The 62042-nt window shown below is 46.7% G+C and overlaps 6 protein-coding genes and 1 long non-coding RNA gene across 11 annotated transcripts; 4 read left to right on the top strand and 3 right to left on the bottom strand.

Moving 5' to 3' along the window:
* The first annotated feature begins 8039 nt into the window (after positions 1–8039).
* Positions 8040–8546, top strand: LOC120701150 (translation initiation factor IF-2-like). Its single transcript, XM_039985294.1, has one exon. The coding sequence runs from the start codon at positions 8040–8042 to the stop codon at positions 8544–8546; it is 507 nt and encodes a 168-aa protein (XP_039841228.1).
* Positions 8547–10375: 1829 nt separating this feature from the next.
* Positions 10376–17950, top strand: LOC120700176 (ubiquitin carboxyl-terminal hydrolase 8-like). 3 transcript variants are annotated; one of them, XM_039984392.1, is made up of 13 exons: positions 10376–10618; positions 10719–10946; positions 12366–12498; positions 12628–12687; positions 12772–12876; positions 13468–13779; positions 13881–14021; positions 14389–14559; positions 15516–15773; positions 15868–16013; positions 16183–16743; positions 16949–17222; positions 17388–17950. In XM_039984392.1, exons 1-13 carry the CDS (start codon positions 10476–10478, stop codon positions 17547–17549), a joined length of 2694 nt encoding a protein of 897 aa, XP_039840326.1. In that variant the 5' UTR covers positions 10376–10475; the 3' UTR covers positions 17550–17950. The 3 variants fall into 3 exon arrangements, with proteins under 3 accessions (XP_039840326.1, XP_039840328.1, XP_039840327.1); XM_039984394.1 differs by lacking the exons at positions 10376–10618; positions 10719–10946 and adding an exon at positions 10972–11702; XM_039984393.1 differs by lacking the exons at positions 10376–10618; positions 10719–10946 and adding an exon at positions 10972–11682.
* Positions 17951–28112: 10162 nt separating this feature from the next.
* Positions 28113–34055, top strand: LOC120700178 (protein YABBY 6-like). Of its 2 annotated transcripts, none has more exons than XM_039984397.1 (6): positions 28113–28507; positions 31909–32034; positions 32736–32886; positions 33032–33080; positions 33238–33313; positions 33671–34055. In XM_039984397.1, the coding sequence occupies exons 1-6, from the start codon at positions 28433–28435 to the stop codon at positions 33788–33790; spliced, it is 597 nt and encodes a 198-aa protein (XP_039840331.1). In that variant the 5' UTR covers positions 28113–28432; the 3' UTR covers positions 33791–34055. The 2 variants fall into 2 exon arrangements, with proteins under 2 accessions (XP_039840331.1, XP_039840332.1); XM_039984398.1 differs by having other exon boundaries at positions 28147–28507; positions 32751–32886; positions 33671–34052.
* A 4380-nt stretch (positions 34056–38435) lies between these two features.
* On the bottom strand, positions 38436–39017 carry LOC120701151 (the record flags this gene model as incomplete). Its single annotated transcript, XM_039985295.1, has 1 exon — positions 38436–39017. A coding segment is annotated over one exon (348 nt), but the record flags the coding sequence as incomplete, so codon positions are not given.
* Positions 39018–39863: 846 nt separating this feature from the next.
* On the top strand, positions 39864–44848 carry LOC120700177 (probable serine/threonine protein kinase IRE). Of its 2 annotated transcripts, none has more exons than XM_039984395.1 (11): positions 39864–42056; positions 42278–42370; positions 42476–42680; positions 42789–42874; positions 43143–43231; positions 43339–43390; positions 43486–43542; positions 43686–43862; positions 43977–44054; positions 44174–44298; positions 44388–44848. In XM_039984395.1, exons 1-10 carry the CDS (start codon positions 39867–39869, stop codon positions 44252–44254), a joined length of 3108 nt encoding a protein of 1035 aa, XP_039840329.1. In that variant the 5' UTR covers positions 39864–39866; the 3' UTR covers positions 44255–44298; positions 44388–44848. The 2 variants fall into 2 exon arrangements, with proteins under 2 accessions (XP_039840329.1, XP_039840330.1); XM_039984396.1 differs by having other exon boundaries at positions 44397–44848.
* Positions 44849–45728: 880 nt separating this feature from the next.
* LOC120701604 lies at positions 45729–46469 on the bottom strand. The gene has a single exon (XM_039985586.1). It carries the CDS (start codon positions 46411–46413, stop codon positions 45940–45942), a length of 474 nt encoding a protein of 157 aa, XP_039841520.1. The 5' UTR covers positions 46414–46469; the 3' UTR covers positions 45729–45939.
* A 7379-nt stretch (positions 46470–53848) lies between these two features.
* On the bottom strand, positions 53849–54728 carry LOC120701605. The gene is made up of 3 exons (XR_005686174.1): positions 54531–54728; positions 54206–54427; positions 53849–54096 (listed from the first exon to the last, which is right to left on the bottom strand). It is a non-coding gene; the product is annotated as an uncharacterized LOC120701605 (long non-coding RNA).
* Positions 54729–62042: the final 7314 nt, after the last annotated feature.

Here is a 62042-nt window from a genome sequence, read left to right on the forward strand (position 1 = left end):
CAGTGACGGCGTTATTGAGCGCCACAGGCATCTCGAAAGGGACACCCTCCAGCTTCTTGATCTTCTTAAGCCACGTGCGGACACCATCGTCGCCGTCCCTCATTGTCCTAAGGTCAGCCAGCAGGCCTACAACAGAAAATTCACATTGCTTATTAGACGATGCAATCGTACGTGTTGTGCAGTGCTCAGCACGTTGCCCGGCCTGGATCGAGAACAGAAACCAATATAATATTCTTACGATTCCTTTCTTCAAACATCCAGCGGCGGTACTCATTGGCAAGGACCGCGTTATGATGGCGAATCTTGTTCACCATGGACGCCATGCTGCTGTAGTAGCCTGGCAGGGACTGGTTGAGCACCTTCACCTCGCCATCACCGGGGTCGAAGTCCTGAGGATCCGGGAGCTGATACTGCAACAGAACAGAGAGCCAATGATGCAAGGAATTCACTGACAATTCGAAGCAATGCAACAAGCTTTCCGGCCGGGCGCACACACAAACGCAAAGGCACGGGATACCAACGCACATCCTCGGTGATCGCCTCGAACTCGACCTCCTCCTCATCGTCGCGGCGGTTGTCGGCCATGAGCGAGGCTGGTTGGCGGCCGGTGAGCACAAGCCTGGACGCACAGCTAGCTAGCGACTAGGCTGTAGGCAGAGAACTAGCTCGAGCTTTTTCCTAGCTTGTTGCAGCGAGCGAGGCAATATATCTTATCTGCAGGGTGCATGCCTTCATGCGATTTTCATTGCTCGTCCATGCAGATTGTATTCACCCTTCATGCATTTGGTTATTATTCGTTTGTACTTTGTACTATACACGTGCATGTTTTATCACTCACTCACACACACACGCGCAGTGGTCGTTGCAGCAATAATACTGCATGCCTAATTAAGGGATGAAGTTGGAAGGATTCGTTCAGTGCAGCCTTCGTTCATGCAACTCGGGCACTCGGCATAAAGTAGTGTCAGCTTTAATTCATGGCTCTTTGGCGATGTTCCATGCATGCCATGCATGTGTCCTATAAGCTGGGGTAGGCATTGTAATTCTGTTTGAGCCTGTCCAAATTACTTTTTTCTTCAAGTCCTTGCTTGCGTTGTTACTCTGATAAAATTGAAGAAAATTTATTGTGTCAGATATAGGACTCCCTCCACACCAAATTATTAGCTATTTGGACTTTTCTATATGCGTAATTTTTACTATGCATCTAGATATACTATATGTTTTTTTGGATAAATGCATCTTTCCCTTCAGTTGGTAAATAAAGCGACAAGACAGTACATAGTGATGTGACAATCAAGTCTTCAAATATTTATTTTGAAAATTTATGCACTGATTTAAATCTCTCAGCTGGTATTTCTTTCAAAATGCCTACTATCAAGCTTGGATCATTTTTATTTGATTTGAAGAACAATATGAAGGAGGAATTCGATGTGCCATGACGCAAGAAATTAATTGTGGGAACTCATTTTCATAGCAAGCAGGAAACGAAAGTGCAGGGTAAGGAAAATCCAACGTGAGGGCTTCATGCTAGCATGTTAATTAATTCAGTTAGCTTGCCGTATTGTTTTAATATGCTTCCTACTACGATAGACTTTGCATGGCTGCCACTTTATTCTACTACTATATTCATGCAAGAACAGGTTTTGTTAGAGTAGAGAGTCCTAGTTAATTATTTAAGGAAAAAGTCTAAATTACGACCCCCAACTATCCTCTTTGTCCGTATAACCTCCTGAACTATTTTTTTGTTTACTAAACCCCCACAGTTAGCTAAACCGGGTTATTATTCACCTTTAGGTACTAATCCATTCTAGTTTTGATGACTAGGAGGGTGGTTTGCTGACTGGACGCAACACATGGCATTCCAACGTGGCAAAAAAGAGTGCGGCCCATAAACCCCTCGCGAGCCGGCCCATCTGACTCTGTTTTTCTCCCTCCCTCTCGATTTTCTCCTCTGCACCAAGACCCAGCGGCGCCTTCGACTCCGCTGTCGTTGCCAGGTTTGGCGGATCGAGCAAAGGGGGTGATCGCAGGTAGAACAAGTTGATCGGTGAAAACTACGGCAATCAGGTGTGTTCCATTACCCTAGGACATTACAGTATGGGATGCTATCCATGTAGTTTGTGCTGCTAGGGTTGTAGCGTCCTGAATTAGGATGGAATCAATCTTGATTTTTTTCCTTGTTCTGAAATGTTGAAGTTTGATTTTTTTTCCCCCTCTGCTTTTGAACTGTGTTGTGTTAGCTGACAGGTGCAATAGAACCTCTCGATAGTCTACCAATAAGATTTCATTTGGGAGGACAATTCGATTATGATGGATATGGACTGAACTATGTTGGAGGTGCAGTGGCTATGTCATATTTGGACAGGGACAAGGTGTCATTGCCAGAATTGAGGGGTTTCTTGGCTGATCATGTGATACTATCTGCAGACGACAACATTGATTTTCATTGGTTGACCCTAGGAACTGAACTAAATAATGGACTAAAGATACTTGCAAATGACCAGGCATGCCTTCATATGTGTACCTGTATCGCAGAGGGAGGAGCGGCAGAAATTTATGTTGAGATGTACAGTGCACATGGAGTTATAAAAGTGGGAGATCAGTTGGGGCTTAATGCAGCTAATGAACGAAGGGTTCATGATGATCAGAATGTAAAGGACATTGAGAAGGTTAGGCAATTCTATAGCTGGCACAGAGGTAAGTATATGTGATGCAGAATTTTTTTAGGACTTGTCTGTTCCATTGTTAACTAGTTTTCATTTGTGCGGGTCCTCGAAAGCAGTGGGGCCACTAAAAAAGTCAAGGAAGACAAAACAAAATCAAAACATTACTCACTGTGATATGCCTCTTCCCAATCAACCTCAACTCCAGTGATGAACAAATCAGCTCCCAAGCCAAGGCACTCTCCAAGGCTCAAGGTTCTTGCAAGGAAAGAGAGGGGAGCGTCTACTAGAAAATGATTAGATTTCTAGCAACTTATTTCTGTCAAAAGTTGGGCCAACTCTTATTGTGAATTAAGTTAGTTATTTGCACGTAACTACTTTAGTCAACTTTGGTTCTTCTATGTTAGTTATGGTACAATGCCACATATCAGTTATCTACCAGCTCAAGTTATATTGATGCAACATGAGCTCTTGTCTTATATATAGTGGTGCTCTTATGTACTGATTATCCAATTGCCTGACTTGGTTTGATTTCCCCAATGCCTGAAAAGTGTGTTATAGTTGCTGCAAGAGGCTACACGTTGAAATACTAGCATACTGTTGGTGTTAACCAAACCAACAGGCTCTGGCTCTTCCAACAAGTCGTCAGTGAATAGCTTGTCTTGGACTTTCAGAAAGTTGTTTCCTTCACATTTTCAGTTCTAGCAGATAGTGGATTTGGCAGCTGCACCTGACGACGAAGATGTATGATTGCCGCACTGATCGTGATCGATTTATGGAGCAAGTAGTTATTATCAGCTTCTTGTTGAAGAGCTGAAAGAACACTGATGGAAACCGAATGACAATTTATTCACCATCCTCGTTCATCATGTTATGACAATATTAGAATTACAATACAATGGAAACCGTATGACAATTTATTTCACCATCCTAGAATTACAATCTAAAACATTACTTCTCCTGAGCTTGCTGTTGTTGCCCTCCTGAACTTATTGTTGCAACCTGAACCTGCTGAAGTTGTATTGGCTCTGCAACCTGAACCTGCTGCCTTTGAACCTGAACCTGAACCTAGTGCCATTCCTCCTACGAGCCGCATTAGCATTCCCATCAGCAGTGCATCGACGACGACCTGCGCAGCTGTAACGTCCCGCCTCCCGGAGGCCGGGCCCGTTTACCTCTGGCAGCTCTCTAGGATATAGACTGCCCTCACAGACCAACACATGTCTTTTCTGCACACTTTGTCCTCACTCATGTGCACCTAGGAATAATTTTCCGGCCGGTCACCCATCTCCAAATTGCTCTGGGCCAAACACGCTTAACCTCAGAGTTCTTTGGAGACCGGCTTCTGGAAAAGAAGTTGCAATTTGTTGGTATGAGTATCCTATTAATTCTATTAAGCCCCGGGTCGGGATGTCACATACTCACCCTCTTAAGAGACCGACGTCCCCATCGGTCAATCCCAAGTCAGGAACGTCCTCTTTTGGCCACGTCCCGTACGTTCAGTGCCAACAGCCCATGTGCCACGTCTGTGCGTCCAGTGCCAACAGTGCATCCCAGATGCCCGCGCACTGACCCGCCATGCGCCCGTCCACATGCCGATGGTATCTGCGCTCGCACGCGTCTGTGCTCATGCCCGCGTACTTATGCACGTACGTGCCCATGAAACCGCGAGAGTCGGCTCTGATACCATTCTATAACGTCCCGCCTCCCCGAGGCCGGGCCCATTTACCTCTGGCAGCTCTCTAGGATATAGACTGCCCTCACAGACCAACACATGTCTTTTCTGCACACTTTGTCCTCACTCGTGTGCACCCAGGAATAACTTCCCGGCCGGTCACCTATCCCCAAATTGTTCCGGATGACGATGGCTGACCAACGATGGGGCGACAGTGCCGGATGGGGAGGACCAAGCAACAGCGGAGTGGAGGCGAAGCGGACCTGCGGCGGTGGTTCGGGATGGTGGATGGATGAGCAACGGCGGCGATGCGGGGCGGGATGACGTGCGGCGATGGCGGCGTCGATCGCATCGAGACTCGAGAGTTAGAGAGAGGGAGCACTTGTTGGGCTGGGCCGGTCGGAGGGGGTTTTGTGGACTTTTAGCTCTCTTTGCCACGTAGGAATCCCATGTATCGTGCCCAGTCAGCAAACCACCCTCCTAATCATCAAAACCAGATTGGATTAGTACCCAAAGGTGAATAGTAACCTGGTTTAGCAAAAGGTGGGGGTTTAGTAAACACAAAAATAGTTTAGTGGGTTATTCGGACAAAGCAGATAGTTGGAGATAGTAATTTAGACTTTTTCCATTATTTAACGAGTTGGTTAGGAGTTAGCTTTGGCCTTGTTGGAGTTGGACTTGAGTCCTGGTGCCTGCGTGCCCTTAAGTTGGGCCGCGGCCCCTGTAAACGGGAGTTGGATTTTTCTGTTGTCTTTGTGGAGGGTTTTCGCCGTCCCCGAGCAAGAGCGCCGACAGTTCTCTCTCTCCCTCCTCTCGGTTACCTGCCGTCCTGGTGGATCGTGAATGAGTGCGCGATCAGGGATTGTTTTCTAGGTGCGCTACGTCGGATTTCTTCGTTGGATCCCTACCTTCTGTTCCGTCCATACCTTAATATGGTGGGTTATGGTTAGTTATTCTCTTTGTGTCTTCGTGCACGGGTGGGAGAAATTATCTTGGGTTTGGTTTGCATCTATTACTAGATGATTCTCCGCGCGTTGCTACGGGATTTGAAAGAGCTTTTTGATAAACTATGATAAAAAATACAATAATTCTTTAAATAAAATACTTTGGAGAGGATGTAGTAAGACAAATAAGCACTTAGATCGAGTTTGCTAAAAAATAAAAAATGATAGATTTTTAATAAAGAAAGACTCATATTAATGGTGCATTTGTAGAGATTATGTTGAAAGTCACATGAGAAATCTCTTGGATGAAAAATAATAGATTTTTGAATTATTCTTTGGTTAGAGAAGAAAGAAATGAATAAGACATGCATTCCATAGATATAAGATGTGTACAAAGTTGATTAGATGGTTACAATAATGAAGGTCTTATTGGACAGCTTCCGGGGGAGGGCAACTCACAGTCGCCCGTCGGTGATGAGATCTTGTCGTGCGCCACCACCAGCTCCACGAAGTCATAGCTGTCCTGGAAGAGCTCGTCACACTTGCCGAGCTGGATGCACTGCTTTATTTTTCTGACAGTGAACAAGAATACGCTGCTTCTGGGGTTGAGCGAGTGGCATATATACTATGCTGGAGAGGAATTGAAAGGACAATGACGTCATTAAGATGACTTTTGGTTGTTGGATATTAACGTGAGTGGGAGATGACTTTTGATTGTTGAGTAGTGGTGTATAATGTTAGCGGGAATCAGTTTTGTATGCTGGTTCGAGTAATGCATGGTGACATGATGAATGGATATTAACGTGAGTGGGTGCATGAATAAGTGGATTAGAAATAGTAACTTACAAATGGGTGGGTGCATTAATAAGTGGATTGAAAATAGTAACTTACAAATGGACGGGTAGATGTCCACAGAAAGAAACGATCTAACGGTGATAAGAATTTGAGATAATGTGGCTCAACATGGTTGCAAAGAAATAGAAATTACTACTCTTAGTGGGGACTAACTATATATGTTTTATCGATAAGCTGATCCCTCTATCAATTGCTGCTACTATTTGAGTATTAATCAGAGAAAGTTATTTGGTGCTGCCGATATATTCATCTGTTGAGTTTAGTTGGTTCAGCATTAGTATATTTTACTTGATACCTGGTCAAGCTGCTGAACTGATCGGGTCTTGAATTAAGTGATTACAACACATTTGTTTGGCTGCCAAGAAGGATTGTTTTTCTGTCTTCATCCTCCAACTAATTAATATCCTATTGTGGTAGTTAACGAGATTGATATCTTATACTCCCTCTATATCTTAATAGATGACGTTTCAGACAAAAAAATGCACTAAAATGAACTAACATTTCTTGTCTTAACGACAAGTAAAAAGATATGGAGGGAGTATTTGTTTATTGTGGAATTCCTCTGTTGCTGCTCACGTTAGCCCGAGAAGGAATTTTAGTTGCTGCATGTAGTTCATTGGCAGGAAATATTCGACTTGAGAATTTAAGGAGAGTTTTATTTTATACGTACACCGTGAAAGATAAGATTGGGAAATTGATTTGGGCATCGTAGGCGTGTCCTTATATCACACAGTGCGCGCGATATTGTTGGGACCAGTACAAAGTTTTTGTCAACTAACCCTTTTCGTTGAAAGTTTATTTATGCTGTCAGATATAGTATAGGAAGGTAGCTAGGTATAGTGAAGCCCGAAGAAAACAGATGTAGTAGTGCTCAACCATAAATGGTGGAAAAGGCAAAACTGCAGCAAAACTACTTGTTCAGCATGTAACTGATCAGGTCCACATGGAAGACAAATTGAAGTTAGCATGCACGCAATCAAGCAGCAGATCTAAGGCCATTATTCAGGCAAGCTAGCTATGATTGATCGAGATAATCACTGACGCATTGCATATTTGCATACTACAGGCTTTACTGATCGTAAAATCTACCCAGTAAGTAGAGAGCATGGCGGACACACGTTGATGATGACCAATCCTACTACCTACCTACTTGGCTACTCTCGTCGCTGTGGGCCTTTCGCCAACCTCATCATTCATCTGCTGCTGCTGCTTCTTCTTCTTTTCCTTCTTCTTCTCCTTCTTCTCCCTCCTGGACTAGCATGGCCGCCACCTCCTCGTCGCTGAGGGTCTCCTCGACCTCGGCGTACCCCTTTGGTGCGCTACTGATGGAGGATGTCGGCTTCCAGATCGTTGACCCTCTTCATGGCGGCGGCGGCGCTCGCCACCAAGGCGTGGTGGCCGGGCGTGCCCAACCTGTCGAGGACCTCGTCCGAGAAGACGGGCAAGGGCCGGGCGGGCGGCTGCCTGAGCATCGAGTCGATGATAAACTGGTCCACCCTCACCAGCCTGGTCCTCGGCCTCCCCGCCCCAGCCGCCGTCGCCGGCTTGGCCTCGCCGCCCGTCGTATTCGCCATCGCCTCCTCATCCCTCTCCATGATCTCTTCGCGAACTCGTCTAGCTTTTTTTTTCGAGAAATTGTAGCTTTTTTTATGAGAGGTAGATTCCCTTGGACCGGTGAGATATAGGAGCTAGCACTCCACACCCAAAACAACCACTCCACTCCACCAACTCCACTCCACTCCACTGGTTATAGTCCAATCTATTTGGATATTCTATAGCTCCACTCCACAACTCTAGAAGGCCAGCCTATTTAAACTCTCCTCACTCCCACGTGGGTCCCGCTTGTCAGGTACTTCTTCTACCTCCACCCCACCTTTCCTCTTCATACACCTTGGTGAGCCCATGCAAGCGGCGGCGCCAGCGGGAGCCTGCGAGCCCGCGCGGAGGCCTCGAGCCCCAGCGGCGGCCGCGCGTCCCGGCGGGAGCGGCGAGCCCGCGCGGAGGCCTCGAGCCCCGTCGGCGCGGCGAATCCCGGCGGCAGCTGCGAGCCCGCGCAGAGGCCTCGAGCCCCGTCGGCGCGGCGGTGGCCGCGGGTCCCGGCGGGAGCTGCGAGCCCGCGCAGAGGCCGCGAGCCCCAGTGGCGGCTGCGAGTCCCGGCGGAGCTGGAGGCCAGCGGGGGCGCCGGAGCCCTCGAGCTCGAGCCCCGGCGGCGAGCTACGCGTCGGTTGCGGCGAACGGCGCGTCTGCCGGGCGACGGCGGCGGCGAGCTCCTGTGGTGGCGGCCCCGAGACCCAGAGGCGGCGGCGGCGGGGCTGCGAGCCCTGGCAGCGCCAGCCGCGAGCCGGCAAGGAGGGCGCGGGCCCCGGCGCCGGCGCGAGCTTGGGCAGCGGCGGCCACGACCTCCGGTAGCGGTGCGAGCCCGCGTAGGCGGCGGCGGCGGCGACGAGGGCCATGAGCTCCGGCGGCGAGGGCCGTGAGCTCCGACGACGGGACTCCGTGCGGCGGCGAGGCCATGGGCAGCGGAGGGCTCGGCCGCGGGGGCGGGGCCATGGGCAGGGGCAGCGGACCGAGGAGGGAGGAACGGTTGTTGACTTTGTCTTTTTTTTTCTGAAGGGGTATGGGAATACATAACCGGTGGCATTGTGGCATTGGTGGGTAATTTCCAGCAACTCAACCAGCTACAAGAATTGATGGAGCACCTCTTGAGGAGCTCCACAAAAAACATGGAGTGGAGCTAGTTTTTGATAGAGTGGAGTGGAGTTGGAAAAGATGTTTGGATATTTTTTTATGGAGTGGAGCCAAATTTGATGGAGTGGAGTGCTCTCAAACACCCCCATATATGCCTGGCCCAAAGCTAGGCGACCCGTCTCCAATCCGTCGTCGTCGTACAGCTCTCTCCGTGGGCCCATCTCAAATCACATTGGCTTAAGAGCAACTCCAACAGATTGATCTTCCACTTTTCTCTTTCTCACCATATAGGGAAATTCACTTTCTCAATTTTAACATATATGAAAGAAATGCTCCAGCAGATTAATTTTTCCCCTTTCTGTATGGAAAGGGAGATGTGATGTCTCCTTTTTCTATTGGGGATTGGAGAGAAATTATTGGGAATTGAGAAAAAATAAAGGGAAACAGAGATGAAAAATCAATCTGCTGAAGTAGATTTTTTCAACATCAATCCCGAAAACAGGGAAAGGAAAAAGGGGAAGATCAATCTGGTGGAGTTACTAGTTATATGGGCCTGACCCGGTAAGAAAACTGGGCCGAAGCAAGCCCACCCACTAGCCAGTAGCCACGAGAGGAAGGGGCTTTTTCCTCACGTGGGGCCCAACAGCGCTCTCGCTGGCTGGAGCCCACCACGGCGCACGACGTGGAGGCCCGGCCGGCGCGGGGCAGACCAGACAGCCGCGTCATCAGGAATTAGGAGCCCAATCACGCCGCGCCACGACAGCATTATCCGCTCCGGATGTTTATTCCACGAGGCACGACGAGGCTTTGCTGTCCCTGTCGCCGTCGACCTCGCCCTCCGAGAGCGACGTGCCGTTTTGATTTCATTTCATTTTATTTCTTGCCCGCGCGGGCGCGGCGCGGCGGCGCTTCGCCGGAGGGCGACGGGAACCGCGGATGCCGTGCAGCTTGAAGAAGATCAGGAGCTAGAAAGAAGAAGCGAAAGGACCAACTAAAAAAAGAGGGTACAAAGATGGCAATACTCCAAGTTGAGAGAAAGCTTGTTTGCTTCTTCTTTTTTTTGCCAGCAAATTAATACTTGTATCTTGAGCCAACACTAACTTCTTTTGAGTGTAGCTAAGACTAACTTGGGAGAGATGCTCTTTGACACAAACTAGCTAACAGGTGCTAAGCTTGATCATAGAGATGGCCATGTCGAGTTGCCACAACAGCTCGCTTTTGCTGGATCGTTGTCGTCCATATAACACAGCGGCAAGAATTAACTTGGCTTTCCAAATGAAGCCTAGACTTCCTTGCACTTAGTATTAGATAACATGACATATATAATAGAATGAATGAATGTTTACACAAAGAAGAATATGAATGAAATCACTTATTAGGACGTGCTGCAAAGGAGGCTGACACGCGGGCCCAGCTCCTCTTGTCTATCCTCGTTGGCTACCGTGGATTCGCGGTCGCCGGATCAAGCTCCACACCGATCCGACCGGACCAGACCGCAGCGCAGATCGATCTCACTTGCCTGGCTCGGGCTCCGGCTCCCCATCATCCATCATCAACTTCCTCTCCCCGCTTCCGTTTCGAGCCTCCCCGCCCCGACGACGATCCCAATCCCGCACGCCGCGCGCCCACCGCCGCGGAGCTCGGGCCGCAATGCCCGCGCCCCCGGACCCGCCGGCCCCCGCCGACGCCCCCGCCCCGGACCCGGACCCGGATCCTGCTCCCCCGCCCCCGCCCGCGCCCGCGCCCGCGCCCGCCGATGAGGAGGACGACCGCGTCTTCCTCGTGCCCCGCAGGTGAGCGCAGCCCTAACCCTAGCCCCCGGGCCCCGATCGGGCGCCGCCGCCCCCTCACTGGCTCACGAGATGCGATAAAGACGCGGTCGGGCGCGCGCAGGTGGTGGAAGGAGGCGCAGGAGGGCGCGGCGATCGACGCGGCCGGGCTGCCCTACGCGGCCGCGCCGGCGGGGCCGACCTCCTACGGCATGAGGATGCTCAGCATCTTCATCTCCGACCAGGCCTACACCCTCCGCCGCGTGGACGACCTCCTCAACCAGCAGGCCCCCGACGCCTCGCACTCGCACGCGCTCCTCGCCGCCGACCTCTTCACCAAGGCGCGGGACTGGTGAGACTGGCTGCCCCCCCGCTCCGTTCTTCTCATTCTGCTCCTTGGATGGTCGTACGGTAGGTTGTGCTGTTAGATGCCCCGCCAGATTTATTATTATTTCGGATGAGCTGCTTGTGTGGTAGTAGTGGACAGCAATGCGTAGGGTGATCAGCTTGTATCTGATGCACATGTCTCTGGCCAGGGCCTAGGTACTGTAAGCACTAGCTGTTTGCGGTTCTGCATTGCAACAGTAACCCTGCTGTGCGATTCGGTGCATCGGATATGGCAGTCCTATATTGAGTATAGTTTTGAAGTGTTGAATAGACAACCTGCGTAGGGTGATCGGCCTGTATCCGATGCACACGCGTGGCCAGGGACTAGTTGGTAGTAGATGTCTGTGATTCTGCATTGTAACAGTCATGCCGCCGTGCAATATGGTGCATCGAATATGGCGATCCTGTGTTGGAATCGTTTTGAAGTGTTACACTTGCTGCTGAAAATGAGAGTGGATAAGTTTTTCTTTTTATGTGGATAATTTAGTATTAACTGTTTGTTGCCTTTTTTTGTGTAAGTGACACTGATGATTGGTTGCGGTGCATGCCGACAATCCGTTCAGGCGCCAGTGAGCTGTTTTCTGGTAGTACGTAACGTATGGCCCTATTTGGATGGATTCGATTCACCGACTTTGTAGTAATGGCTCCTGCGCACAGTCGTTTAGTTTTGTGCATATATTCATGGACTGCATGCAAACATGGTGAGCACCGAGCACTGGAGGTGATACTCCTTGTCTTTCTTGGAAAGTCTGGAAACTATAATGGCATATGATGGGTTATTAAATGTCCAGCGTCCGTATTGATGGTGCTTCTACAGATCCAGTTTTAGCTTCCATAAGGAGACCATACTGCAATTCTGGAGTCCTCTTTTTTTTTTTTTTTTGCTGAACTGTGCTACAAAGGCACAAAGCCCTGGACTTTTTCTCTTTGCTGAACTGTGCTATAAAGCCTTGGTTCATCCACACTTGTTAGAACTTAGAACATTGATGCGATGAATTTAAACACAACTTCTTGTGGAGAATCTCTTTGAAGCTTTATGTGGGATTAATAGCCTACGGTTGCTTCGAATGCATTAAAGCCTCAAGCAACACAGAGCGACAAATCTGGTGTTACTTTGAGGCTTTCATCAGGATGGATGGCTTAGAGAAAGAAATCTAGTCCTAACTTTGGAAACATTTTTTTTCCTTAAATTTTCAAACCATTGAAACATATATTTCTGAATGGGAGAAACCCTTTTCATGTATGCAGTGTTGCATTTGATAGTTAAGGCTAGCAGTCTTTGAATTATACGCTCAGCTGCCTGGGTATATTTCTCATTTATTTTGTTTACATGATGATTTTCTATTTTCTTTCCTGCACAGCTTACCTTAATTTTTTCACATAGGCATATTGATTCTGTCAAGTCCGTTGGCAAAAATTCTTCCCATACTGAAGATGGCTCAGTGAATATTTACCCTATAATGCTAAGAGTCTCAGTCACCCAAGATAATGCACTTACAGTGAAGGTCGGCAAAAAGGTACGCTGCTTACATTCTGCTATATTCTTTTAGTTCAGAAGAGGGGTTTCTTATGAAGCCCATTTACCAACTGTTCTTTTTTAAGGATTATGTTTGATTCTATAATGTATATTAATTTTGACATATCAGGACAACTCGTCAGAGAACTTTAGGAGAGCAAACAAGATTCTGACCGCAGACTCCGAACCGGTATTTTTCTGACAATCCTCTTACACACTTAGTTATGGTAGATCCCTGAGGTTTTCCCTCTAATTGCATGTTCATTTGTATTAGGTTCACATATGGGATTTCTCTGGGCGAACAACATACATATTGATGAATGCATGGAACCGAATGCCCCATGACTCAAAGTATGACTCAAAGTCTGCAGATCATGAGGTATCTTCTTCCATTCAGTATTGCGTACTTCTATAAATTTTATGGGATTGTATTGTTCTAATAGTATGAGCTTTTCTCACATAAAATGTCAATGATGCACCCATGTCATTATTTACTTGCTTTTTGCGGTATCTATGTCCAGCTACTTGACCTTTAGTTTGTCCGTACAAATTTTCTTCCACATTCTTGATGCTGTACATTTCTTCTTTTGGCTTCCTAACAGCATTTTAGAAGTTGTAAATTATATAAGAAAATATAGAGTTGTATGATTCCATTGTAAACTAGGAAGGTTGTATGACTAGTGCATGAGTTGTATTTTGCAAGTATGCATTATTTTCTTATTTGGCGCGTATATGTTAGCTGTCAACCACATACATTTTTATTGGGGACTTTGACCCATTGTCAGGGCTATACTATATATGACTCAGTATTTAATCAGAGTGTCCTTGTTCTCCCTTTTATTTTATGAGATTATCCAGCTTGTATTTGTTAGAACCTAGCTTTCGTACAGCTTCACTTGTGATTGTATCTTTCACATAGTGTGCACTTTTGTAGTATATATGTTGCTTATACTTTACTTAATATTTTCAGATGCCTCTAGAAATACACATTTATGATTTGTCAAAACCTGTGGCCAATGGTGCTGATGGGAAGAGAGATGGGCTAGCATTGACATTGGGTGGTTCGGTTTTTAGCAATGGCAGTATCACAGACATGGATCTGGATTCATCAAGTGGAAGATCTAAGCAAGTTGGCTCTGGGTTAAGAGGATTAGATAATCTTGGAAACACATGTTTTATGAACAGTGCAGTCCAATGCTTGGCTCATACTTCAAAGCTGGTCGACTATTTCCTTGGCGATTTCTGTAAAGAAATAAACACACATAATCCACTGGGGATGAAGGTACGCCAAAGTTCTCTTTTCAGTTAATATAGTTTATTTATACTTGGAATTTGATATTATTTTTTTCTCTTTAACTCAATTGGAAAATGTTTCTCAAATAGGGGGAGCTCGCATATGCATTTGGCGATTTGTTGAGGAAGCTATGGGCTATTGATAGAACCCCAATCGCGCCACGCCAATTCAAGGCCAAACTTGCTCGCTTTGCCCCCCAATTCAGTGGCTTTAACCAGCATGATTCACAGGTTAGTTGGCCTTTTCACTTTTGAAAAGGCATTGATATCTCGACTCTAAAACATACACTCCCAACATATTTCCTAAACTAACCCTATGCCATAGCTGGCTATAGCCAGTTGATCCTGCCAAACTGCCAATATTGGCTTCAAGATTAAGTAGCCTGAACCCCAAGTTGTGGCCAATGCGCCCATTGTGTTGATAGCTTACAATATCCAAGACTTATGGTGTTTACAAAGGGTGATTTTTATTTCTTGGGAATTTGTTTTTTAGTTACTTGACTTTTTAGCAATAACTTGTATACTGCGTGTTTACTTTCCTAAAACGATTTGCAATGCCTATGGAGCGTCTCAGATTAGGTTTGTGTGCTGTATGTAGGAGCTTCTTGCTTTCCTATTGGATGGACTCCATGAAGATTTGAATCGTGTTAAATGTAAACCATATTCTGAAGCAAAAGATTCAGATGGTCGTCCGGATGAAGAGGTTGCAGATGAGTACTGGGGCAACCATTTAGCCCGAAATGATTCTATCATAGTTGATATCTGCCAGGTTAGTTATTTATGTGTAGTATCCCTATTATCAAGACATGCACATTCTTCTACAACAAAGATTGCTGGTCCTTTCTATATTCTCTATTACTACTGCAAATTAGTATGCACTCCTTTCTTTTTCTTGGTATATTCCTTCTATGCTCATGCAAGCAGCTTTGCAAATCGTGATGTTTTCATCAGGGGCACCAGAGGGAAATTATGTTATATCAGTTGGGGCCTATGGGTATACAGCTGTAGCTAGAACATTGAACCAATCATATCTACTATACCAGCGTGCAGATTAGATATGTATATGATCTAGGCAAGGAGCCTGTAATAAAATATTTTTTCAAGTTTCAGCACAATGAGGTGTACGATCAGAAACAGAAGAAGAAGCATGGGCTAACATTTTGTTGCAGTTGATCTGTTTGTGCGCAGTTGAGTGGAAGTTCTACACTTTCACTCCAAACTTAGATGTTACTTAATTTGTAATAAAAGAAAAAAAGGAGATTCAATGTTATATTAGACAAACTCACCAAAAGTCCCACCACATTGGCTTCTTGATATACCTCATCTTCAAACTATGCCAAGTGCCTCTTCTTGGTCTTGGACATTCCAACGCAAGCATGCTGTTCTCTCAATTTATTTACCTTTGGCCATGAACAGACATAGAGATTATGAGTTCGTTTGTCTACCCTCTGTAGACTTCTTGTTGTTTGCAAGAACTTCTCCTGATACATTTAATTAGTTGATGGGATTTATACATCAATAGCTGTTATTCTGGTGGGCAGACATGATATAGGATGGACAAAAGCATAACCCCTTCTCATCACGTGTAATTCTGTCCAGGCTCTGAGATATATCATGCTCATTATTTCTGTAGTGTTACAAATGTGCATAGGGCGACGGTTGCTTTTTCCTATGTATGTATGCTCTTTGAGCTTTTATTGATTGTCTCTGGTGCTTCAATGACAGGGTCAATACAAGTCAACGCTAGTCTGCCCTTTATGCAAGAAAGTTTCTGTAACATTTGACCCGTTTATGTATTTATCTTTGCCCCTACCTTCAACAACAATGAGAACAATGACAATAACTGTCTTCAGCACTGACGGGACTACGGGACCATCTCCTTACACTGTCAGTGTGCCAAAATCTGGAGATACGAGGACCCTTATCAATGCATTAAGCAACGGTTGTTCGTTGCGAGACGATGAGCGCCTCCTGGTTGCTGAGGTATTCATTACTCATTCGGTATTATTGTCATTGCGAAAACTGCTAAACATGGTCAGCACATTTCCTTACTTCTCAATGATCAATCAACATGTAGGTCTACAATAATTCCATTATCCGGTACTTGGATGAACCTTCTGAAGTCATCTCCTTGATTAGAGATGGAGATCGTTTGGTTGCATATAGACTTCCAAAAGACAGTGAAGATGCTCCTATTGTGGTCTTCAGAAGCCAGCGTATGGAGTAAGTAAAATCTTTGCAATTTCTATGATGTGCATATCAATCAAATATAGAATGGTTGAAAGTTTAATGAATCTGCACCAAAAATATGTTCATCATTATTTCCCCACTTTTTTGGTTAGGAAATGTGAAAAGCTCTTCTTATAACAAAATCAACATCTTTGATACGCAGGTCGTCCCTCTCCAGTTTCGGCAGGAAGTCATGGAAGACTTTTGGCACCCCACTCGTGTCAAGCCTTCCTGATGATACAGTAACTGGAAGTACTATCTGCGACCTTTTCCTGAAGGTTATGACTCCATTCAGAGTATCAAAGGATGATGTTTCAGATGCAGATGAAAGAATTGGCGAGAGCAGTCTGGTTAATGAAACTGCAGATACGGATATGAGCACTGATACCTCAGAGCAGACCAGCTTAAACAACAATACTCTTGAGGATGAAACAGGGACTGAAGATGCAATGCAATTTTTCCTGACTAATGAGAGGTTCCCAGACCAGCGCATGAAGATCGAAATGGATCAACCCATTACCGTGAAAGGTCCGCTGAAGTGTCTGCATGTGGTTGTGTGTTGGCAGGATGATGGACTGGAGCAGTACAATCTTAGTTCTTTGGATTCTCTTCCAGAGATTTACAAAGCTGTGTTATTTTCAAGGAGACCGCAGGACACATGTTCTCTATATGCATGCCTGGAAGCTTTTATCAAGGAAGAACCATTAGGCCCAGAAGACATGTGGTAATTTTCTTTCATCACTTTTTTCTCGTTCTCTTTTGTAACATCAGCTCCCAAAGGTTTGTTTGAAGTAGAATGATTCATTGTTTGACTACTTGTAATTTAAGAAAAAAGAAAAAAAAATGTAGTTGCAATGATGGTTAAACTTACAGAAATACAACTGCAATGTTATTCTTGTTTGTTGATTGTTTTTTTCTATTTTATACAGGTATTGCCCAGGTTGTAAAGAGCATCGGCAGGCTAGTAAGAAGCTAGACCTTTGGAGGTTACCGGAAATCCTTATAATACACCTTAAAAGGTTTTCGTACAGCCGGTACACAAAAAACAAGCTGGAGACGTTTGTGGACTTTCCGATTCATGATCTTGACCTGTCAAAGTATATCGGTCACAGATGCCAACAGATTCCCCACAATTACCGACTGTATGCTATCAGCAATCACTATGGAAGCATGGGTGATGGTCACTATACAGCTTATGTTTATGTAAGTACTCTTCCTCCTTGCTTGTGCCAAAGTGATTTAGGATGCATCCGTTTACACCATTGGCAAAAGCCCATGTACTGTGATCCCTCATCTGTAAATGCATTTGTTTAAAATTTTGAGCTGTAAGGTAGTGTTGCTTATGAAGTGCTTTCTTCTTTGGTGCAGGATGAAAGGAAAAAAGGGTGGTATGACTTCGATGATCGTCATGTGGGTCCTATAACCGAGGACAACATAAAGACATCGGCAGCGTATGTCCTTTTTTACAGGAGGATACAGGAGGATAGCTTAGATACAGGTACAGACAGAGATTCTGATATTCCAACTTGAGGCGGCGGTGGTGGCGATTTTTGAGCCCAGTCCCCCGGGACAGTGTATAGTTCATTGGTTGGGGGACAGTTCTGGTGCAAAGGAAGAGGAGATAGAAATAGAAATAGAGGCGGAAGAGAGAGTATTGGTTCCAGACAGTGAAGGGTCTACTGTTTCCAGCTGCCCGAATGAGGTGGAAATGCACCGCAGGAAGGCTGTTGTAGGCTGATATCATACATGTTTCTGACCCTAGATGTTGTAGGGTTCAGAGGGAGAGAGAACTTATCCTTGTAGTCCCATACAAATCCCAGTTTTTCCCCACCTTTAACATCTGTAATTGATGGTGGTAATTTTTGGCTCTTGACATGAGAAAAAAAAATCAACCCAGATAGTCAACAGTTGTGGTACCAGCATTGTTGGAAGGGACTAGTGCTTTGCCTCTGCGGAACTTGATGGGATGTTTCGGGCTTTCGCCCTTCAGCACTCAGCAGGCTGCCACGGGCCAATCTGAAGAACGTGCGATCCATCGGTCGATTGATTGTACGTATTTCTGTGAAATTCTTGCGAAATTTTTATGTTGCGGTTGAGTAGGGCCCTGATTCGTGGGGACTCGCTCTGCCTACTAGCTGGCCTGGTTGCCCAGGTGAGCACTTCAGATTGTGAATATGCCCAGCTCTCGTTCGTGGTTGACAGATGAATGGTTACTAATTAAGGCGTTAACTTTTCCAAGATGAAATGACTGAAATTTGGTTGTGAAGCTGTTGAAGTATTTCTAGAACGCCTATACAGTGTGTTGTTTGAGCTCAAAATGGGAAATTGTGTTTTGGGAGATACGAAGCGCGAGCATTAGGAGCCTGCTTGGTTGGCTACCAAAATGTGGGTATGTCTGTCAAAATATGAGCATGCTAATCTTTGTTTACCTAAACTTTAATAATTTTAGAATAACACAATTAGTAGGTGGTCTATTTTTTGGATTCCAACTAAAGGGGGAAAAAATTGCGTGGACCCCGAGTGCACCCACGCCCCCTGCTCCATGCTCGCCTCCTGCTCCATGTCCGGCATCCGATGGCTCCTGCGCATATGTTTTTTTTTCCATGATCGCCTGACAGATGTGGTCAGCAGTCCTTGATCACCCCTGCACGCCGTCAAATGCAGATGTGGGGCAGGTGGCAAGCACTTGCCAGGGGGCGCACGGAGGCGCCGGTGCACCCGGGTCCACCCTTTTTTTTTCCCCACTAAACGAGTTCTAAACTTTTAACTGGGCTTTCATAAAAAAAAACTTTTAACTGGGCAGATTTTAGTACTCAACCAATTAGACTCTAGGAAACAAATAAAGCACCAACTCCGTTCCATTTTATTTGTCGTTGGTTAATTCAAGATTGAACTAGCCAATGCCAAATATATTATGGTTTGGAGGAAGTAGTTAAAAGTGTCAAGCATGTGAAAACGGGAGGTCGTCAGTAGTCAGTACGTACAGGGGCCTGCAGGTACGGTTGGCTCGCCAAGTACATGTCGACATGTGACTTGCGATCCATGTGTTGCCACGCCACGCACGGCTTGGCAAAAGGACATGACCAGTGGCGGAGCCGGGGGGGGGGGGGTGCAGGATGCTCAAGCCCCTCTACCACCTTGGCTTCCATGGAAGACCCCCCAAACCCTCCATACAAATTTTGTGGAGGAAGAAGAAGGAATGAGAAAATTTTGAGAAAGAAGAAAAAAGAATGAGAGGAGGGAGGAGGAAGAAGAGGGCCTAGCTCTGGATCCTGACTCCGCCGCTGGACATGACACCATGCATGCACAGAGCGGAGAGGAGGCAGGCGGAGGCAGGGCCAGGGCCAGGGCCAGGGCGCGGCCGACCCTGCCCGTGTAGCGCGCCCGCCACACCTGATCACGCGTGCCCGTGTCGCGCGGGGAGCCTGCCTGCCTCTGCCTGTGATCAAGTGAGAGCCGGCCGGTGGATGGGCGCGCGGGAGCGCGGCTGCTGGCTTGGCTACTCCCTCCGCCAAGCATTTCTAGATTTGATCAAACTTCAATTTATTCAACTTTAGTTATCAATATTATTATGAACGAGTAATTAGTACTAATATTTTTATCTACAGATTTTTATAAATTATTTACAGTTTATAGTTAAAATTAACAAATTTAAATTTGACCAAACATAAAAGTATTTATATTTTGAAAGGCAGTAGCTGCTCCGTTTATCCGGCGGGCCCGGCAGCAGCCTCTCTCAGTCTCTCTCACCCTGTACGGGTCGTCGGCTCGTCGCCCAGCCGAACAGCAGCAGCAGCATCGTAGTACAGTGGAGGCGTCAATATAATGGCGACATGACCGATCACAACAACGGCAAAAAGGTAAAGGGTGTGTTTATACCCAAATTTCTCCCAAATTTTCAAACTTTCCATTTCATCTCCATCACATCGAAACATTAAATATAGCAAATGACTCATGTATGGAGTACTAAATGTAGGTAAATAAAAAAAATAATTACATAGTTTTGATGTACGTTGTGAGACGAATATGTTGAGTCTAGTTAGATCATAGTAGAATAATATTTACTACAAATAAATAAAAAATACTATAATGTGCGATGTGACTTTTTCTCCCGACTTTTCAAGATCTAGACACGTCTTCCTCCGTCCTCGTCTGTGCTGTCACGCACGCACGCGTCCCCTGTCGCGTCCATGAGGCCGCCATCTGCACTGCAGACTCCATCGGCTCTCGGATCCTTTGTGCTTCGCCTCGCCTCCATCTGCAGCTGCTACAGTAGAAACAGTGCACTGCACTAGCACCGGTAATCGCTCCTTTTTCCTCCCTCCCTCTCTCTCTGTTTTCCTCAGAGGGAGAGGGACAGTCACGATGGTCGATGGAGACGTGTTGCACGCTTCTTTCAGGAAAAAAAAGACGTAACACTGTGTAACAGTGAGCCGTTTTGATCGTTTTCACTTTTCACTTGCTGCTTGCCTAGTAGCTAGCTCCTCATTGAGAATTGCGTGCTTTGCAGCTGCCCAAGGTTGGTTTGGCCCCGTTTGGCATCCTTAATTTTGACTTCAGCTTCACTTGTTCCATGTAAGTTGAGACACTGTAGCATAAATTATTTATAAGCTCGTCTTAAAATGAACTAGAAGCCAGCTGACGAAGCTTTTTTTTTTGGCTTCATCAGTTTTAGCTTCATTGGTGAACCTTTCTTAGCATAAGCTATGCCAAACGGGTCGTGTAAGAATAATCTGACGACAGAAGCAAGCTGTTAATTGAGTGGCATGCACTGCTGGTCCAGGCCAATGCAGCATGCAAGTTGCTTGCATTCCGCCGCCGCGGCAGGGGCGCCGCCGGCCCCGGCCGGTGTCCAGAACGACGACACCTGTGGGCGGAGGGCGCAGCTGCCATCGCCGTCGGCCATGAACTGAGCCCGTGTTTAGTTACAAAATTTCAAAAAAAATTTCCGACACCTGCATGAAGACTTAAATCTAGACGAAATAAAAAACGCATTGCGACTGCTGTCTGTAAATGGCGAGACGAATCTAATAAACCTAATTAGGCTATAATCAGGCGCTAAATTGCTACAGTAATGCTACAGTAAACAACCTCTAATGATGGATTAATTAGACTCATTAGATTCGTCTCGCTATTTACAGACGGGTTCTGTAATTATTTTTATGATTAGTCTATGTTTAGTACTTCAAATGTAGAAATATGTCTTTTCAAAAATTTTACGGAGCGCAACTAAACACCCCCTGAGTCGTACCCGGAGCTAGCTCATTAATTAAGGTCTCAAGTGGCCCAGGCCAGTGGACAACTTACTTAAGGCTGCGGCACCTGCTCGCCCAATAATTCCTCAGTATGTCGGATTTAGTGATCATTTGATTTGATCGTCCCCCCCTGCTAACTATATGTTTGATGGTCCTGCCTGGGCCATGTGCATATCAGTGCCTTGCCAACTTACTCATGAAATGCTCCATCATCTTTTAGCACACACTGATTGCATGCATGGTTGACCTCTAAACAGAAAAAAAAAATTAAAGGAGAGGGTGTGTCCTCGATCGTCTGGCCTTGTGCTTCTTACAGTTAATTTTACTTTGGGAACATATCAAGTGCAAACCGTGCAAATAAACTTCAATCTGGACCACCGAATCCCGCCAACATGATACATGGATTAGAGCGGGAGAAGTTACTTTCGTACATTATATATAATAATCACCCTCAACAAAACTCATGCACTACTTGCTGCATTATGTGGAGGACATTCTTTCATTCGTGGACCAATTTGTGATCTCATTTATTTATTAATTGCCACGGAAAAGACATCCAATCCGGCCAGGTACTATGCAAGTTAATGAAGAAGGGCCTACATCAGTGCTCCGATGCAATGGGATCACAAATTAACTAGTGCGAGAACTTGACATGGACACCATATCCAGCAGTGAGCGTGATATATATGTTCCTACATGAACGAATCACGCACTACATAGACCCTGTTTGTGTTTGGTGGGATTATCGCTTATTTCCACCGATAAGCCGATTATAATCGGAAACAAACAGAGCCTATATTGTTGCAAATTAACAAGGCTAATTAAGCTGACAAAATTGAGGGGCTAATAAATAATGTACATCAACATGACTCTATTTATATATGTTCATTATCTTTACAAATATGCAACCCCATCAACCCATATCATTGCGGGCTGGGGGGGGGGGGGGGGGGGAGATCATATATATTAGTTGATTAGATCAAGGCATCAAGCACTGGAAGAGGAACAGAGATCGAGGAAATGCGAAAGGGAGGAAACTGTCGTGTCGAGGTGACGCATCGTGCGATGATTTCGTACTTGTCCCACGTCACCGTTCACCAGCGTGTGTCCGTGCCTAGGCCTGTGATCGGCTGGCCCGTCGTCGTGTCGTCGCTCTCTGCTCCATGTGCATGATGTTCACCAAAGGAATCCCCGGCTAGCGTCTAGACGAGTGTTGTAGCCTGCCCAGCTGAGCTAGGTGCTGCTATAGCCTATAGTGCGTGCTACTGTAGCATTGGGGTCGATTTAATTTGATGAGGGGAAAAGCAAATCGAGCCAACACACTTTTTGTCCCCCTTATTGATCTCTTTTCCTTTCTCTTAAATGTTTAAGAACACTTATACGCCCCGTTTGGTCTCAACACTATTTTGCACTGTACCGTGAAGTCGGAACGCGACCCGATGTCTAAAATGAACTGGAAAGATGTGAAGCTGGCGAACCCAGTTTTTCTTTTTTCACCGGCTTCATGCTACAGTAAAAGTCAGAGCCGGCAGAAGCCATGCCGAACGGGGCCTATACACTAAAAGTGCACCTTGATGTTAAGCTTATACACATCACTAATCACTTTTACTCATTTACCATTCTTTTTTGTTGCCAATGAGCAAATAAAAGATTTTATTTTCCCAACTATTAGGCCATTTTTAAAAAATAAAAATCAGTGTTCAGACATGTTCTCACTTGCTGATTCATCAGCTAGTTTTGTATTTTTTATATAGAGAGAGTGATCGAAAAAGTAACTCAGATAATCAGTCAGTGTGTGGTCCATGCATGTTCTGTGGCCTCCATGGTTTGATGTGGCGTTTTGATGGGATGAACACCTTACCCTCATCCAAAAGCAATTGATGATCCTCGTGTGGATTTCCTTAGCTTCGAGGTGTCTGTCGTCCACAGGATCAGAGCGTCATCTACATACTCCCTCCGTCCTGAAAAAGTATGCATTACTGTATGTTGATCTCAGTAGTTTCTGATGCTTTGCTTTATTAATTACCACCTTTCTCGGTTCGTGGACAGAATCCAAGGATTTTTTATATATAAATCATTCGATCAATAATGCATGACGAAAGATCAAATCACCGTACGTGATCGATTCGCTTCATCCAATTAACAACGGTTGACACGGCTACTGCAGAACGCGATACCTACCATGTCAACGAAGCCAAGAGAATCTAAGGAACCACTGACCAATGCAAATATATGCACGTGCTCTAACTCGATCACCAACTCATTTATAATGCGATAACTTCACCATTGTCATGATTATATATTCATCGATTCATCGGTTATCCGAACCTCAGATCGATTGTGCAACCTGATAAGAACCATTCATGATGATCGAAATCTGTCCACCATGAATCAATAATACTTACAGCCCAAAGTTTGTAAAAAAAAAGTCAAAAATAACAAGTACATGAAAACAGAGGTACATACCCAGACCCCCGGCTAATCAGAGTAGAGAAGGCAGTAAATTATTTTATTTTGAGAAAAACAGGAGGGCAGGCCCCTGCTTATTATTCTGATTATGTCAAAACAAACGGGATAGTTGTGAAAGTAATTAACTTAACCCGAGGTAAAAGTAAAACCCAGCTGAAAACATGCATGGAGGCAGGATAGCAGCTGGGGTACCTGCGTAGGCCATGTACGGTACCTGAATGGGCCGTGCATGCAACGTATAATTAATCACATGATCGCTGCGGACAGCCGTACATTTATAGCTAGCAGTTATGCGTACTGCCGTGCTACCAGACCGATCCATTCATTATTATGAGATTCAGTTAGCATGAAAATGCACAATTATTATGCCCTCCTCAATCAGCTGTACTCCCTCCGTCCCAAAATAAATGTAGTTTTAGGAAGTTAGGCACAAGAATTAAGGAGGGGTAAAAAAGTAGAGAATGCACATGAAACTAGGAGAGGCAGTGAAGGAGAGAGATAGAGATAGAGTTGTATTGAAAAATGAGCACTACACTTATTTTGGGACAAATTTTGAATCCTAAACTATACTTATTTTGGGACGGAGGGAGTACGTCTAGCAGATCAGTGTAGGCGATCAGATGCTCCCTTGGCCTACAAAAAAAAATATCTTTTAATAGGTTGCAGGGGATTAGGTGGAAAGAAAATAATTTAATATACTTAGTGTGTATGTAATTAGACGCAAACTTAGTGTGTTAATTACTTTATATTATTTCTTATAATGGCATATGAGGGTAATTTACATGAAGATTAGGGGATTACTTTACCCTATTTTTCACAATAGCAGAGATGAGTAATTTAGATATAGAATTAGAGGGATATTTATATTTTAGACCATTTTCATAATAGTAAAGGTTGTAACGTTTAAAAAATAATACATCCAATGGCTATTATTATTAGTAATGATGGTTTGAGTATATAGAACTAATATCTATATGTTTCTAATTTTCATGAGAATTTCTATAATTTACCTTTTTTTTTCCTAGCGCATCCCTAACAATTAATGTGGAGGTTCCAAAAGACATCCAATTACTAGTAGTAAGTATGAATCTAGTGGTGCCGCTTGATCACTAAATTCATGTACATTTAGGTCAAAGAATATTAAAATAGTCCTATTTTATAGCACCGCTATAGCGCGCTATTTTATAGCATTTAGTTCAATTAGTAGTAGTAAGTATGAATCTAGTGATGCTATAGCGGTTTCCACGGAGCTATCGCTATGATCACTGCAGCATAAAATAGCGCGCTATAGCGGCGCTAATAGCATTTTGAGGACCCTGCCGCTAAATCCTATAGCCCGCTATTTAAAACATTATTCAGAACCAGACTCTAAGCTCCTAGATCAAACCTCCTAATGCGATGGAGGTTGGAGTGAGTGTGTGTCCCATTAACAGAGAGGGTGAGGGTGGGGGCTGACATTTGGAGGATACAATATAAGTGAGGCTCCTTGATGCATTGATTAATTAGCTGTGGCTTGTGACCACTCGTAAACATAAATTAACATTAAATTATTTCTGTGCATAGAGAATATATAACATGGTAATGAAACATGTATATCCATCTTTTAATCTCTTTGTTTAACAATTTCTTATATTGTGTAATATATGTCATAATATATTATATTATATAGAAATGAAGATTTTTCACGTGTGACAGGCACAGAGATAATACAACTTATTCCTTGTATTGGTTAATATATTTAATGTAAGTAGGGATCATATATTTTCTTTCACATTGACATAAAGGCTGAAAGAGATCAACTCGATTCATCAGCAATCAAGATATAATCTCCTAATTACATGTAATAGATGCATCAAATTGAGTTATCTTGTAACCCCTCGTGGCGTCAATATCACTAAACTGCATTGTGAATAGACAACACCTTGTTAGTGAGCATTCAGACAAGGAAGTCCCAACAGTGTGAAATTAACCACTTCTATCTTTTTGTACGATGAGAGCAATGTTGGCTAACTTGCACGATTAAATTTAGAGAGACAACTCATGTAAAAGTAATTTAGAGTTGTGGACTTTATTTACAAACTTCAACTTTAATTTTATCTGACTAACAACTGCCTGCGTGTGCGCGTTTGCAACTCTATATGTGGTGAAAACGCATATGAGAAATATGCTACAAAGTTACCGACGCAAACTAGTTTGCGGTGAATACATATGCCGTCTTGGAGAAGAACAGATATAACAAGAAGTGCACCACCTACATCAAAGTGCACAACAATTTCAAAGATCAAAGGAATATACTATCACACAGATGTAGAAAAATTGTCAAGAAAATGGTAGCTGTAGGATATGCTAGGTAGCAATCTAGCAGCTCATTGCTTCTGAATTGTCAAATTCAAGTGCTGTGTTGGACAAGAGCCGTGGTCCAAAGGTCTTACACATATGACAAGAGGTTCGATAGGGTTGCACGAACGTCTTGTGAAGATCACTTGCCATATTTGGGAGCGGGAGGCATCAAAGTCTTCATTGAGTGTTCCTTCCTGCCAACAAACTTTCCAGTTCCAGCTCCAAAAGGACAAGATGTTAATTATGAGTGTGTTACATTGCATCTGTGTAACTCTCAGACTCTTGATCAAGATTGCGCCATCCACAACATCGCGCTTAAACCGCAACCGCACAAGCCTTGCATTGACAAAGGCAGGACTAGGTGCACCGCCTCTCTTTGTACCGCGCAAAGCATTTATTTTCAGCCGCTCAACCTCCCAAGGTATTTACTAGTTATTTACTAGCTAGTGCGTGAAACATTTACAAGGTATATATATACAATTTCCCTATTGATAGTTATGGCACTTGTACTTTCTTATATTATAATAATAATTTTTTTATGGTAGTTACAGAATAAATCATCAAGAAAAATATTGCCTATGATTTGGGGGATAATTGTATCGACAAGATGATGGTACAACATGAAAAAAAAAAACACTCGAGAGCGTACTCACAACTAACTTTTGTCAGTATGAAGGTATCCGACAACGGGAAATATTTGAATATTCTAGTTCTTCAACGTGCTTAACTTGTATATATCTTAGACATATAATCATTAATTGATATTGAATTGCTGCTGTGCAAAATACTTATCAAGTTGCAGCACCAGATCCATGAAGTTATGGCATCGACCAAGTGCAGCAAGGGAGCGAGGGCCCACCTGGGAGAGGCAGAAAGGGACTTCAATCTACACCATGTGGTGGTGCCTGCAGTCGTCAACGTACCACCGGCATGGGCAGCGATCCAATGGATAGATACGGATCATGTGCAAATCTTAGCCTACTAGCTGATCGACCATGAGTTGGGCACAGACACTACAGAAAAAGCCATGTGTGTAGCTAGAGAGGCCAAGAAAAGAGGAGCACAAAAGATAATGTAGCAAGGAATCAGAAATGTTTGCCACGTTAAGCAGCAATATGGAACGGTAACTTATGGAATCCATGAATTACACGGGAAGTGTAGTGCAATATGTACCTGCTACAGCGTGGATCCACCTTTCTAAACATGATAAAAATAACTAATCCTTTCCTGTAGTTCCAAGTCTTATAAAAACAAAAAAAGTTGCTTGCCGCCACAATTATTTTAAGACCAGCAGCAGTTTGTTATATAGCCAAACAAGCTCATGTCACGTTGCATTAGATAGGTCACCCACTTGTCCTCCTCTTTTACTCCCAAACTGTCTTATCTGTCCTTACATTGACATCTATATCCAACCCTATACAGTTACCCACTGCCACCATTCTCTTTTGTCAATACATATCAAGTACGAGGGTATTTACAAAAATTAAATTAAATTAGTATTCGGTTTCACTCTTTTTGGTACTTGGTCCCACATTTGGTACCGTCAGGTACTTCCTACCTTGACCACCTTACAATTCTGTGAGATGGACGGCTCTTATTTTTTTCAATCATTGTAATATCTAACTAGAAAATATAGAACAGTTTCATTGAAAAACTGCTAGGAGATCTGATCCCTTTTTTTATCAATCTTTGTTAATGCAGCCTGCAAGAAACCGGTGCTGCAGACTGTAGCAGTGAAAATTTAGTGACTGCATACATGAACAATTTAGTGGCTGCATACGTGCAGATTTTTTGCTGGTGGACAATTTATGGGGGCGTGCAGGGATACAGATGATGTATACATGCATGATTGTAAGATAGGCATGATAGGAGGGGGTATCTCCCACCCACTCATTGTTGCAATCATGGCATTTCAGCTCAGCTCATCCCCTCTCACTTCCTGCTCCTGCATACTGCTGCTTCCACACACATGAGCTGAGCCACCACAACAAATAAATAAAACCACTCTTCTTGCTAACTCTATTGCTTTGCTTGCCCCCACACGCCCTCTCTCTCTCTCTCTCTCTCTCTCTCTCTCTCTCTCTCTCTCTCTCTCTCTCTCTCTCTCTCATCTTTCTCTCTCAACGCAAAAAGGAAAGAGGAAAGCAGCGGGATAGCTCCATATCTCCTCCCCCCCCCCTCTCTCTACACATATATACTCGAGAGATATATATCAGTAGGATGTGCTAACCTAGCATGCTGCCTTTCTAGCTGAAAACTTTACCTGTTCATCTTCCTCCTCTCTTCCTCGTTGCTGCTTGCCGGGAGTCCCAAAGGCGAAGCGAGCGGCGGCGGTGACGATCAGAAGGAATGTCGGTCCAGATCGCGCCAGCGGCGGATCATGTGTGCTATGTGCACTGCAACTTCTGCAACACAGTTCTCGCGGTAAGATCGATCGATCTATGTATCTATCTATGTTGCCTGCATGTGATCTGTCTAGCTCTCTCTCTCTCTCTCTCTCTCTCTCTCTCTCTCTCTCTCTCTCTCTCTCTCTCTCTCTCTCTCTCTCTCTCTCTCTCCCCTTATCTGTCTATGTAAATCTGCTTTCAAGAGAGAGAGAGAGAGGATTAGCTGATGACGTGACTGCACTGGGAGAGAGTACCCTCACGGCCGGCACGGCCTCAGCCACACAATTATTGACTGGTTGTTCTTCTTGATTTGCTTCACTTTTTGATTGGATTTCCCGTGACTCTTTTGGTTAATTCGTTTGGAGAAGAATCTCAACAAGAACAGAAGGAAAGAGAATCATACCTCAGAATCTCAGATGGCTCGATCTTTTGGTTCTTCAATTCCTTCAAATTTCGTTCCTAATTTTCTCTTAGAAATTCCTTCTTTTGCGGTTTCTTTGTTTGAAGCCAGGTGCGCGCATCAGTGATCACTTTGCTGGAGATCATTCAATTAAAATACTTCCAAAAGTTTTCTCGATTTATGTTGGGGCCTATGTATTATATTTGTGGGATACAGCAAAATTTCTGCATTTTCCTGGTGTTGCGCCCTCTTGAATCCGTTGAATTTAATAACCTGAAACTAGTTGAGAACAGTGTTCCACTATACAGAAATCAAAGGAACTGTAGTGCTACTGTATAAACATTGCGGTGCAAGATTGAATTTTCTTGCATATATTTATACATAGGCAAAATTTTCCAGAAAGAATAGTATATACACTGCTACCTTGGAATAATTGCACACATGTAGCTAGAAAGAGGTTTCAAAAAGAAAAACTCTTCAGTTTTTTCTTGTTGGTTATTTCGTTCCTTGCTTTTCAAGATCTTGAATTTTACTGGGAAGTCTTCAAATTTATTCAGATATCCCATCTTTTTTCCATATACAATTCCTATGTCTAATTGTACCATATACAATTTGATTTCCCCTTAATTAGCGACATGGAATGATAACAATCATTTTAATTTTCTGAAGTTAATTGTGTGTGTGTGTGTGTGTGTCCCTGCTGCTTTAGCTCTATACCTCCTATTGCACAAACCCTCGTCGCACTCCAACGAAGAACTTACTGGTGGGAAGTAATAGAGCCAATTCTAACCTAGCTGCCAAATCATCTTCCATATATATCTTCTGAATTAGCTATCCAATTTTCAAGAACTATAATTTATATACCATGTATGTCATCCTTCTATTGCCTCTCTCTCTCTCTCTCTCTCACTCACTGGAATTAATATCATCTCTCTTCTTTTGTTTACTTTCTTCTTTTTATCTTGACTTTTTCCATCCATCGATCTTTGGCGTACAAAAGTTCAGGGAGAAAATAAAGGGACCGAGTTCATTTGTAGATAGGCTTGAAATATTCAGAGGATTGTCGCAGTCAAATTTTCGATTTATACCAAAGCAAGACTACACTGCCCTATACATGATAGAGCGAAATAGGCAAGATATATGGCCTCAGAGTTGATTAAGCATATTGAACAATTGTGCATATATATACTAGTACCTCAGTCTATAAAGAACGAAGAGGAACTAAATTGGGTAATATGGAGAGCAAAAAAAATGTTTCTTAGATCATGCTGCTTCACTTTCTTGTATGTACATATATCTTGAGATGTGCTTATACTCATATCTCTGGATCAATGGTACCTTGCATAGTTCTTGATTGGCTGATAATGTGATCAAATCATCATTTAATCTATAGCTTCTACCTTCTAATTAGTAACCTATTTGTGCTCAATTTGCATGCATCAACTTAAGTGTATAGATAATATGGCAAGCATGTACCATAAATAGCACATGTTTTAACTTCCTCATTTCATTGAGTCAATAGGTCAATTATTGCCATGAGCAAAGCAATATATATAGTGACACTTACAGTGGTACTGGTATGCGTAGTGGTTCCCTGAACAATCAGACGATTGTAAGCTAATGATCATGCGAGATGATGATCAGTAGTTTCTACATGATGAGGTGCCACTAGACATACACCTTTGCATGCTTCAGTTAGCTTTACAGTTTACAAAGTGCATGCTAAGCGAAGTATTATTCCGGGTTTTCAGGAAAAACAGAGATTGGCATGAATATATTTCTTTTCGGAGCATATGCGCGATGGTCGGAGTATGCATAATGTGTCTAGCTTGGGCTTGAATTGGACTTACCATCTTGTCGCTAAGGTGAATTATTGAATTCCACTAAAGCTAACGGCCAGCCGCTATAGATTTAATTCAACCAAAGCTAGTAAGTGTGTGCTAAGGTGCGGCTTGTTGCTTGAAGACAGATTTATCAACAGAAAATTCTGCAATAATAATGATTTCCTAATGAGTTACCTAATGAGCTAGCTATTCCTCGGAACTAGAAGTTACAAGCTTATTAAAGTTCTTTTCTAACGAGAAACAAGTAAGAAAATTAACTATAAACCAGATCAAGCTAGCAGCACCTTGTACTGTTGAATAACTGATCCAAGTAGCATCTGCATGTGAGTTTGCGTGAAGTGGTTTTGCATGAAGCGTCACTATCTTTGCTTCTTTCCTCTATTGCTTGCCTTCAATATTTTAACTTTGTGTGGCCAATGAGCACGCTCAAAGTCTATCCTTGCATTATTCAGTGCTATCTAGTACATCATATCACACATACACATACACACACACACACCCTCTCACTCTCTAGCTTGTGTTTCTGATCAGGCGCACACACAACAGCATGGTAGCAATAATCCATCCATATTGGCCTTTTGTGTGTGTACATGTGCATGGGCTAACACACCTACATGCACAATCATTGGTAGGTGTCATCCAATGGACTTTTGTTTATTCATTCTTCTGGGAGTGAGTGCCGGAAAGACGGTGAATATAGATAATATCAAACTGCGCCATGATTTTAACCTAGACTATCAGATTGTGTTTGAGGTACTCCCAAGAGAGAAAAGCATGGGAAGCAAGAGAACAAAAGTGATCAGCATGCAGGTGTGTTAGAAAAGTGAGAACCCCATCAGCAGGCAGAGCAATAGCAACAAGCTCTGATAAAAGTAATGTGTTGGACCAGCAGCAGCTTGATGATGATGCAGCTGGTTAAAGTGACAACAACAAAAGTAGGGCTAGAAAAGCTACCTGGTGTGAATCTCACTTCAGTCCTTTTCGATCTACCTTGATATTTGATTTTTTCTCGTTTGTTTTCCTTTGGACTTGGACATGATCTTTCTCTGGATGCTGGAACTTGTTACTTCTCTCTCTCTCTCTCTCTCTCTCTCTCTCTCTCTCTCTCTCTCTCTCTCTCTCTCTCTCTCTCTCTCTCTCTCTCTCTCTCTCTCTCTCTCTCATGCTGGTATATTTATGTGCCGTGACTGCCAGGTGAGTGTCCCAGGGAATAGCATGCTCAACATCGTGACAGTCCGGTGTGGACACTGCGCAAATCTATTGTCAGTGAACCTGAGAGCACTGATGCACTCACTCCCAGAGCAACAAGATCAGCTACAGGTATGTAGTATATATGCACAAATTTTATTAGGACAATTATTGGACAACCACACACATACTGAAAACATTATTGCACAAATCGATTTCGTTTCATGGACCTTTTACTAAGTAGCACAGATGCGTACTGAAAATCAAAATCATCCATGATGAATAAGTACAGGGGAACAGTTGCAGTGCTTCTGTACAGTACAGTGTCTGAAAGATCAGCTTGATACTGTGGGATCCTATGCGTGTGTGGGCTGCCGTACACTGATGATTGAGAGAAACAGTGATTAACATTGCATTAATCCATGTTGCCGTCTGCGGTAGCCATGTGTACGTACAGCGTGGCAATACTGGCCAAACAAACTCTCTCTAATTGGCGGGCCTGCAATAGCTGCTGGCTGCTAGCAGAAAAACGTCACGCATGCACAAGTCACTTCGATGTCTGTTTCGGACAGTGCTACTCGTACAATCAAATCGTACGACCTCTGCTACGTTGGGTACACATTCTGTCTAGAGAAGAGAAGTATAGTTACAGCAACAAGGTCTGCCACTTTTACACTGGTTTATTTGCTAGCTTCACCTTACTTTTTAAGCTAGTTAGTGTAAGTTGGCCTCACTGTCGTGGCATCATAAAAACCTAATTAGCTATAATTTCTTTAACTTTGTCCCCAAGTACTATTTATTATCGTTTTGCGATTAACATGTGTTAAATTCAGTTGTTCGATTCCCAGAAGAACATCAAGGCCCATGGCATCAATGGCAGTCATTTGGAGTTTGGCTCTTCGTCCTCTAAGTTCCGACTGCCTATGATGTACTCGCCACAAAACGAACACCTCCTGCTGCAGGAACAGACGCTAAGTGCTCGTCGTAAGTTGCATTTCTTTATTTGGACAGAGCATGTAAAACATATTGGCAATTAGTACTGTTAACCTTTTTAGTTTAGTGTTGCATGCAATCATGGGTCAATCTATTTTGACTTGTTTTATGTTTGAATCATTGCTTGAAACTACAGCTCCGGAGAAGAGGCAACGGGTCCCATCAGCGTACAACAGATTCATCAAGTGAGTTTAGTTCTAATTTCCTTCAATTCATCAATCTTGCAAGTTAAATATAAGAAAAATGCATTGTATATTTTTTATATCTGTCTACAGAGAAACCACAATAACAGCTTTAAGTTTGATTTTATTAAACATTTTGTACATTTATATAATCTCGCAGGGAAGAGATCCGCAGGATAAAAGCAAACAACCCTGACATTAGCCACAGGGAAGCCTTCAGCACAGCAGCCAAGAACGTAAGCATATTTAATTCTGTGCAATCATTCTAGCTCCGAAATTTTCTTTTCTAAGCATATCTCACTAACTTAACTCTAGTCACAGAAGAAATTGTCATGCATTATGTTGAATATTTTTTATGAAATCTAGGCATACCCAAGGTTTAGAACATGCTGTTTTTAGTTGAGAAAAAAATTATTTGTCTCAACTTATTATATGCCCCGTATTCCCACCACACTTTTAGCTGAGCACCTCAGTTTCATCCATTCTTTTACAAGCATGCATATTTACATGTGTACCATTATTGTGAATTACTTAATTTGTAAGTGTCAGTTACATAAATTAATTAACATAAATTATTTTACATATTGTTGCAGTGGGCACATTATCCAAATATCCATTTTGGGCTAAGCCCCGGAAGGGAGGGTGGCAAGAAGCTGGTCGACGAGGCTGTCTCAGCGTCTCCGGCGCCTAAGAAGATCCAAGGTCTCTACTGATAGATATCCGTGTGTCCATAAACTGCATGGATGCAAGAATCAATACCACAAATTAAAATATACTGTGAGTAAAGAATTAAGAGGAAGAGGGGAAAATAAGTTACTACTTATTAATGGGTGAAAAAAAACTTGTCAAGAGATACGTAAGTACATAGTAGCGAGTGATAAAGTGGCGGGATCGAGGTGAAATGTACAATCACATGAATTGCTATTAGGCGCTTCGTTGAACTAAGACGACTTAATAAATCATTTCACCATATTATTATTGTGTGAACCTCTCTGTGTGTGCGCGCGCTTGCGCCCGCGTCTGATTCTCATAAAAATGAGGAACCAATTGTTCGATGTTGTTGGTATTTCACAACATTCACAAATAAATCCGCAAGCCTGTGGATATACCGTTGTAGCATTTCACCCAGACAATATTTACGGTATCGTATTTTCTCAGAGAATGGAGGTATAACGGTCTTCTAGCTAGTTTACCATGAAGAACAAGAGGTAGAATGGCCTAGTTAGTGTGGTTTGTCTGAGAGAAAGGATCAAGGAAAGATAAACTTAGCTACTATTTGTTTACTTCAGGCGCCGGTCTGAACCTGGTCTACCAAGACCCTTCGGATATTAGCTATACTCTGACTCCGGATGTGAGGGAGTTCACAAGACACGTCAAAATGTGACGGAAGGATAAGACACGCCAAAACATGACGAACAGATAAGACATGCCGAAATGTGATGGACGGATAGAGCGAGGGTGTCACCACCTACTGCCTACCCTACGACACCGTGGGGGCTCACAGCAAACAAAGGTAATCTAGGGCCTACACACAAAGTCTATGCAGTCGACTATTACTCTAGCGATGTATGGGGTTTACCCACTTTATCTGAAGCCCTCTAATAGAGTATCCGCTACAAGAACGGACAATGAACCCGCAAATGAATAACAACAAGAGAATAATTTTACCAAGAAATTACCACTATACATAAACTCAGGAACTTACTCAAATAATGATTCATACCAGACGAGTATGGGTGGGCAAAATACCCGAAGACCGAACCCAAAAAACTCGAGCCCGAACCCAAAAAACTCGAGCCCGAACCCAAAAAACCCAAACCCTAATAAGGGTTCCAATCCACAATACGCGAAATTATTACGGGTAATTCGGGTATGAGGCCACGGTACATGAACTACTCGAATAACCAGAAAACTAGCCCAGCCCAAATATGCTATTCATTCCAGTCCAGCCCACCAAGCCCCTTAACCCTAACCCTAGCCAGTTGACCAGTGCCACCCCCACTCCCCTGCCAGCCGCTACCTCAGTACCCCCCACCCCCACCCCTGCCGGCCAAGCACCGCCCGCCGCCACCCGCCGCCCCATGCCCAGTGGCCAGCGCCACCGTAAGCGGATGAGCCTTGCCTCGAGCCCTCGACCTCGAGTGCCCATGAGGCCGTGACAACACCGACGCATCTCGTCGTCATCCCCAATACACAGCGCCGCCGCCACCCTCACCGGCCACCGCCCTTATTACTCCCTCACTCTCCTCAGTACGCAGCGCAGCACAACCCTCTCTCTCTCTCTACAACTCGTGTCCGCCGCCGCCGATCCCGAGTGCCGCAGCGCCGCCCTCGCCGGCCGCCGCTGCGCATCAACCTCGAGGGAGAGCAGAGGAGCAATGGCCGGCGGCGGCTTGCGGATTGAAGGATCTCTCTCTCTCTTTCTCTCTCTCTCTCTCTCTCTCTCTCTCTCTCTCTCTCTCTCTCTCTCTCTCTCTCTCTTTCTCCACACCTCATGTCGCCGCCGGTCCCGAGCGGCGCGGTGCTGCCCTCCTCGGCTGCCGCTGACCGCTGTGCATCGATCTCGGGGGAGAGCAGAGGAGCACCAGCCGGTGGCAGCTTACAGATTGGAGGATCTCGGGCATATCGGGGTAAACCCGAACTTTTGGGTACCCGAAATTTTGGGTATTGATTTTTCAGAGTAAATTCCGGGTAGCATTTCTGAAAACTCGAATTTTAGAAAACCCGAAATACTTGACCCAAATTTTTCGGGTAACCCGAATGCCCTTTTTCAAACACAGAAGTGTTATGTCAGAATTTTATAGAACCAAAGTAAATATGCAAGAAAATATTTTACATCACACATGCCAACAAAAAGCGAAAAAGTCTAAATTACACCATAAAGTATGACCAAAGTTCGGATAACCCCTGAACTATCTTTTGGTTCAAATTACTCCAAAATCTATATCAATTGGTTTAATTTACCCTTTTATAATTTTTTTGTTTCTCAACTCTCAAGTGGAGTTTTAAGTTAAAACTTTGAAGGATGCTATTAGGTGTTGCAACATATGTTACTAAAATACGTGTAGATTTTTATCATTATTTGGATAGGCTAGACATATAATAATAAATTAATCCTTTGGATAAATAATTGCATAAAAAGTAATGACAAAAAATTCATAATATATTCTAAACATAACTTATGAAGTCTTCTATCACCCTACAAACTTTTAACTTAAAACTCCACTTGTGCATTATTTTTTTTCAAAAAGAAAGAGAGAAAGGTACTAGATTATACCAAACCTTTCACACAAATGAGAAGATCTAGTGTTCGGTAGGCTTAAATGTCGTGCAAGTGAGTGTAATAATTTGTCACCCTATGCCTGTTGATGGATGACCAAGATGTGTTTACTATAGGATGAAGAACCAGTAATTAACATAATTCCCTCCAGATGGCCTCTCATTACAATTTTAGTGGATGACTACTTGTCCATGGCCGGATGACCATGTATATAGATAGCACGCGTCCTTTTGTACGTCCAGCTGACGTGTGGGCTGCTAGCTACTGAAGTCTGAATGAGCAGTGCATCATGTTTCCCATGCCAAGCAAAGTGATGACAAGCTGGTGTTGGTCCCAGATGTGCAGAGCAGTAACATTTGTGTCACTGAAAAGCCAGCTCTCAAATTCCCGGAGTTCTTCTTATATGAATGAGCAGTGCTTCTGCCGTATTTTCAAAAAAAAATCCCGGGGTAAGCTAGAGGGGGGTGATTAATTAGATAATATAATAGATTCGCCACCCCCATGCCAATGCAGCAGGTGGATCGATCGTGATGAACAAGCAGAAAGCATCGATGATGAGTAAAGCTAGCATCACTGGCTAGCTCATAAATAGAAAGAGGATGTGATGCCAGTAGCGGTAAGTGGCGCATGCAGCAGCTAGCGATCAAAATATTCAGTAACTTTGCAGCAGTCACTGACGGCAATGCCGATGCATGTTCTTGGTTCTCCGTGCAAAAACCCAACCGTCGGAAGTGTAATTCCGCCGGCCAGGGCCCGGCGGCATAGCACATGGGCGAGCGACGACGACATGGCATTAACGCCGGGGCGTCGATCTCCGGCCGGCCGGCCAGGCCCCTGCGGGAAAACGACGGCGGCTTCCGCGCGCGGCCCCCCGGGCGACGATCGACGACAAATGCTGGCCAGGCCGGCCGGCCTGAATTCTGAATTCTGAAGAAGGCTATGCCGTATCAGACGTTGCAGGTGCCGAATTAAACCCCCCGCTGCAGACTTTCAGGACTGCAGCAGCAACGACAGGGGTACGTCTCATCTTGGAGCCTGTCCTGTCCCATGCTACAAACATAGACTCCGACAATTCATATTCATAGCTGGCGGCCGCCGCCGGGGAAGACGACAGGCAACGAACGCGGCGCATGCATGGCCCACCCCCTACTCTCTAGAGTCGAGAGACTGATGAAGCTACTAGTACAACAACTACTCATTTGGTCGGAGGGAGTAGATCCGAACCCGATCCTACTCTGATTGGTTTCCATCTCTATCGTACCGTACCTCTACACGCGCTAGCTACTAGCTAGATTCACAAGATTATTTTCGTTTTGTTTTGGCAAGTGTTTTTGTACTGATGATCACTACTGCTAGCTGGTAGGATTGTTTGGTCGGAGATCCGGCGGCGCGGGAGCAGCACAGAACTGAATGTGCAGCGCGCGGCTAGCTTCGATCGTCTTCCAAGCAAAGCTGCAATGGATGCATGCGTTGTGTGTGTTGTGTTGCATTGGAGACCCAATGCATGCAAATGATGAGCGACGCGCGACGTTTCAGTCCTAGAACTACACGCCCCGGCCCAACGTGTAAGGGCCCAACCAAGTGGACAACGGAATAACAACGGCCCTCTTTAAAACTCTGTCTGTTGCAGTATTGAGCCCAACAAGGCTAAGAGCAAGTGTACTATGTCTTATTATTATTATTATTATTATTATTATTATTATTATTATTATTATTATTATTATTATTATTATTATTATTATTATTATTATTATTATTATTATATCAGCCGTGATGAAGTGTTCCTGAGAGCCATCTTAGCGTTACACTATTATAAGTAAGTATTACTTAACTTGTGCATTCACTGTTGCTTTAACTCGTGCATTTGACCATCTATTTATTTGATATACATGATGTGGCCGTGGTAGGTTTAATTCGTGCAATCACCAAGCCCGGCTTTGTTGAATAATGGACCACACAATTTGTATTCCTCCACCAAAGGATCAGATGGATACACACGGACGTTTAACTCCTGCGTCTACTTGGGATTCAACACGAGCACAGCATATATAAAATTAAAGCACACAGATGAAGAATTCAATTTTTGCCTCCCTTCCCTAAGCATGCACGGTTTCTTTCTCCTCCCATGGAACAAAAATTCGGAAAAAGAAAACAAGAGCAAGAAATCTGGTAATAGCAGTGGTCGTCGCTGGGGTTAATCTTTTTCCTAGGGGGACTGGGCGGGGCATGTAAGGTTGGGTGATCGCGATCGATGTGACGGATCATCGAGTGCAAGAAACCGGATGGGTTGCCGGGAAACATGGCGGCGGCGGTCACCTCCTCTCCTCGCGCTGCGACGGGCTCCGCCAGAAGCCGGCGCCCTGGAAGCTGGCCCAGACCTCCTTCTCGACCTCGGCGAGGTCGTCGTGCTTGGGCGCCCAGTAGCACAAGTCCATGGCGACGCCGTTCCTGTCCGTGGCGTCCGCGGCGACGAGGTCGTCCATCTCCTTCCTCCTGGCCTGCGCGGCGCGGGCCGCGCGCCGCCGCCGCCTCCGGGCGCGGATGGCGCGGCGGCAGAGCGCCGCGGGCACGCGCACCGCCGCGAGCACGGCGAGCTCCACCACGGCGCACGGGAAGCAGCAGCACACCGCGGCGCACTCCGCCGCCGTCACCGCCGCCGCCGCCGTCAGAGACCGCGGCGCGGCGCCATCACTGGCCTCTAGGTTCGAGCGGGGAGTGGCAGCGGGCGGCCGGCGGTGAGAGGAGGCGCATCCGATCGGCGCGGCAGGGCGAGAGACGGCGGAGAGGCGGTGGCGGCATGCGCGCGGCGTATCGTATATAGAGAGAAGCGGCGGGTTGGTTCGGCTCCCGTTTTGGTGGGCCCCACCGCCACATCTATTTTCGCGGCTGGAAACCCGTTAAGCCGATCTCTGTCTCTGGTGGTGGTGGTTGCTGCTTGTGGGGAGGGCTGACATGTGGGGCCACCCCTTCTTTTTAGTTCCTGCCTTGACAACAGTAGGCACCTGATGTTAAAATTAGCTCCTGTTCATTTTACAAGAAAAAGTTCAGTGTCGATCCACATAGAGGTCGGTAGCGTCGCGGATCGATCAACGGCGACTTCTTCATCAGGTATGTGACGCGCTTTTAGCGGAGCATGTTTGGATCCAAAGACTACGATTTGAGAGAATGAAATAGCTAAAGCAAACATAGCATTTCAATTTACATGCCTTTGGTTACAAAATTCTCCGGTCCCTCTCCTTGCTCGCATGAATTGAATCCAGCATGTGCTCTTTCCAAAAAAAAAAAAGAGGGAGAGAAATAATTCTGCATTTGATGATCTTGTACCTGATGTTATGGATGGATTTGTAAATTTGATCGGATTTTATGGATTCGTTTGAAGCATGTAAAAAAAGATGCTGGCGGGGGAGGAATTTGTTGACCTGCGCGCACGTTGCGATCATGGAGGTACCTAAACAAATAATTGGGAGGTGGCGGCCACGTACATACGTGACGGTGCTCATCGACACGCTATGTCTGGCCCGCAGGCCAAGGGCGGCGGCGCGCGTGGGCGGCCGGCGGTGGTGGACGCCGCCGGCTGCGCTCGGGAGATGGACTCGCCGCGGTTCCGCGCGATCCTGCGCGCCACGAGCGGGCGCCGGAAGCGGCCGCCCGACGTGAAGAGCTTCTCGCACGAGCTGAGCGGCGCCGCCCCGGGGGCCATGCGCAGCAAGATGGTGCGCGGCGGCGGCGGCCCCGAGGAGCTGATCGGCGCCATCCGCACCAAGTTCGTCCGGCTCAAGGAGGAGGTGGACAGCGAGCTGGGCGTGTTCGCGGGGGACCTCGTCGGCGCGCTGGAGCGGGGCGACGAGCCGGACGAGGAGCGCCGCCTCGCGCTGGAGGACCTGCTGGTGGCGGCGCAGCGGTGCGCGGAGATGAGCCCCGAGGAGCTGTGGGCGCGCTGCGAGGGCATCGTGCAGGGCCTCGACGACCGCCGCCAGGAGCTCCCCGCCGGCTTCCCCAAGCAGGCCCACACCCGCATCCTCTTCATCCTCACGCGCTGCACGCGCCTGCTCCAGTTCCGCAAGGAGCTCGCCGCCGACGAGGGCGGGCACCACGTGCTCGGCCTGCACCAGCTCAGCGACCTCGGCCTCTTCCCCGGCGGGGACCCCCTCGGCCGCAAGAGCACCTCCAGCCTCACCGAGCTCAAGGAGCGCCTCATCAGGCGCCGGATGCTCGAGCACAAGCACCTCACCCTCGACTTCGACTTCTCCTCGCCGGCGGCTGCTGACCAGCACTCCCCGTCGTCCGGCAAGATGGCGTCCTGGAAGAAGCTGCCTTCCCCCGCCGAGAAAAAGAACGCCGGCGGCGCCGACACCACCAAGGCCGCCGCCGCCGACGAGAAGAAGCAGCAGCCCATCATCAGCCGGCAGCAGGGCAAGGCGAGCGTGGACGAGATCGTGGAGCGCGTGGACGCGGCGAGCATCCACCCCGACGGGCTGGCGTGCCTGGCGGGCGGCGCCGCCGCGGCGAACCTCGAGGCCGTCCCGTCCCGGTATCCGGAGGCGCAGCAGATCATCGTCGACGGCAAGCCGCGGATGATCTGCCGCATCTGCGACTTCGAGATCCCCATGGCGCACGCCGAGGGCCACTTCGTCGTGTGCACGCTAGCCGACCGCTGCGACGCCAAGGGCCACACCGCCGACCAGCGCCTGCTCCGCGTCGCCGAGGTGCTCGACCGCGTGCTCGCCTCCTTCGAGTCGCGCGGCTTCTCCGGCGAGCGGGCGAGCTCGTCGTCTGAGTCCGACGCGTCCTCCTTCCCCAACGCCGCCGCCGACAACGACGCCGGCCTCTCCCACCTGCTGAGCGTGCCCTCCGCCGAGCTCTTCCCGGAGGGCGCGCTGACGCCGGCGTCGGGGAGCCTGCCGCCGTCGCCGCTGCTGACGCCGCGGTCGAGCCACGCCGCCGAGTCCTCCTCCTCGTCGCAGCCGACCAATAAGCAGAAGCACAGGGGGGCGCTCGCCGAGCTGGAGAACTTCCAGCAGATCGAGAGCCTGCTGGCCATCGCCCGCGGCATTGAGAGCATCAAGAGCTCCGAGTACAACTCGCTCGAGGACCTCAGCTCCTACCTCGAGGACCTCAACGCCGTCATCGACACGCGCAAGGTCGACGCCCTCGTCGTCGAGACCTTCGGCCGGAGGATCGCCAAGCTCCTGCAGGAGAAGTTCATGCAGCTGTGCGGGCAGATCGACGACATGAACGCCGGCGGCGACCAGCAGCTGCTGCACCCGATCGACGAGGACGGGCCCATGGAGAGCAGCGTGAGCTCGCGGACGAGCCAGGCGCTCAACGCCGCCGGGAACGCCGCCAGGTTCAAGGAACGGACGTCGATCGAGGACTTCGAGATCATCAAGCCCATCAGCCGCGGCGCCTTCGGGCGCGTCTTCCTCGCCAGGAAGCGGGTGACGGGGGACCTCTTCGCCATCAAGGTGCTCCGGAAGGCGGACATGATCCGGAAGAACGCCGTGGAGAGCATCCTGGCGGAGCGCGACATCCTCATCTCCGCGCGCACCCCCTTCGTCGTCCGCTTCTTCTACTCCTTCACCTGCAGGGAGAACCTGTACCTCGTCATGGAGTACCTCAACGGCGGGGACCTCTACTCCCTCCTCAGGAACCTCGGCTGCCTCCACGAGGACATGGCCAGGACATACATCGCCGAGCTCGTGAGTTGCCAATGGCTTTTAGTTACTTTATTTATTTATTTATCCTGTGAGGTGCATGATGATGATCTTGACATCATTTTAATTTGCTGCAATATCTGAATTCTGAAAAACATCAATCATCTAGTATATATGGCTTTCTTTCTTTCTTTCTTCCTTCAACACTGAATAATGTCTGAATAGGAGCCATGACATCTCAATTCTCATCCCTGTCTGACTAGCAGGTTCTTGCATTGGAGTACCTGCATTCCATGAATGTCATCCACCGTGACCTCAAGCCTGACAACTTGTTGATCGGTCGCGATGGCCATATAAAGGTACTAATTGGTACCCATTGCTTTCTGAGAGTTTCCTCCCATTGTTGATCAGACAATGAACAATAATGTTCATCAATGCAAACTGTTGACTTGGATGATATGCAGCTGACCGATTTTGGGCTGTCAAAAGTTGGCCTGATCAACAGCACGGACGACCTGTCGGGCCCGGATGTCAGCAGCGTCCTCCTCGGCGACCATCAGCCGGCGGACGCGGAGCAACGCGCGCAGCAGCGGCAGCAGCGGCAGAAGCAGACGGCCGTCGGCACGCCGGACTACCTGGCGCCCGAGATCCTGCTCGGCATGACCCACGGTTTCTACATCTTCTGCTTCAGTGCTTCAGAGAGGGGAATTTGGAGTGAAATTCAATGACATGGTCGATCTGTTTTTCTCCCCCCCCCCCCCCCCCCCCCAAATGCAGGTCCGACTGCAGATTGGTGGTCAGTTGGGATCATCCTCTTTGAGCTGCTTGTGGGGATTCCGCCCTTCAATGCCGAGCACCCACAGGTACATGTACAATTTCTCCCAAATTTTCTTGTACTTATTCCATGTTTTGTTCATAGAAATGGTGGATCTAAAGTTGAAATATGAAACTGCACTATAAGGGATAATTAATTTCTGAATAAACAGGAAGATTATTTATTTTCTGACCATAGATCATTAAGATTTTCATGAATTATATGAACGGACAAGGGGCAATGTTGACTCTTCTTGTGTGTGTTTTTTTTCTGACAACAATTATGTTGATTAACCGATAACCATCGATTGGCTGCAGATAATATTTGACAACATAATGAATCGGGAAATACCTTGGCCACATGTACCAGAGGAACTGAGTTTTGAAGCGTATGACTTGATTGACAAGTAAGTCAGAAAAAGAATATAAGGTTTTACAAAAAATTACAATCATATGCGCACACTAGGTCTTCATGTTGCAAATGCTATTTCGACTAATTTTCTCGCCATATTAGGCTGCTTATGGAAAACCCGGTGCAAAGATTAGGCGCGACCGGAGCCGGAGAGGTACTCCCTTTTCTTTTTCTTCTTATTACAACTATTGCAAAATGACTAGTATTGTGCACATGTATGACACTAACTGAAATATGCTATTAGAGCAGGTAAAGGCTCATCCGTTCTTCAAAGACATCAACTGGGATATGCTTGCCAGGCAAAAGGTTACTACTAAACCACTTATATAGTACTGAATAGTACAGTCACACATTTTTTAAGAAACTAGAGTAGTGCAAAAATTCAAAAACTCAAAAAACTGACTGCCTAAATGAGAGTCCCTTAATTTCTAGCTTCATCTTGTTTGTAGGTTGCATTTATCCCTTCTACAGATGATGAGTACGACACGAGCTACTTCGCCTGCCGCCACGCCTGGGGCACCGCCGACGAGCATGTCAATGCGCCCGGCAACGAGTACGACGACAGGAGCGAGACCAGCAGCATGAGCTGCTGCAGCAGCCCACACAGTTGTGACTACGAGGAAGATGTATGCGTGCTGGATCATAAGATGATTCCTGTTTAATCAGTTTTCCCCTTTTCGGTTGACATGTTCAGGCCTCATCATGAATTTACTTCGATTTTCCTGCTGAAACATTGTCAGGGTGATGAGTGTGGTAGCATGGAAGAATTCGGCGCGCCACTGTCAGTGAAGTATTCCTTCAGCAACTTCTCATTCAAGGTAACCCAATATCTGAAAATAAAAATCCCTTGCTGTTTTGATCTGAATTTTACCACCAACATTACTGGATCTTGTCTTTGATGACTGAATTTCCTTTTCCTTCCTTTTGTGATCTGCAGAACATCTCCCAGTTAGCATCGATGAACTACGATCTGATAACGAAGCACAACGAGGACCCTTTACAGTCTTCGAAATCCTGAGAGCATGGATTCACTAGAGCAGCATATCCCCCACAAACCACAAGGTAGGCAACGTCCTATTGGCTATTGCTGAATGTTGTCAGCTATTGAACATTGAGTAGAGCTAAGCTAACACTACTCATTCTCTCTTCAGTTCTTTTAGTCAGGGGCTGTACACGCTCTGATCGATGACGCTGTGAGGAAATGAACCTGCAAACATTTCATCCGGAACTTGCTCAGACCAGTTAGTGAGCGGATTAGGAGATCCATTTCTATGGTGAAACACATGCTTTGTTTGAGGAAAGGGAAAAATATACAAATGCATGCTGAATGACCAAGAAGAAGTAGAATAGTGGTGAGATGAAAAAGCATGCACAGTGCTAGTAAGCAATGGCTTTTGCACCGAGGCCATTATCAGAAGATAGGACGGTATCATGACATCCACTGTTGTGATCATCTCTGGCAACTGGTTGTAGATGTATACCTTGTTTGTAGAGAGATACCACAATAGGTAGTACCTGTGATAGCCAGTGTTGAAATGAAAAGTTCATGTGTACAAGTGTAACCTGACGTGATAGCAATTGATGGGTTGTATTCTATGAGGTTGCAGAGCCAGGCATGCTCTTTCAGAGGCCAGCCAGCCCAACCCTTATCGCAACGCAAGAAGAATCTGCGACGAGACCAGAGTCCCCAGGAATCCAGTCTCCCCTGCTTTTGCACTTGTTCTCTGTCAGTCTGTCTCTCTCGCACTTCCCACACGCGTACGTGATACAAAAAATGCGTATCAACTCTGAATTCCAGAGACACCACGCTATTTGACTCTCCTAACTCTGCGCTAATTCTATACCTATTTCTAAAGCACGTTAGTAATCGACCTCCCACCCATACCACTGATCCTGATTTATTTTTTGAAAGGTAAATTATCCTAATTTAGTTGTCGGTGAAATCAGTAGATTTGGTTCCAAATTATTATCCAGTTTTTTTTCTTTTTAAGAGCAATCAAAATTGTGGTATCTTTCGCTTTTATAACAGTGCGATATAAGATTACACTTGCTTCTCTTATTAGGGCTTGCGGCCAAAATAAATTTATCACCTCTTGCGTGGCGTTGAAGTGGAATTGTGATGTGGAACCTACTAGATTCCATGAATCTTCCTAAGGATATATGTGGAAAGGGTTCCTCTTCGCTCACTACTGCGGAGGGGCTCACTCCATTGACATGTGGGCCTGACCGCACTAGGGTCCACATGCTCAGTGGGACAAGTCCCTCAGAGGAGGCTCGTCCGGATATGCGTATACTCAAGGTGATGTGTGTAGTGTGTATGTCTTAATATTCACATGTGGTGTGAGTTGGGCGGTGCGCGGTGCTGATGTTAGGTGTGACCTCGCTCGTATATGCTCACATAACATACATGCACCTATACCTAGTCGAGAGTTGTAAAAAAAATCAAACATTTTTTTCGATGTAAAAAAACAAACATGATCCCAGAAATTAAAGCGATTGTAGTATATTCCAGATGGCAGCATGGCACGTTACGATCTTGGGTGATCGGTTTATTACAACTTAGTCGAGGAAAGCTAGCTTTGCGACGCCTGAAAATGTGAGCATGGTAGGCATGACGACATGTCGCATGCCGCTGGCACGACCGGACGGCCGGGGTCGCTCTGCTGATCTGTGCGTTCAAGCTAACCGCTAGCCAGGCGTAGCTCACGCGCGCTGCCGGCGCGCGTCGGCCTCCGGCGGCAGCCGGCGGGTGCGCCGCCGCATCGCGTGGGTCGGCGCCGGCAGCGCGAGGAGGGCGTCGCCCTTCCGTGGCGGCGGGCCGAGGCTGAGGCTGAGGGTCTCGGCGTCCACCGCGGCGCCGCTAGTGATCGTCGTCGTCGTCGACGACGACGGCGACGACGACCAGACCCGCCTCCGGTACTCCTCGTTGTTGGACGACGGCTCCACCACGTAGTCCGCGAACCGAACCTTCTTGATGACCTTCTTCGCCCCCCGCGGCCGGCGCCGGCGCCGGTCTTGCTGCAGGTTCGCCGCCCCCTCGCCGATCTTGACCTTCATGTCGGCCTCCAGCCGGCGGTGGAGGTGGTACGAGATGAGGATGATGCCCGTCGACACCACGGCCATGACCACCAGCCCCAGGCAGCTCCCCTCGCCGCTGCAGCTGCCGCTCCGCTTCATCGCGATCAAGCCCGCCGGCCCCCGCCTTCCGACGACGAGCTTCCACCACGGCCGGGCCGCCGCCTCGCGATCTCTGCTCCTCCTAGCTCTGACCATGGGAGGGAGGCTCGAGGACAAGGGGGGACCTGTGGGTCGGTTTATAGGCTAGCTGGCCATGGACGAAAGCAGGCGAGGGGAGGAACGTGAGACAAACGATGCCGTGGAAGGAGAGAAGGCAGTTTCTAGAAGGAAGAAAAGCATGTGGGAATCCTGTGTGCACCTGGTCTATGAGCCAGAAGGGAGGTAAAAAAACAAAAAAATTGCATGCACAACGCATGTGTCTCTTTAACCTCAGCTCGTGGCTTAACGGCATGTCCCGTTTTTAGCAGTGATAGGTATGCACACGACGACAGATCAATAAAGGTAATTAATCGGATCTGAAAGAAGATGATGTGTCGCTGAATAGTTACGTGCTTTGAAGCTTATCGATAAAGTTTGTCTTTAGAGATTCTTTTAAGTGGGTGATACTCTATTCCTTCTAAATTATCGATTATTTTAGTTTTTCTAGATACATTATTTTTATTACACATCTAGATAAAATTATGTATTTAGAAAAACCAAACAATCTATAATCTGAAACGGAGGGAGTAGTATATAAGGTCATCGCTTGCTAGAAAAAGATGTGACTGATAGCGGAGGCGATGCAACTGCCTCCGCACGACGCGCGACGCCGCGCGCTCCGCGCACGACGCGGCCACGCTGCGCGCCCCGCGCAAGACGCGGCACCGCATGAGCGCATGCAGCGTAGACTCGCCCGCCGCTAACTGCACGCGCGCGTCGCCCGCGCATGACCGGGAACGCCGGCATTCCCGTGCTCAGTGTACACTCGCATGTATTTAAACTCCAAGAGAGATCAATGAAATTTTTGCGGTTGTTCTCTCCATCTCTATCTCTTCTTTCATGGTATCAGCTTACGAACGATCCTCCCTGGAATTTCCGTTCGCGTCCACCTCATCTCCCGCAGCCATGGCCTCCCCTCGCCACTCCTCTTCCTCCTCGGACGACGCCGGCGATGTCGCCATCCCACCGGCTCCGGCGGCCGTCGTCCAGCAGATCAACATCCGCTCCCACATCCCCATCACCCTCAGCCTCAAGGAGTCCAATTACAGCCAATGGCGCTGCTGCTTCGACTCCGTTCTCGGGAAGTTCGGCCTCACACCCCACGTCTTCTCGCCGCCGCCCCTCGACGAGCGCGATGCCGAATGGATCCTCAACGACCACAGCGTGGTAAATTGGCTCCAGACCACGGTGCACACCGAGGTGTTCAACCTCATCTACCAGCCGCGCGCGTCTGCGTTCACCGTCTGGAACTCCATCGAGGGCTTGTTCCGCGACAATGAGATGCACCGCGCCGTCCTCGTCGAAGCCGAACTCCGCTCCCTGCAGCAGGGCGACCTGAGCATCGACGACTACTGCGGCCAACTCAAGCACCTCGCCGACATCCTCCGCGACCTTGGTCACCCCGTCTCCGAGCCGAGCCAAGTGCTCAATCTTCTGCGTGGGCTGAATCCGCGCTATCGCCATCTCAAGCCCATCGTCACGTCCAAGTCGCCGCCGCACACCTTCGCCTCCGCCCGCTCCTTCCTCCTCCTGGAGGAGCTCTGCGATAAGCATGACGACAAGGTCGCGTCGGGCCAGGCGTACGCCGCCGGCCACGGGACATCCTCCAACAACTCCACCAACTCCGGGAACGGCGGCAACTCTCGCAACCGATCCCAGCGGAACAAGCGTCGCGGCGCCAACAACTCCGGCTCCAACTCCGGCGGTGTCCAGGGCACGCGCAACGCAGGCGCGTCCGGTGGCCAACCCCAGAGTGGATCTCCACAGCCCTTGCCTTGGGCCGCTGGCTACAACCCCTGGACTGGTCTGGTCCAGGCATGGCCCATGCCATTCCGCGCACCCGGTGCTGGCGTCCTCGGGCCGCGCCCGCCGTTCCAGCCTCAACAGGCAATGACGGCGCAACACCAGCTCCAGCTGCCCGCCCCGACTGCGCCGCCTTCCTCAGCCTGGGATCAGCAGGCCCTGCTCTCGGCACTCGCATCGGTCGGGGGTCCTCCGCAGCAGCCTCCAAGCTCCGGTGATTGGTTCCTCGACACCGGCGCCACCACACACATGTCCAACAATCCCGGTATCCTCTCTTCCTCCTCCCCCGTTTCCTCCTCCTCTTACATCACGGTTGGAAACGGTGCTAGGCTGCCGGTCACCCACTCGGCCTGCACCTCCATTCCTACCTCCAGTACCCCCTTACTTCTCAACAATGTTCTTGTCTCTCCTCATCTAGTAAAGAACTTGATCTCCGTTCGTCAACTCACACGTGATAACAATGTTTCAATTGAATTTGATCCTAACGGTTTTTCTGTCAAGGATCTTCCCACCCGAACGGTGACCCTCCGATGTGACAGCTCCGGCAACCTCTACCCGCTCCGACTGCCGCCACAGATCGCGCTCAGTTCATCCTGCACTCGTGATCTCTGGCATCAGCGGCTCGGACATCCCGGCCGGCAAACCCTATCTACTTTGCTTCAGTCTTTTGATTTCCAGTGCAATAAAGACACATCCCACATTTGCTCTTCTTGTCAGATGGGCAAACATGTTAGGTTACCATTTGCTCCCAGTGAATCTATAACATATTTTCCTTTCCAAATTGTTCATGCGGATGTTTGGACCTCTCCTGTGTTTAGCTTCTCGGGCTATAAGTACTATCTAGCTCTCCTTGACGATTTCACCCACTACGTTTGGGTCTTTCCCATGCGCCACAAATCAGAAACTCTGCCAATCCTGCGAAATTTTCATGCTTCTGTGGGTACCCAGTTTGGCTTGCGGATGCTTGCTTTGCAGACTGATAATGGCCGGGAGTTCGACACCGTCGCGCTACGAACGCTGCTTGCCGACCATGGCGTGCAGTTCAGGCTCTCCTGCCCGTACACATCTCAGCAGAACGGGAAGGCCGAGCGGATCCTCCGCACTCTGAACGACTGTGTTCGTACCCTCCTCGTTCACAGCGGCGCCGACTACACGTTCTGGGCCGAGGCGCTCTCCACGGCCACGCACCTCATCAACCGCCGGCCGTGTCGTGCCACCGGCTCCACCACGCCGTTCGAGCTCCTCTTCGGCGTTCCTCCCAGCTACGACGAGCTTAGGGTGTTCGGCGCGTTGTGCTTCCCCAACACTACCGCGACCGCGTCCCACAAGCTCCAGCCCAGATCCACGCCATGCGTTTTCATCGGCTACCCGCCAGATCACCGCTGCTATCGGTGCTTCGATCTCACGACGCGCCGCGTGCTCACCTCACGGCACGTTGTCTTCGATGAGAGTCAGTTCCCCTTCCGGCAGCGCCAACCGCAGCCCACGCATACGCCCATGCATACGCCTCCAGTCGACGACACCGTCCCTGTTCTCCCTCAGCCGTTTAGCTCGCCGCAAACTTCGCGCGCGGCATCTCCTGCCTCGCCCACGAGTCCACCCACGTCCACAACATCCCCCTCCCCTGACCCTGTGCCGCGCACGTCTGCTACACCCACTGGCCATCGCATGCTCACACGCGCCAAAGCCGGCATATACAAACCCAACCCCAAATATGCCCTCTACTCCACAACCCAATCCGTCTCACCCGTGCCGTCGTCAGTTCGCGTCGCTCTAAAGGACCCCAACTGGCACGGTGCAATGCAAGCCGAGTTCGATGCCCTGCTGCGCAATGGCACCTGGTCCCTCGTCGACCGACCTCCGGGAGCACGCGTCATCACCGGCAAATGGGTGTTCAAGCACAAGCTGCGCTCCGACGGCACGCTGGAACGCTACAAGGCGAGGTGGGTCGTTCGCGGGTTCAACCAACGGCCCGGCATCGACTTCGGGGAAACGTTCACGCCGGTCGTCAAGCCCGCCACCATCCGCTCAGTGCTTGCCGTCGTTGCTTCCAAGCAATGGCCAGCGCACCAACTTGACGTCTCCAATGCGTTTCTCCATGGCGACCTCAAGGAACGCGTGTACTGTCAACAGCCCACGGGATTCGCCGATTCCGCACGCCCAACCGCTGTGTGTGAACTTCGACGATCCCTCTACGGCCTCCGGCAAGCTCCTCGCGCGTGGTTCACTCGCTTCGCGCAGTTTGTCCAGACGATCGGCTTCCAGCAGGCCCGCTCGGACTCGTCCCTGTTCATCTTCTCCTCTCCTGCAGGGATGGCGTATCTCCTACTGTATGTCGACGACATGATCCTCTCAGCATCGTCCACGGCTCTTCTCCAGCAAATCATCGCCCGCCTCAAATCCGAGTTCGCCGTCAAGGACATGGGCGCCCTTTCCTACTTCCTGGGCATCGACGTCCATCGCTCCTCCGACGGCTTTTTCCTCTCGCAGTCCAGCTACGTCCACGATCTCCTCGAGCGAGCTGGCATGGCCAACTGCAAACCAGTGGCTACGCCCTGCGACACCAATGCGAAGGCATCGACACAGGACGGCACGCCGGTCACCGATCCCAGCTTCTACCGCAGCATGGCCGGTGCCCTACAATATCTCACACTCACACGGCCCGACATCGCGCTCGCCGTGCAACAAGTGTGTCTTCACATGCACGCTCCTACTGAGGTACACGCCGGCATGCTGAAGAGGATCCTGCGCTACATCAAGGGCACTCCGTCGCTCGGTGTTCATCTTCGCGCCTCGCCGTCGACGACGCTCACCGCGTACTCAGACGCGGACTGGGCCGGCTGCCCCGACACGCGGCGTTCTACGTCCGGCTTCTGCGTGTTCCTTGGAGACTCGCTGGTGTCCTGGTCGGCGAAACGGCAGACGACGGTATCCCGATCAAGCGCAGAGGCTGAATACCGAGGCGTCGCTAATGCAGTCGCCGAGTGCACATGGCTTCGTTCCTTGCTCGGTGAGCTTCACCACGGCGTCGCCAAGGCCACGCTTGTGTTCTGCGACAATGTTTCTACCACATACATGTCGCGCAACCCAGTTCATCACAAGAGGACGAAGCACATTGAGCTCGACATCCACTTCGTGCGAGAGAAGGTCAGCGTTGGCGACGTCCGTGTTCTACACATTCCCAGTACGCGCCAACTCGCCGACACCTTCACGAAAGGCCTCTCGACGGCGCTGTTCGAAGAGTTCCGATCCAATCTCTGCGTTCCGGTGCCGAACGCTGCGATTGAGGGGGGGTGATAGCGGAGGCGATGCAACTGCCTCCGCACGGCGCGCGACGCCGCGCGCTCCGCGCACGACGCGGCCACGCTGCGCGCCCCGCGCAAGACGCGGCACCGCATGAGCGCATGCAGCGTAGACTCGCCCGCCGCTAACTGCACGCGCGCGTCGCCCGCGCATGACCGGGAACGCCGGCATTCCCGTGCTCAGTGTACACTCGCATGTATTTAAACTCCAAGAGAGATCAATGAAATTTTTGCGGTTGTTCTCTCCATCTCTATCTCTTCTTTCAGTGACAAATTAGAGATTGATAAAATAGTTTCAGATATATTGTAGCGAATGTTCTCCCATTTGAGTTAAAAAAGAATTCGTTAGAATCTTTTCACAAATAACCTGTGATAGTTAATTTTTCACGAAACTAGTACCTCCAACAATTAATTAATTATAACATGAGAAAAAGAACATCCATGACGAAAAGATTGATAAAATAGCTATGACAGGGACTTACTATAAAAGATCTAAGAGGTATATATATGTCATTTAGATATGTTGCTAGTTGAAATCTAAAAAGCACTGTACTTGCTGCCCAAAAGCTCCATTAAAATCAAAGGAGAAAGATGATGCGAAGAGAAGAGAGAAAAAATGAAGAAAAAGAGAAAAAATGAGTGGAGACGAGGAGGAAGAACCAAGTCCCCTTAACATTAAACTCTGCTTCCCCCACTGACTAGTTAGAATATTTTCTTTTATGGATAATTTTGGATACTTACATGTTACAGTGACTCATTTACACACTTCTAATCCATGGTTGCGGTCCACATGGACCAAGCCCATCACTCAGGTTTCTGAAAGAGTTAGCACATGTATTCTATGAAGGTTTGAGACAAAATGTGAAGCCCATGGATGGCATTGACCATGTGCTCTTTCCCAGCAACCCTGCAACAGCTGACAATGTGGTTTTATATATATTTGTGGTTTTGTTTGCCTTATGGACAGCGTGCTCAATTATTTGTGTAGTGATGTTGCTGTTTATTAATTGTTGCCAAAAGAGTAATAATATTTTCTATGTTCTATTTATCTTATTTCAGCTTATAACATTATTGAATAAGCCGAAATCAGACCAGCCGAATAGAGGGATTAGCTGTTGACAATCTATCAATGTACATGTGTCAAAAACAATAACAAATATGTCTCAAGTAAACAATGAAGGACTGAGAAAGAGAGACGATTCTCTCAGTAGATAGCAAGCATTGAAACTTGATAAAAGTCGTTCTTTTACTGGATTCCGAGGAGTGTATTTCTTATATTATCTGGATTCCGAGGAGTGTATTTCTTATATTATCTAGTGGAGTAAAACTGGTAAGAGATGGGCCCACGGGGTGCGTGGGTGGACACGTCGGCGCCCACGTGTCAGCCGGCGCTTGCGTGCATGCGCTGCGTCCAGTCTTATCGGGATTAACCAACTCGCCGGGCCACCATGGCCGCGCCCGCGTTCCCATCCAATGCAATCAACAGCCAGCTCACAGCCGTCATGGACGCGCGCATGGCCGGCAGGCAGCTAGGCCGCCGGCGGCTCCATGCTACAAATAGCGGCCTAGCTAGTTATGCCAACGTTGATCCGTCAGCCGTCACCGGCCGTGGCCGCCGGCTAATATCGATCCTCCATTGACGACGACGACCTTGCTAGCTCCCGCTTCCACAATCCACCATCAGTAGAGAGCGAGCGAGGGATGGGCTGCGTCGGGCAGCTGGTGTACGGGGTGGTGTTGGTGGCCGTCGCCGGCGCCTTCTTCCTGGCCCTCCACCTCTACCTGGCGCCGCTGCTCTGCCTCCTCACCTCCGCCACCAGCTGCTAGCCGCTCGGAATGCCTCTGCTGCGATCGGCGACGTACGGCCTCGTCGATCGATTAATTGGACCAACGACCGATCGTGTTGACGGCACGGGTCTCTTTGGGCTGGATCACAAGCTTCCTTTCTTTTTTCCTTTCCAAACCCGAAATTTCATCACAAGCTGATGGACCGCAACGTACAGGAACTCTCTACGGCTCTGTGCTCTCCCTTCCCCTGATCCTGTTGGCAGCGACCATTTATCTTTCTCTTGTTCTTTAGGCACCTAGAGTAGTTTTTCATTCTCACTTTACTTTGTCTGGCTACCCTTCTACTCGGATGTGTTTAGATCGACGGTAGGTCTTTCGCGTTTCTCTTTGTGAAACACGTGCGATGCACGTTCAGACGTTCTCAAAAGAAAAACTAGGCAAACTCCTTCAAGTTTCAAACCTTTCAAGGAGATCCTTAGATTTTTTTTCCCTTCTGATTGACACTAGAATGCATAACCATAAGCACGCCATAACACCACTTCTATGCCTCATACCCGGCAGCCCGCAGCCCGAGTTGAGGAAAATTGCACATTGACGTAGCTAAATGTCAATGCAAAGTAGTTCGATCCACAGGATGGCAGATCAAGGAGCCCCCACTCCCCGCAAGTCGAGGTCAGACATCAATCCAAGCCTAGTAGAGATTAGAAGCTCTGGATTAGAAGTGTTGCAAAGGTTCAGAGATGACGGCGGCGTTCGTATTGGCCATGAAACGAATCCATTAACTCTCAAGTGACCAATACCTGTCATGCGTAGTGCCGGCCGACTCGCAGGTCCACAGATATCAGCGCAAGCTGGAGAGCTGGGCCTTCTGGTCGCTTTCGTCTCCATCACAGACGTGCAGGCCTCCGCACCGGCCATGGCAATGACGATCGAACAATATTCTGAGCGAGGTGGACGAGACCACCGTTGCACGCGTGGTCTCACTGGTAAACGAAGCCTCGCCCGTGTCAGTTCGACTCAACCTGCAACACAGAAGGTAAGGTTGTGTTCATGGATTCCGCAGTGGTCAAGAGGCAAGAGATAAGATGAACTAGATCTGCGGGTACGAATTTGGATCGGTCGTACAATTGCTTATAGCAAAGGCAGCAAGATCACGCACGCCGCTTCTACAAGTGACCAAATGGGCGCAGTTCCTGATGCCTCCTTCTCCCAAAATCATGTTTCATGCCATGCAATTGGTGTTAGCCAGAGGAAGAAGAAGCTATATAGGGTTAGAGAGACCAGCAGCAACACCGATCGTTTGGGTTTTACTAACAGGGGCAAGTAGTGGGAGCGATGCAAGTTCTGGCACAATAGCGTGCCTTCTTTTATGAGAGCCATGCGTTGCTGATGAGCTAGTGTGGGTGTAGTACTGGTGCATTTGCTTGATCTGAATTACAATGCTGTTGACGATCAGATCGTATCAGCTTTCTGCAGAAAAGGGTATCAGGGGTTTCATGTGCTGCTATAAAACGTCCGGTCCCGAGATAATAAACCGGAGACACATGCATGCATAAAGTCCAGTTCCCAGAGAATACATGCCATCATTTATTTCTTTATTGATTTGTCTTCCTTCGGTGGTTATCATCCTCTCCTGTAATAAGGCTGTAATCAATGAGCAACAATTCATGGGCTCATGGCACCCAAGTTGTTGAGCAGCCAACGTTGTGCAAAGGACTTTTGCCATTCCTCTTCCACACCACATCACCTTGCGTTATGGGAAATGACATTTTGCTGTATACAATTGCAGCAGCGATTTTAGTCGCTATTGATGGAACATTAACTGCCCTCCATCCAGTTACAGCATTGCAAGTACTCCCTCTATTCCAAATGTTGATGCAAAAATCAACACACTGGAATCCGAGGACAAATGTTCGCCAAGCTTCGAAAAGTAGACCAAGCGTGCCAGTCAATCTGATCTGTTGATTGACAAGGACACAGAGTAAACGTTAAATTCGAGAGCGTATCGGCTGGGATTCCGAATATCTCTCGCAGGTCGTATCGGCAAGCAATTGTCGATACAGAAAGCGCCAAAATCAGCTCGGTCAGCCGATTTGAAATAGAAGATCGGCTAGGTAAGCCAATGCACGCGGGGAGCGGTGTAAAGGCTACGAATGTGTAACATAAACAATGCTATCGGATAATCACCTAGAATAGATCTAATCGGCTATATGATGTTTTGAATAAAATAACACGATAAGCGGCCGATCAAACGTATTCCAAGCTAGATAGATATCGATAAAAGCTAAAACAATAGGTAAAACCTATAGATCTAGCAGGTATCGATAAATTGTGAATTAATCTAGACGAGACAACAGCGATACGCCCAGAAGTCAAAGCCTAAATATAATTCGATAACTTTTGAATAGATCTGAACGAAGCAACAGCGATGCGCCCGGAAGCTAAAGCTCAGATTTACTCGGTAAACGAAAACTTACCAGCAGATCAAGTCGCTCAAATGTGAGGCGTCCTTGATCAACTCGAAAGAACTCGCAGAAAAGCTATATTACTACTACTCCTAGGATAGAAAAGCAAAGATACTTGAAAAAGTAGATGTGTTTTGTTGATCGTGTGATAAGACTTTTACAGTAGTCAGGGGTGTATATTAATTTATAACCTGATGCCTACGACATACACAACTTGCTAAGAAAGATATATCTAAATTAAAGGAAATATTAAAATACATGGACTCTAATTTTCCTTCCGTAGAGTTCTTGCCATGAGGTTCTCTATCCGACTTGTTCGGCGATACATGTGCGTGACTAATGTGGACTCCTTCCGTGCTTCACGCATGAGAACCTTCCCTTAATAAAATAATCCGGCCATGATGCTAATTATAACTTTCTTTATTCTAACCATCTTTCCTGGCTTTCAGTGTAAATCCCAACTAGCTAGAAAATCTTTGATTCCTTGGGCAACGGCCTATTGTCCATCGGGCTTCCTTTACTTCATCGGCTGATTTCCTTCAAATAAAACCTGTTACCCTTTTATTTTGATCGGCCTGCCCCCATGATAACATCAGCCCTGTGCTACCCCAAAAAACTCCATAAAACCTTCATGTGGCAAAATTACTCCATGTGCATGTTTCACAGGTTAATTAAATAAGCTTCCTTTGCTTCTTCCTGCCTTCAAGCACGTAGCTCGGAGACTGGATTGACTCTTGGACAGTCCAAACTTGTCGAGCATCAATATGCATATCTTTTCGCATATGTCTCTGCCGATGTATGCAAATAGCCGACGATTTCCATACTTCAGATTACATAGGATTTAGTGACAAAATCCGGTGTCAACACCAAATTATAGTTCGTTTGATTTTTTTGACCTCAAGTTTGACCACTTGTCTTATTCAAAAAAATTTGCACAAACATCGTCAAATTTAAGTTATTTTTGAAGATTTTCTATTAACAAAGCAAGCCAAAAAAATGATTTTGTACAAATTTTTTAATAAGACGAGTAGTCAAACTTGAGGTAACGAACTATAATTTAGAACGGAGGGAGTATTAATTATTTAGTGCATACATTGTACTCCCTAATCTGTCGACAAATACAAACATTTCTAGGTTTGACCTAATTCGACTTTTTTACTCTAATTATCAACAGCAACAAAATATATAAAGATTACTGATATAAACATAATTTTACTAGATTTCTCTTGAAACCAACTATTTTTGGTATGTACCTTTTCTATTTTAGATAATTTATTTTTATATTAGTGGTCACATTGAAGATCATGTCAATGTTCTAAAATAAAAAATGCTTATATATATTTGTGGACGAATGGAGTATATATTTCATGACTCGCACCTTGTGGGGTGAGCCACTTTAATGCACTATTGTGGAAAATATATCTGAGGCTCAAAATTCATACTCCCTCCATACCCAAAAAACATGACGATTAGGACAGCGACATGGTCTCCAAAACACAACTTTGACTTCTTATTCCTCTAAAAATATTTATCAAAAAGTGATATATGTATACTTTCATAAAAGTATTTTTCAAGACAAATCTATTCATATAATTTTTATATTTTCAAACTCAACAACTTGAGAGTTATTCATGATTTATATTCTCAAGGTTTGACTCAAACCTTATCCTAAACGTCAGGTTTTTTGAGTATGGAGGGAGTATATTGCACCACCCCCTTGAACGTTGTATGAAATGAGTTCCTATATATGCACACACACTACACTGCTTCGACCCTTCATCAAACCAAAGAAAAAATTCCTTCCAAGGAGGAATAATGTATTTTGCATCCATAGGCAGATAGTTATGAGAGGCATCTGGAACGTTTGACCCAATAGCTAGGTAGTACTCATATCTTGATTCCATCCGCTGATGGGGCGGCCATTATGAATAATGCCACACCAAGAAGGCTGCTTCGTCCCATGCTTGTCATCTTCCAATGCTATATGGCAAAACAACGGCAGGCAGAGCATGTGGAGTTCAACTGTTCAGCCTGTGATCGACAAACATGATGGTGTTGTAGACATTCTGCCCCTGATATATGTATGTATCGCCGCCGTGTGGTTTTATGGTTGTGGAGCGGCAAGCGCGATGAAACCAAGAACGGGAATATCGCCGAGAGCCTGCGTGGCACGTAAAACTGGCGAAGAATAATAGTTCCCTGTATTGCTATATTTTTCTTTATTTAAAGAAATTTAACTATGGGAGATTGATGGATGCAGTGTACAGCTTAGTGTAGAATATCATCAGTATTACTACTTCATTGTTCATGTCTAATTTGTCTTTATAGCAAAAAGAAATATGTTTCAATTACCAATATAATGGTTAGACACTACTACAGAAACGCTGATTTGTCCCGGTTGGGAAACCTCTGTTGTCCCGGTTTCCCAACCGGGAACGCCAGGCCGGGACAAAAGGGGGCTGGTCTGGCAACCGGGACAAAAACACCATTTTGTCCCGATTGGTAACACCAATCGGGACAAAAGGTGCTGCCAGCGCCACGTGCCTGGCGCACCCTTTTGTCCTAGACAAAAGGTCCATTTTTTTTCTATTCCTCTTTTCTCAATTGTTTTTCTATTTCAATTATACTTTTACATTTCAATTAAACTTATGTATTGGAATTCAATGTGTAAGATCTCCACTAATATATACATATATATAGTTACTTATATAATATTTGTCCTAGATAGTTTCCATATATAAACATATATATACACATATATATTATTGGAGGGCTTAAATATATAATACATACATACTCATAAATAGAAATATAATACATACACACACATATATTTACATAGGTATATTCGTTCTTAATTATATATATACACGTATATTATCATATTTGCTGTGATTGTCAATATTAGATAGTCCATCATAGTAGAATTCGTCTTTTGGATCGAGGACTTGCTCAGTAATAAATCCGAACAATTGTTCTTGAATCGCCATAATCTTTTCCTCCGGTATGAGTTTATCACGCATCTCCTCGACCTATGGAAAAAGAGGATAATTAATTTCGACTAATTAAAATACGAGTTCAAATATTAACAAGTTTTTTACTTATTTCCTCCTCCCAATCTGTCCAGACCATTGGAGGACATACCAGACCATGGATGTTCTCGCATACATAGTATGCGCATAAATTAGTGCCTCGTTTCTGCCTCATACACTTTAAGAGAGAAGAAATTATCAGGTATTTACATGAATATATAATAAAACTAATGAATCGTGCAACGAATCATCCAAGTGCGTACCGCAAAATCTGTCTTGATCTTCAATTCCATGTCAAATTTGCTTGAATGATTTTTAGCGAATTGTTTCCAAATCCTGTGCATGATTAGAACAATTATAGTCAAGTAACAAAGTGATTCAAATTATCGGTTATCGACGGAGTAGTGGTAGAATTACTTTTTCATCATGTTAAGAAGATTTTCGTATTGTTCTGGATTTCTCCTCAATAAGTCTATAACCACGAGTAGGCTCTTCTCGGGAATTATGATAATTAGTACCCAGTGTTCACTACAAGATTATACGAAGGCAATTCTTGGTAGTTAAGGTTTAAACAATTCGATTATAGAATAGAAAGAGTTAGACAGAAGGAATCACTCACGCAAAGTTGTAAGGAAATAATATCATTTGCTTGTTGTGATGAACGCTTATGTACTTGAACAAGTTTTGTAATAGCTCATCGGAAGTATCGCGTAGAATCCTCCAATTACAAGTAATTGGGTCGATGAAGCCGAGGTGAGAGTATCCCTTTCTTCTGCAAGTTTGTATCTCCATTCTACATGATACCGAATAAATCAAGGGATCAGTATGTTGAGATCATGCAAAACAATACGTAAGGAGAGTAAAATACTTACAGAACCCACAAGCCGACCATAGAGATGTCGAGGTCCTCCTGATGGAATAGTTGGTAAATTTCTTCCCAGTTTATCCATATAATGGCCTCCCCCGTAAGAAATCGTCATCTTTAATCTTTGCGCCCTGCATGAAGATGCAATCGACCATCGCATGCATGTAGTGCTGGTGCAGTTTATACATTTGTGTTGGAAGCACGGACACTACTTCTTGGGGGGTACAAGAGATTTGCCCAGCTCATACGTCCATTTGACGACCACATCGGCCTTTGGAATATCTTCTCCCCCTGCATTCTGAGCCGCCGTCAGGTTTGATTCTTTCAAAAATGTAACAAAGTCTTGTTGTTGCATCGTCTGTCCCACTATGAGAGGCTCTATTGATTGTTTCTTTTGGGCTCCGAGCTGTGGAACGTCGGACGACGACAACTTTGATTGTCTCTTTTTTTTCTCAGTAGCTTTGATAATTGTGCGTTCATAGTCTGAAGGGGGATCTCTCAGAATGAATTTTCTCTTATTTGCTTCGCACATTCCCTTAAAAAATTTCAAATCTACCGGATTTATCACTTTCTCGGGCTCCGGCTCCGGCTTCGGCTTGAAGTGCTCTTTAACTCTTTCTTGAGTTATCCGATTGCATTCTTCAAGGCTCATGTCCCAGGGTTTAATAGGAGCCTCCTTGGTTTTCTTCTTCTTTTCCTTCTTATTTGGAGGCTCCTTAGCCGGTGCAGCTACCTTCTTTGCCGGCGGCTGTTTCTGCTTCTTTGTCGGCGGCGGAGGGGGTGACCATGGAGGCGACGGTGACGCTTGAGTGTTCATCGGTGCATGAGATAATGGTGATGGAGAATGTGTCGGTGAACCTTGTTGAGACAGTGCTGCCATTGGGGGGTTTTGCTGAGATGATGGCCTTGGAGAGGCATGCTGAGATGCCGGTCTTGGTGTTCGATCATCCGACTTTAGGACAATGTAGTGCTTATCCCATAGGATGTAGCCATGAATGGCTTCTGCTAGTGTCCTCTCCCCATCGCCTCCAGGAATATCAAGCTCGAGCGTCTCCCAACCTTGGCACACCTTCTCCACGCCAACTCTTGTATATCCTGCCGGAATTTGCTGCCCGTGGTACACGTCGCCTGGTTGGGTTGGCATGGCGGTACTGTACGCAATAGTGAACATTAAGTTCTTAATGGTAGTCTGCAGGTCACAAGGTGTCCTCTGGGTGATCTCATCCACTGGAAATCTCTGCGGGGCCGTCGCTTCAACTGCGGCCGGGATCCCCGTTGGCTCGACGGCGACGTCTGTGGAAGCGCAGCTGCTTTTCCGCTGAGACATATGATCGGCTGCGACATTAGGCTCTGGAGGCACCGTTTGCGCTTGCTGTTGCTGGCTCATTGCTATGGCCACTTGGCGTTGAACCTCTTCCTCCAGTCTTTGATCATGTGACATGAGCCGTTCCTCTAGCCTTCGCAAGTGCTCCCGCTCATCATTCTTTCTTTTTTGCCGGCTTCTATATGATTCAATGTAATCCCTGAACCCATACTTCCACGGAACCACACCTTTGCCTCTTGTGCGGCCCGGATGCTCTGGATTCCCAAGGGCGTAAGTCAGCTCGTCCCTTTCTCTACCCGGCTGGAATGTTCCATCGGCCACTGCTTGTATGGCCTCCTGTAGTCTCTGGGCTGCTAGCTGGATCTTTGGCCCATAGATACAGTCCCCAGTCAATGGGTCCAAGCTTCCCCCATGACCATAAAACCATGTCCTTGACCTTTCAGGCCAGTTCATGGTCGCAGGTCGGATGTCTCTGTCAAGCAGATCCTGCTCCATCTTCTCCCATTTGGGTATTGCAAGCATGTAGTCTCCTTAGCCTAGAGTGTGATGATACACTTTCTTCGAGGCGTTGTCTTTGGCCTTCTGCACCTTCTGAAGCCCAAGCTCTGAAGACTTGTATTCCACAAATGCATCCCAGTGACCCCTGAGCTTTTCGAGCTCGCCGGTAAATACGGGTGTGGTCCCGATCTTGATATATTTCTTCATCAAAATTTTCTTGAATGATTGCAACTGTTCGGCCATCTTACTCAGGGTCCGGCGCTTGCATATCTCTTTGGATTCAGCTGGAACCGTGAAGTTTTTCTTAAGCTCCCGCCAGCACCATTCTTTTTCTCTTTCGGGTACCGCATCCCGTTCCTCGCTTGGATTGGAAGCTTTCCAGAGCCTGAAGCTGATCGGGATGTGGTCCCTGACAATACATCCGGATTGTCTTATGAATTTTTTGGCGGCAGC

Source organism: Panicum virgatum, chromosome 3K (genome assembly GCF_016808335.1).
Source record: "Panicum virgatum strain AP13 chromosome 3K, P.virgatum_v5, whole genome shotgun sequence".
Lineage (NCBI taxonomy): Eukaryota > Viridiplantae > Streptophyta > Magnoliopsida > Poales > Poaceae > Panicum > Panicum virgatum.

Coding starts and splice junctions, on each gene's coding strand:
- LOC120701150 (XM_039985294.1), top strand. CDS start 8,040: ATGCAAGCGGCGGCGCCAGCGGGAGCCTGCGAGCCCGCGCGGAGGCCT.
- LOC120700176 (XM_039984392.1), top strand. CDS start 10,476: ATGCCCGCGCCCCCGGACCCGCCGGCCCCCGCCGACGCCCCCGCCCCG. Junction 10,947..12,365: donor TTCACCAAGGCGCGGGACTG/GTGAGACTGGCT, acceptor TTTTTCACATAG/GCATATTGATTCTGTCAAGT. Junction 12,877..13,467: donor CAAAGTCTGCAGATCATGAG/GTATCTTCTTCC, acceptor TAATATTTTCAG/ATGCCTCTAGAAATACACAT.
- LOC120700178 (XM_039984397.1), top strand. CDS start 28,433: ATGTCGGTCCAGATCGCGCCAGCGGCGGATCATGTGTGCTATGTGCAC. Junction 32,887..33,031: donor ACAGACGCTAAGTGCTCGTC/GTAAGTTGCATT, acceptor TTGAAACTACAG/CTCCGGAGAAGAGGCAACGG. Junction 33,314..33,670: donor TCAGCACAGCAGCCAAGAAC/GTAAGCATATTT, acceptor ATATTGTTGCAG/TGGGCACATTATCCAAATAT.
- LOC120700177 (XM_039984395.1), top strand. CDS start 39,867: ATGTCTGGCCCGCAGGCCAAGGGCGGCGGCGCGCGTGGGCGGCCGGCG. Junction 42,681..42,788: donor CCTGCTCGGCATGACCCACG/GTTTCTACATCT, acceptor CCCCAAATGCAG/GTCCGACTGCAGATTGGTGG. Junction 43,543..43,685: donor ATATGCTTGCCAGGCAAAAG/GTTACTACTAAA, acceptor TCTTGTTTGTAG/GTTGCATTTATCCCTTCTAC.
- LOC120701604 (XM_039985586.1), bottom strand. CDS start 46,413: ATGAAGCGGAGCGGCAGCTGCAGCGGCGAGGGGAGCTGCCTGGGGCTG.